General features: G+C 29.6%; 3 protein-coding genes across 6 annotated transcripts; all 3 read left to right on the forward strand.

The window, feature by feature from the left end:
* Positions 1-308: 308 nt before the first annotated feature.
* On the forward strand, positions 309-9,266 carry LOC136202600 (probable LRR receptor-like serine/threonine-protein kinase At3g47570). Of its 2 annotated transcripts, XM_065993324.1 has the most exons (5): positions 309-830; positions 1,101-1,172; positions 3,971-4,114; positions 6,790-8,775; positions 8,859-9,266. In XM_065993324.1, exons 1-5 carry the CDS (start codon positions 347-349, stop codon positions 9,212-9,214), a joined length of 3,042 nt encoding a protein of 1,013 aa, XP_065849396.1. In that variant the 5' UTR covers positions 309-346; the 3' UTR covers positions 9,215-9,266. The 2 variants fall into 2 exon arrangements, with proteins under 2 accessions (XP_065849396.1, XP_065849397.1); XM_065993325.1 differs by lacking the exon at positions 1,101-1,172.
* Positions 9,267-27,047: 17,781 nt separating this feature from the next.
* LOC136202389 (probable LRR receptor-like serine/threonine-protein kinase At3g47570) lies at positions 27,048-36,004 on the forward strand. Of its 2 annotated transcripts, XM_065992971.1 has the most exons (5): positions 27,048-27,572; positions 27,843-27,914; positions 30,709-30,852; positions 33,528-35,513; positions 35,597-36,004. In XM_065992971.1, the coding sequence occupies exons 1-5, from the start codon at positions 27,089-27,091 to the stop codon at positions 35,950-35,952; spliced, it is 3,042 nt and encodes a 1,013-aa protein (XP_065849043.1). In that variant the 5' UTR covers positions 27,048-27,088; the 3' UTR covers positions 35,953-36,004. The 2 variants fall into 2 exon arrangements, with proteins under 2 accessions (XP_065849043.1, XP_065849044.1); XM_065992972.1 differs by lacking the exon at positions 27,843-27,914.
* A 15,692-nt stretch (positions 36,005-51,696) lies between these two features.
* Positions 51,697-60,654, forward strand: LOC136202608 (probable LRR receptor-like serine/threonine-protein kinase At3g47570). 2 transcript variants are annotated; one of them, XM_065993336.1, is made up of 5 exons: positions 51,697-52,218; positions 52,489-52,560; positions 55,359-55,502; positions 58,178-60,163; positions 60,247-60,654. In XM_065993336.1, exons 1-5 carry the CDS (start codon positions 51,735-51,737, stop codon positions 60,600-60,602), a joined length of 3,042 nt encoding a protein of 1,013 aa, XP_065849408.1. In that variant the 5' UTR covers positions 51,697-51,734; the 3' UTR covers positions 60,603-60,654. The 2 variants fall into 2 exon arrangements, with proteins under 2 accessions (XP_065849408.1, XP_065849409.1); XM_065993337.1 differs by lacking the exon at positions 52,489-52,560.
* Positions 60,655-60,948: the final 294 nt, after the last annotated feature.

The raw sequence follows: 60,948 nt of genomic DNA on the forward strand, positions 1-60,948 counted from the left end.
TGATGGAGTATAAAATTAATCCAATGGTGAAAACACACAAAGTAAGGCTTACTTTGTCAAAAACAAAATAAGCATAGCCTTTACCTGTTTCATTAATATTTATAATACTTTTTTCTAATTATTAAATATAATACTTTTAATTGTTTTTCATAGAAATTTCAGTGGTCAAGTTTGCTAAGAAGTGGGGTAAGGGAATAATAGACATTAAGGAGTTTTTATTTTATTTATTATTATTTTTTTTTTTTTGTACTTACTGCTTCAAATTGGAACTATATATATATATATAGTTTCAAATACTTTTATTTTATAACAACTCCTCAACACCTTTCTCAATATTGAGTGAGTCATGGAGAAAATAAATTCTTTTTCAGTCATAGTTATTTTGTGTTTCATGTGTTTACTGAAATGCATAGATGAAAGCAAAGCCATAAGTAATATCAATGCTGATGAGGATGCGTTGCTTGCCTTGAAAGCTCGTATCACTAATGATCCTCAAAATCTATTAGCATCAAACTGGTCTAAAGATACATCAGTGTGCAATTGGATTGGTATTACTTGTGGAACTCGTCATCGCAGAGTTACGAAGATACTACTTGAAAACACCAGATTAACAGGAACCGTTCCTCCACAAATTGGGAACCTTTCATTCCTAGGCACATTCTCTTTATTCAATAACTCATTCCATGGCTCTTTGCCGGTTGAACTTTCCAATTTACGCCGATTGAAGTTTTTTCTCTTGGCATATAATCTTTTCACTGGGACTATCCCCTCTTGGATTGGATCTTTCTCCCAACTTCAGTTACTTGGTCTCGACACTAATCACTTTGGAGGTTAATTTCTTCTTTCCCTTATTTGTTACCTTTTTTCATGTTGTAAAAACATTTCAATCTTAAGCTTAATTTGGAGATTTAGTCTCAATGTACAACGGTGCAATCTTAAACCTAAGGTCTACTAGATTGTTCAATTTTAAACTTCATTAACAAAAGATGAATTTTTTTACCCAATAGGATGAAATGACCGTCTTTTTAATCTCCATTGACATAAATAATGTTTTAATGATGGGAATAATTTCATATATTAATTTTCATGTATCGTTACAGGTGGCATTCCCTTACAAATATGCAACTTATCAAAACTCCATCATCTTTATTTGGGAATCAATAATATTGAAGGTCAATATATCTACTATAAATAATTGTTTATATTACTCATAATTAGTGTCATCACTTCGATGGTTGGATTTTTCCATAGATAATCTAACAGCAATCTTTCATCAAATACATTTGCTCATATTCGTGCATTAACTTTTGTCTCTTACAATTTTCTATTTTAAATTCATGTGAACCTACTGAATTGCATGTGTAATTTAGTGAAACTTATATAAAATTTAATTAAAATTAAAAGTATAATTCGGTACAAAAAAACATAGTAAAATAAAACATAATGAAATTAACCTAAAACACTAACATATATATGAAATTGAAGTTTTTAATTACTTTTGGTATATATTATAGAAATAAAAGTTGAGTTTTATGATATTTAAAAATAATAATTCGTGTGTTTAATAAATATGAATAAGAGCCCATTTTATTGGGATTTAGAAGAAATTTACATTATATAAAATATATGACTAATTTGGTAAATTTTTGATATTTATATTAAATTAATTCAAATGACATGGATTAACATATTGAATTGACATGTAAAAAAATATTAATTATATGGTAACAAATGTATTTATTCTCAACCAAATTCATCTATCTTCAAGTTATGTTTAGACACTAAACATTTGCTTGATTAAATATTCTGCTTTCTATATAAAAAAATCATTTTTTATAAATCTTATTAGACACAGATAACATTTCTTGAGATTTCATTGGAGACTATTAATATGGAAAAAATCATCAGCCCCGTCCCTGAGCATGGACAGTAGGGGCGCCTGCCCAGGGCCCAAGGATGAGAAGGGCCCTAATTATAGTGATGCATTAGTACCTATTAAATTATACTTGATTAAATTAAAAAAAAATATAGTTGACGTTGACTTTAGATTCTTTCCAAATTAGTTTTTCCAAATAAAAAACGTTGGCATCAGTTATTAAATAGTCTTTCTAAATTCCCTAATTTATCTCGGATTCTTTCCAAATTTCCTAATAAAAACTTTGGGCATCAATTCCTTAATTTATCTCAAAGTATTTCTATAATTATCTTTCCCACCTATCAATCCCAACAAAAATTTATAATTTATCTCTCCCTTTTTTAATCACACTCCAATCCCAAAGAATATTAAACAGTAATATTATCCTACATCCGCAGTTCATTTCAATTCATCAGCTATATAATCAATTTTGTTTTCTAATCACCTCACTGTGAAACTTCCAATTACTAATAATCTTTTTTGTTGTCTTTGAGAAATTCTATCAGATTCTGATTGACTCGGTCTTCAAAAGAAGTTTCGGAAAAATGTATCAAAATCTTCCAATTTCAAGAACTTAGGTGCTAAACCTCGTTAAATGATGTGATTTTCAAATTTGGTTTTTCACTTTTCCGTTATCATGCTTTGTATTGTAAAGAGCATAAAATCTATTAGAACTATTTCATAATTTATTAAATTTAAGAAATTTACTTCTAGAAATGTTCATAGACATCATTTTGTATAAGAAATTGGGTACTTAAAGCAATATAAAATGTTTTTATTAGATATTTTATTAAATGTAACAAGAAAAGTGTCATTTTTAAGTAATCTTCTTTTATATACTTTACTTTTCTACTTATTTTTTTTTAATTTCCGCTTATTTATTAGGGTCCCATTTGGTAATTCGCCCTCGGGCCTCTAAAATCTCAGGATCAGCCCTGAAAAGCATCATAAGATCTATAATCATTATGATTTTGATGTATTAAGTTCTTGAAATTTTTATTTTTGTTTTTGTTAAGTCCCTCATAATTCAAATGTATTTTGATTTTCATTTATAATAGTTTAAAAATAATTTTTTTTATACGTGTGATATGATATTATTGAGAAAAAATAAAATGAGTGAATCTTATTTTCAATTTGTAAAAAAAAAAATATAATTTTAAACACAAATAAAATAAGTGAATTTATATTAACTAATGTTTATAATTAGCTAATTTGACAACCAAGGGACTTAATGTGAATTTTTTTTTTATAAAAAAAAAGTGACATACAATATGAATCTCCTTCAAGGAAGGTTCTTTTATACATAAGTATATTAAAAATAGACTAATTGACCTAAACAGATTTTGAATTTTCATTCGGAATCTAGAAAAGAAAATATAGCACATTAATGGAAAATAGAAGCTAATCAAAGAAGCATATATCTGTTATATTTGGTTGCTACAATTTTTTTAGTTGTTGGCTAGGCAAAGTAAGTGGATAAGGATATTTTATCTTCACCAAAAGTTCCTAAAGCTATAAAATGTTTTTGTAGAAATCAATAAAATTAAATTTCTATAGTCTTAAGGATTAAGAATGAATAATTTTAAATTTAATGAAATTGCATACATTATTAGAGGAATCAGATTCTCCGACTCAAATGAAGGATTTTCTATAGAAAAATTTATACGTGTTGTATACACATTGACAAGTTAAAAAATCATTTTATTTATTTATATATCAATTTTTATATGGACAGTCCTCCATATATATTAGAAGATCCGATTGCTTTAATAATTTATCGTAGAACTGAGCCAAATTTGGTCGAACAGTTAATTCTCCTATGAAAGATTCAATTGGAATGTTGCAAATAGCATAGTTCTATGACTATGAACAGAAAAATTGAATAAATATTTTAAATTATACATAAAGTAACTCTATACATAAACTATAACTCCATATAGATAACATCTATTTACAGTTACATATTCTACTTATAATCTCATGTGTGTGTATATATATATAACTAACAAATGAATTAAATTAATCAGTTACAAATTTATCCTTTGATTTTTATAGGAGAAATTCCAAAGTGCATTGGTAATCTTATAAATTTGGAGACATTAGCCATGGTAAGAAATTCCATTGGTGGTCAAATTCCTTCATCTATTGGAAATCTTACCGCATTAAGGACTCTTGACTTCGGAGAAAACAAATTGACAGGTATTTATCCGTACTCGTAGATGTTTTAGAATTAATCTAAATTCAATCTTTACTATTTTATATGAAACTGTTAAATCTTTATACGTACTTGCATTTACATACTTAAAAGTTAATTACACCTTTTACTCCCTAGACCTGTCTAAAAAAGTTAACTATCCCACTGTACTTTGAAAAAGTTGAAATTCAGAAGTCTATTGTCAATTTACAAAAATTTGGAGATATTAACCATACGGAGTAAGGACTTCGTTTAATAATACTTTGTTATCAGGTTTTTTATTCTGATCTGGTTGAGGTGGTTTTCATTTACCAGCACAAAATTTCTATTAGTAATAAAATGTTTTAGAATCTAGTTTGATTCTTCATTATGATGAAATTATCGAGACAATTGAAAATATATTTTATATCAAAGTATTGAATCTTGATACCTACTTAGCAGTTACATATTATCAATGGAACTTAACTAACCAATTTGAACCAATTTGTTAATATGTACCGTAAGTGCAAAAGATCAAAATTTTGAAGACTAAATTTTACAAATATGGAGTAAGGACTAAGTCTAACAAATTGGACATCAAGTTGTCTTGAGTGCTAAGATTTAGTGACTATAAATGTGTTTTCTTATATGAGCATTAGGTAGAGAGTTGTAGTAATTTTTTATATATATTTTCTAGGAAAGTTCTTAGTTTAGTGTGATTTTCATAGGTTTAATGTCTATTTATACCCTTAAACTTGGCACATTTTGTCTATTGACACCCTGAACTTTTAAAATAACCTATCACACACTTATAGTTGGCTTTAAAAACCTATTACACACTTATAGTTAGTTCATTCGGACCTCCTACACACAAAATCATTGATCTTTTGTCTTTAACGAACAAGTTGGTATACGTGTTATAGAAAAAAAGAAAAGCGCGTGAATTCGTTCGGTATGCCACCTCATCTGTCAAAGACGAAAAATCAACGATTTTGTGTGCATGAGGTCCGAATGAGCCAACTATAAGTGTGTGATAGATTTTTAAAACTAACTATAAGTGTGTCATAGGTTTTTAAAGTCAACTATAAATGTGTGATATGTTATTTTAAAAGTTTAGGGTGCTATTAGATAAAACTTGCCAAATTTAGGTGTGTATATATGCATTGAGGTCCGAATGAGCCAACTATAGGTGTGTGATAGATTTTTAAAACTAACTATAAGTGTGTCATATGTTTTTAAAGTCAACTATAAATATGTGATATGTTATTTTAAAAGTTTAGGGTGCTATTAGATAAAACTTGCCAAATTTAGGTATGTATATATGCATTAAACCGATTTTCATAATTATATTGTAAATTGTTGGTTGTGGCTATGTCATGGATGTAGACACAAATTAACCATTACATAACATGTAAGCAATTATAAAATTATAAATTTGGAGGACACAAATTACTTTTTGACTCTTTCATATATTTAAGTTACAGAACACGAAAAGAAACAACTGAATAAACTTCAAAGAATTTCTATTGGCAAATTGCACTTTCTTCTTCTTAATTCATTTCTTATTAAATTTTTTTGGGTAATTAATTTATTAGTCCCTATATTTTGACAAAACACACGGTTTAGTCCTTGTATTTTCAAAAACACATGATAAAGTCCCTAACTTTTTTCTCAATGAACTGTTTAGTCCCTAACATTTTTCTCGGTGAACTGTTTAGTCCCTGCCGTTAGACTCTCATGAAGATTTTGTTAGTCAATTTGGATTTGCGATCTTCTTTTCATTTCCTTTAAACTCTAATGCATCTGAAATCAACTTTGAATGTTCTTCTTCTTGATTTTCTTCTTAATCGTTCAAATTCGTATGCATTGGGTCTTTTCTTTTTCTTGTTCTCCATACAAATAACTTCTTTTAAATTAGACTTTCTCTTCTAAAGTTTGAAGGTAAATAGTAAAGGGTAATTTAGTCATTTCTGAAGTCATAAACGGTAAAAAAAATATAACAAACAGACGGAAGGACTAAACAGTTCATTGATAAAAAGGTTAGGGACCTTACCATGTGTTTTTGAAAATACAGGGACTAAACAGTGTGTTTTGTCAAAATATAGGGACTAATAAATTAATTACCCATTTTTTTTTGTATAATTCTAGTTAATAGAAAATCCAATTTGCAGCCATTTTAAGTCTATGAGAGACCAAGTTTATCATATTTCTTTTTCATTTAAATTATATACTTTATATACAATTGAATTGCAAAATTTTACATTAGTAAAAATTGTTTTATTATTAAAAAGTTATTCAAGTAACCTTGTGTATTGTAAAGTTCATTCATCAATAAGAAATCTAGTTGGATAGAAAATTGAAGTTTGGAAGTAGGGAGGAAGATTTCAATTACTAGAAAAAACATGGGTCTTAATAAACAACACACCTCTTAGGCAGTATATATAACTCTTGGACAAAACAACATGACTCTTAAGAAACAACATAACTCTTAGGAAACATACATAACTCTTGGATAATACAATGAACCAAAATTCTTAACTTTGGAGAAACCATGTTGAAAAATGACAAATATATATTTGTACTTTTATGAGATGTTAAATTTGTTATTGGGTTTAAATATATATCTTCCTTCAAATTTTAGTTGAATTTTTTTATAAACACAATTTTAATTTAGAATTTTTCAAATGAATTGTGACGGCAGGCAGCATTCCCTTTGAAATGGGTAACATTGCTTACCTGGAGGAACTATATCTCGGAGTTAACAACCTTGATGGAATGCTTCCTTCCAACATTTTTAAAATTACAACATTAAAGAATTTAGTGTTAGATACTAATAATCTCTCAGGCAGTCTTCCTCCAAGTTTTGGTCTCTATCTTCCCAACCTTGAGGGAATTTATATTGGAGACAATAATTTCCATGGTCCTATTCCCATATCTCTCTCTAATGCCTCTAAACTCACTGAGATTGACTTGGATTTAAACATGTTCTCTGGCATTATTCCAGTTGCTCTTGGAAATTTAAGAAAGCTTCAATTTCTCAATTTATGGAACAATCAACTCAATAGTCAACCTTTACTGACTTTATTTTCCTCATTGACGAATTGCAAAAAGTTGACATTTTTAGACTTGGGTAACAATCCATTGAAGGCTACTCTACCAATTTTCATAGGAAACCTATCTTCTTCCCTCGAATATTTTAAAATGTATGGTTCTGGACTAATAGGAACCATTCCCAAGGAAATTGGAAACTTAACTAGCTTGATTTCATTGAATCTAGGAGATAACAATTTAAAAGGATTCATTCCTAGGACAATTAGAAAAATGAGGAAGCTTCAAATATTAGATATTGAGTTAAATAGAATCCAAGGGTCCATACCTACTGAATTATGTGGTTTACAGAGATTGAGTGACATATATTTTGGGGGTAATAAGCTCTCTAGAAATATCCCGTCTTGTTTGGGTAATCTCAGTTCTCTTAGAAAGCTCTATTTGGATTCTAACAAACTCAATTCTACTATTCCATCAACTTTTTGGAGGCTTAAAGATGTGCTTGAACTCAAGCTATCATCAAATTCCTTAAGCGGTGATCTTCCAATAGATATTGGCAGTTTGAGAGCTATTACATTACTTGATTTGTCTAGAAATCAATTATCAGGTAGTATACCACCCATCTTTGAATGCCTTCAAACTCTAAAGCGTCTCTCTTTATCTAATAATAGATTGGAGGGTTCCATTCCTGAATCATTTGGTGATGCTATAAGTTTGGAATTCATAGATTTGTCATTCAATAATCTCTCAGGAAAAATACCCAATTCCCTAGAGAAATTAAAATATATCAAGGATTTTAATGTGTCCTTCAATGAACTACAAGGAGAAATTCCTAATGGAGGGCCGTTTATGAACTTAACAACCCAATCATTTATAGGAAATAAAGGACTTTGTGGGGCACCTAAATTCCAAGTCAATCCATGCAGAACTAGCAATGAGAACCATTCAAAGAAAATCAAGATAACACTGGTTGCAATTGTATTAACAACTTTGGCACTTGGAATTGTTATTGTTGTCCTAATTTGGCATTGGAAAAGGAAAACAAGATTGTTGACTCACCAAGTGAATTTTCCACCTTTACCAATATGGCAAAGAATTTCTATTCATGAGCTTCAACGGGCAACAAATAAATTTGATGAGGTGAATTTGCTTGGCAAGGGGAGTTTTGGTTCGGTATATAGAGGGAATCTTTCAAATGGCTTGTCCGTTGCAGTTAAGGTTTTCAATTTGGAGTTAGAAGGAGCATTCCGGAGTTTTGATGTGGAGTGTGAAGTACTGCGTGAGATTCGACATAGAAACCTTGTGAAAATAATCACGAGTTGTTGTACCACTGAATTTAAGGCTTTAGTCATGGACTTCATGCCTAATTGGAGCCTGGAAAAGTGGTTGTATTCTCACAACTACTTTTTGGACATTTTTCAGAGATTGAACATAATGATTGATGTTGCATCAGCAGTTGAATATATTCATCATGGTTATATGACTCCTATTGTTCATTGTGATTTGAAGCCTAGTAATATCCTTCTAGATGACGATGTGGTTGCTCATGTAACTGATTTTGGCATAGCGAAGCTCGTCGGAGAAGATCAATCTTTCATACAAACTATAAATCTTGCAACTATTGGATACATGGCCCCAGGTGATGTTTGATTTTCTGTATATATATTATACTTGAAATAGTAATTTATTGTGCGACACTAATTAAAACAAATTTTGATGCAGAGTATGGATCAGAAGGACTTGTTTCTATAAAGGGTGATATATACAGTTTTGGTATTCTGTTGATCGAAACTTTCACAAGAAAAAGGCCTACGGATGAGATGTTTAACGAAGATATGAGTATGAAGAAATGGGTTAAAGATTCAGTACCTTCTGGAGTCACTCAACTTGTTGATCCCAATTTGCTTAGGGTCAACGAACGACATTATTTGGCTAAGATAGATTGCACATCTTCAATTATGAACTTAGCCTTAAAATGTTGTGTAGATGTACCTAAGGAGAGGATTGGTATCAAAGATGTTCTAATTACTCTCAACAAGATCAAAGTTAAGCTTCTCAATGATGTTCAATTAACTTAATAAGTATGTAATCATTCATATATTAAAATTAATTTATGGTGTTAATGCTTTACTTATTTTTTTTATTCTAGCAATTTGTCATAAATAAATATCAGCTTTATAGTATCAACAGAATTTTAAACACTCGGTATTTCTTGGTTTCAATATTTTTGTTCATAGTCTTGCAAAGTGTTTCCTTATTATTATTTGGAATAAAATGTAAAAATATCAATAACGTTTACAGTCAGAAACAATTTTATCCATAACGTTAGCAGGTAAGAGCAATTTCACCCCTAACGTTGACAAGTTGGGTCAATTTCATATATTATTATGTAACACATATATTTTGTTTCTTATTCTATACCAATTACATATCAGTTGGTTCTAAAGAAAGATTTCATATTTTTTGTGATGTAATAATTGAATTAGAGACTAATATTTATAAATTCGGTAAAATATATAATTTTTTTCCAGCTCGTACAAAATATAGTATTTTTTATTTTATTTTTTTATTTTTTTTTACGTCTAATCATATGTTTGTAATCTGCTACTAATGAGTGATAAAATGATTGACATGTGAAGCATTGATGACAAGATTCATGATTGAGAAGACTTCTTTGATGAATTATTTCTCAAATTGATCAAATTTGTCAACGGTAAAATTGCTCCTGGCTGCCAACATTAGGCATAAAATTGTACCATTTTAGATATTAGGAGTAAAATTGCTCTTGTTGTAAACATTATGGGTATTTTTGCATTACCCTTTATTATTTAAACTCACCGGATATGTTGATCAAATTCACTAAACCACCCTTCTCATTAAAATTACCAGTCATATCTAACATAAACAAATTGAAAAAAGGGGGAAGATAAATTTACCTAGTCGGAAAATAGCGCTAGAAAAATTTATCAAGTGTTGATTTCATGTCTCGGAATAAGCTCATAAGTTAATTGAGAACATCACTATGTTATTTTCCCTTTCACATGACACAAGATACATGACAAACATTTGTTTTCGTATCGTCTGTTAAGCCCAAAATATACCTAAAATATCATTAATATTTACATCAGTTTTGCTATGAAATCATGCTGTTTATATCTATTTAGAGTACTTTTACGTCCGAATATGTTTCTTTCATGCAAGGTACCTAAATATTTGGTAAAATCCAAATAGGAATGAAAAGAGGTCAAAAACGAAGGAAAAACCCTAAGTTAGGAGCCAAAAGACGAAGAAATCAGCACACCGATACGAGGAAGATGAGAACGAAGTCAGAAACGGGAGAAAAATTCCTATTTTCGGTTGAGAATCCAAATTCTCGATAGAGAATTATGGGTCACGATCGAGAATCCCAAATTCTCGGTCGCGACACGCTAAAGTCCAGTGCCTCTCTCCTTTATTTCGAAGACCAAAAATCACATTCTCATTCCCGGTAAGATCAGCAGCCTTTGCAGCACTAAATTCACATGTTTAAATTCCAAGAAACGCGTTCGTTCGGGTGGATAGAAACGTCTCTTCGCAGCGCATACGACCCTTCACAATGGACACGACACTTCAATCACGACTCTTCAACATCTATAAATAGAGAGTTGATTGAGAGTTGAAATATAGAAAGAGAGAGTTAGATTTGTAAGATTAGTGCAGAGTTTATGCAGAAACTCTGACTCAGAAATGAGTCAGAGATTAGAGTTCGATTTTGTAAAAGGCATCTTGCCGTACACAAGTTGTTTATCAAATAAATACAAACACAGTAGCATTTAGATTTAGATTAAGATTTGTTCATATTAGTTTACATTTTGGTAGTCAAAGGAACTGTCACTATTCTGAAGATTCAGCGAGCAGATAGCTTAAGACTTGAAATACAGATTCACTTAACCTATCTAATTGGAGTTAACTCGGCCTGTACAAGTAAAACGAACGTCTCGCTATATGTGACTTGACATTATCCATAGTCATAAGATTCAGTTCAAGGATGTAGTTGATAAAGGTTCGAATTATACTGTAACTAATATGGAAAGGTCAACGACAGAATCAACCTGTCTTCTTATAGCTCTGGGGGAATGTTTCGGATTTGCTAATCACATTTCGCGTACTCATTCCGTTATGCAAAGATTAAATATAATTCTGAGAAAATTAATTTAATAGTTGCATACGGCTAGAAGCAATAAGAACCTAATGGGTCACACATAAGACTTGGAACCCAAAAGAGAAACAGATGTTAATTAATTGATGGAAGCCCAACTGAGTCCACTAAGGCCCAGTAAATGAGGGGGGCGATTTTATGTAGTGAAATACATGAATAATTAATTTGATTTTTAAACAATTCTAATTAGATTATAATTGTGAATTAAATTAATTAAAGGATAAATAAGTTAGGAAGTTTAATGAGATTAAATTGCTCCTATTATTATCCTATAAGGTTATTATTGTTATCTTTATATTTAAGATATAATTGTAAATAATAAATAAGAATTATATTCCGAATTAAATTCTTATTCAGTAACCTAATTTTATCTAACTAGGGTTTAGATACAAGAGAGTATTTATAACCCCCCTATTGGTAAATTTCGACCAAGACAGACAATCCCGGGAGAGAGAATTTTGACACCCCTTGTTGAGGACGAAATAATCCACCGCTTCCTACCGATTCAATTGATTTCATCTTTTTCTCTTTTTCCTTGATCTTGTGTTGATTAATTAGAGACAATCTACTTTGGTTGTTTTATACGGTTGAGTTCTAATTTGATTTTGAATTGTGTTTTTGTTTTGTGCTCGAGAACTCAGAGTAAGAGTTGTGGGCACTACGATTGCAATGGTAGATAGAACTCCAAAAGGTATTTCCTTCTATCCATCTTTATATGAAATAACGATTAACGGATCTTGGTTTAATGGAAATAGGTTAAAATTTTTATATTTCCGCTGCCAAACGTTTGCCTATTTTCCTTCATTTAGCTCCTATTTGGATTTAACCAAATAATTAAGTACTTTGCATCAAAGAAACATATATAGACGTAAAAGTACTCTAATTGAATATAATTAGCATGATTTCACTACAAAACCGACGTAATTATTAATGATATTTTAGGTAATTATTAACCGAGTAAAATTTCACTGAATTTATTCTTTAACCAATCTCTTTATGAAAATAAAACATATATCCATGTATTCCTTTTTAAATTAGTTAAACTGAAAGATTAACTTGCATGGTAAATTTATACGCAAAACATCAAACTAGCTAATGTAAAAGCGATATATCATTCGTCTTGTATTTCAATTTTTATATTGAAGTATTCGGGACAGTGTAAGCACGCATGTTTTTGAGTCTTTCGTCTCAAGGCATTTCAAAGCACAAAATTTCATTTCCCAAACCTAATCTATTATATGAAATATGAATTAAATAAGGACTTAGGTTTAATTTATTTGCTAGTCACATCCGTGATAAGGGTGGTCTCGACTATGACTTAATATTAATTAAATTGCTTTTGTGTTCACTAGGTATCGACCATACCATGGGTGGACGCAATCGTTACTTTAAACTTAACACGTTTAATTTTTGCTTTATTTTTAACGTTCCTTTCATACCTCGATTGTGATAAGGGTTCTCGCAATTGTGGCCAAAAGTACCATTTATTTACTTTTTCTCCCCTTTCATACCTCGATTGTGATAAGGTTGGTCTCAATCGTTGCCAAAAGTTAAGAATACGATAACTTGATTTAATTAACACGAGTTATAAAAAAGCAAAATTTAAAATGGGAAAGAAAAATAGTACATTCATCCTATATTGACTTAAAATTCAACATGTATTACGGCTAAAGTTTCCTTAAAAAATTCAATTTGTTTTTGATGTAAGACGAAGTCAAACCGAGCTAAAAAGCTAAAATTGTTAGTTCGATTTATGCCTATAAACCTAATTGAAAATTGAAAATAAGATTTATATTTATCATGAATTTGCATGATATAAAATAAGATCAAGAATAAAGAAATTTACTTATATACATTCACTTTCATCAAAGAAACATATATAGACGTAAAAGTACTCTAATTGAATATAATTAGCACAATTTCACTACAAAACTGACGTAATTATTAATGATATTTTTGGTATATTTTGGGCTTATCACCTAGACTAATTGTATCTCCGTGACAATACTTTCCATCTTTAATAATATTATAGTTTTGTTTTCTTCAATTGGTTTATTGCTTTTATCTTTGTCTTACGCTTTGTCTGATTGGTTTAACTCATTCAATAATCCAAATATTAAGTTGACACATATTGCGAGCTGAATCTGACCTAGTCAGTGCTTATAGGATTGACGACCCTATAGATGATTAAGCCCAAATTGCTGAGCATTAGAGCTAGTTTCGGCCTTACAAGGGAATCACGAACTAGGAACCTCAGAAGGATAAGTAGGGTTAATCGCCTCGGACACAAGTGACTTAGATTAGGTTTTAAATCAGTTATCTGCACAATCTATCTTCATTATTATCGTATCATTCCATGTCCCTTCGAGCAATTACATTAGTAAAAGATCACCTAGGAGTAGAATAACTTAGCTAGGAGTAGAGTAATTTAATTAGGAGTAGCTTAACTTAATCAAATCAATATCAAACCCCCCAAAGCCTAGATAACACTAGAGACCGAGTAGCTTGATACTTGCAGGAATAAATCCTGTGGATTCAATACCTGGACTTGTCCAGATTTTATTACTTGATAACGACGAGGTACACTTAGTGAGCTTAGTGGTCCGACGCTGCTAGGCGCATCAGTCCGCCACACGGCTGCCTTAAAGTTAATGTTGACGGTTCAACTCTGGGTGCTCTTGGACCTGCGGATGTCGGTGGAGTTTTCCGCACGAGTAGGGGATTTTCTCGTGGTAGCTTTGTTTTCCCAATCCCTTCTCTGGTTGCCTTTCTTGTCGAATTAAAAGCCGCAATTTTTGTAGTAGATATCGCGAGGGAGAAGAACTGATAGCACTTATGGATTGAATCAAACTCTCTGTTGGTCACCAATAAGCTCAAAGCAGGCTTATCTCAGGTTCTGTGGTCTGTTCACTAGGATTGGATGAAATGTCTGAACCAGTGTTCACAGATGACTATTATTGTTTCACATATCTTCAGGGAAGGCAAATGGGTCACTGATGCCTTAGCTCGTTTTGGTGTTTCCTCCCCGACCATTTCTTGGTGGAATTCGGCCCCTGCATTTTCTGCTTCGTTGTTGTCTGATGATGTTTGCAACATCGATCACTTTAGATTTCGTTAATTCTTTGTTTTTGTAGTTTTACCTTTTATTCTTTATTGTTTCATTCTTTTGCTCCCCCTCTTGTTTAACTCTATATTTTTATTTACTGATTCCTTTCGGGTTTTGCTTTTTCGCGTTCATGGGGTGCCAACCTAGAGTGGATGTCAGGTTTCAGGATAATGCATCGTCCCAATTTTTATAAAAAAGAAGAAAAAGAAAAATTGATCTTATTAGCTTAAGGTTTTATATAAATAAAAACAAAAACTTTATATTATTAATTTGAATTGGGATTAGGCTATACATATTACATATCTACCAAATCCAATTAAAAGTCATACGTGAGATTATTTCACTTTTAATGTATATTCATATATATATATCAGTTTTTTTATTTTTTTTCTAATTTTTACGGTTATGTTTTTCATATTTTCACGTTTTTTCATTTTTCAGATTTCCATTTTTCATGTTTTCTCTTTTTTTTTCGTTTTTCATAAATTATTAAATGAATTAATAAATCAGCCCAATTAACTCGAAATTCAATACATTTATTATATGAATTAGGTGTATCAATCTATTTATAACCCAACTTATAAATGAATCAATCCAATCCATTTATTTTATAGATTAAACAGTGGCTAAATGAGTTATGATCATCAGCTCAAAATGAAACTACAATTAATTGGATAGGAAATTATGTGGTTATGAAACTTCCTAGAATTTCATCACAATTGACTCCATTAAGTCTTTGGTAAGACTTGGTAAACTGAGATTTTTTTTTTTTTTTAAATTGACTTGACTTTAGTCTTTTGCACCGTTCTATGGGTTCAGAATGTATAATTGATGAATTAATTGATAAAAGGGACAAAATTAAACACTTAACTTGAATTTGTCTTTTCGCCAATGTTATTAGGCTCGTACCGGATCAACGGGTTCAACTAGGAACTAGTAAAGAGTTCCGTCCGAACTGTACCAATTTGTTGAACCCATCAACAAACCGACGTAACCGGGATTCCACCAGTGCCCAGTAGTCGAACCAGGAACCGGTGCAACCCCGGTTTTTTTGTTAATTTATTACAATAAAAAATTTGTTAAAAAAATAAATAAATGTGTTTTATAAATGATTTTTTTCTAATTAAAATATAATTTTAGGAAAAGTAAGCAGATCCAAGGGGTTTCGTTTCGGTGTGACATTCGCAGCGCCCATGTCGTGTGAGTGCGCCCCTAACCTAATAGTACTTCGACTGCACCCCTGTATGTGAGAAATCTTTTCCCCTAGTAATTGGTTAAATGCTTGTAAAAGCCATTTGCTTATAAAATAGTTAAAATTCTCATTTCTTTTCAAACCATTTCAAGTGGTTCATTTTGAACATCCATTTCTCATTCATCACTTGTCCGTTTTGAGTTTATAATATACTGTTAAAAAGATCTCATGACATAGAATACATTGACATATTTCAAGTTATTCTAAACTTTATTTATCCGTTAAAATGTTGAGTCATTTTTATTTGAGGTTTATTTTTTAAACAAAATGAAATCTAGGTACCAAAATGTGAATTAAGATAAAGTTCAGATACCATTAGTATAATTTACTAGTCAAACTCGTATTGACCGATCATCGTTACTTCAGGTATATTTTTGATAAAAAATAATCTAAGTACTAATGCGCGTGAACTAAAGTTTAAGTAGCACTAGTATAATTTACTCTTAGCACTGTCAGATTAGGGAGAAGAAATTAATTTTCTAGTCTCAAGCATCTCTTTCAGAAACATAAGAAAAATCAACCCAATTGAGTAGTTGGAAAATTCTATTCATCAATTTTGAACAAAAAAATCAAATTATACTACATTCAAATAAAATTTGGGTAAATTACACCTATGACAACTGCACTTTACCCATTTTAATATTATGGTCATTAAATTTCAATTCTGAACGGTATGGCCACTGAACTTTACACTTTTTAACATCGGTTGCCACTCAATTTTAACTAACACCTTAAAATAACCGTTAACGATCTCAAAATGAAAATATTCAAGAATTAAAGTTGTTCAGAACCACATTTACCATGAAACCACATTTTTTATTTTCCAAAATCACATATTTTGGATCTTTCGTTCTCTCTCCTAAACTAACAACGCCTAAATAACCTCAAAATGAAAATTTTCAAGAATTAAAGTTCCTTAAAATATCATTAACTCTTCTAATTTTTTATTTTGACGCCGTAAACGGTCGTTTTGAGGTGTTGAGCGGCCACCGGTATTAAAAAGTGTAAAGTTCGGTGATCATACTGTTAAAAATTGAAGTTCAGTAACCACTATGTTAAAATGGTAAAGTTCAGTGGTCATGGATGTAATTTACCCAATAAAATTTATATCTTTCTTTTTGTCGGTTTTTCAAATTCATACTTACCACAAAGAATGAAAGTGTGTTTTCTGGAAAACGTATTTAATCTATGGTTTAAAACCAATTAGAATTCTTTTGAAAAAAAAAACAATTAGAATTATGTTTGTAGATTCAATGATTTTGAGTCGGTCTAAAATAAAGATAATTTAGGTGCCGTTTGTTGGCAAAAAAATATTTTTCTGATTTTCGGTGTTTGTTAGAAAGTGAAATGTTTTATACCTTTGAAGAGAATAAAACATTTTCATAAACTTTTGTAACCTTACTTGATTTTTTTCGTATCCATTTCAAAATAATAGTCATCCATTACTTTTTTTTGTTTTTCGATATTATGTCAAACATCAAAAAATATTTTATTTTCTAACACAATATTTTTCAACATTTAACCTTAGTTTTAGTTGTCTTAATATATGTTTTATAAACTTTTCATTAATTATATTGTAATTTATTAATATTTAGTACATTAAATTAAATATTTTTAATTGTTTTTCCATATACTTTTACATTGGTCAAGTTTGCTTAACGAATGGGGTAAAGGAGTACTAGAGTTTTAAGACTAATATAGTGACTATATATTTGATTGCAAATGTTTTTTTATTTTATTTTATTACTAATAAGGATCAATTTTGATCCTAACATTTTTAAGAAGTACAAATTTAGCTCTAAATATGAAATTTTGTAAATTTAATCATAACGTTTTTAAACATAGTCTTATGTTACCTAAAATTTGAATAAGCTGATTTAACTGTTATTTAATTATGAAATGATGTATTACCCCCTTAATTTAAGTATCCATGAAAGATGTACAATTTATGTTAATGATGGTAATGGGGAATGCACTAGTGGGTACCCAACACTATCCGATCCTAATGAGATTATGTGTACTCTGTATAAATAAGTATGAGACAGGTATGAGAAGACTCCTAGGTACATGTTATTCGGTACCCGTCATATATTTGCTTAATTTATTGATAATTGGGGGATTTAGGATTTTAATTTTAATTTTGAATTGTTAATTTGCAGATAATTATTAAATTTATTCTTTGTAATATTTTTATTTTATCTATTGATTTTTAATGCGTAAAGCTACTTGCGGTTACCCGCGATTTAAATGGGATGAGAATGGAATTCATAAAGTATACCGTTAAAGTAATGAAACGAGTACGAAGAGTTTGAGATTTACATTATCTACAAGTAACCTACCCCTTGTCATCCCTAATTTATGTCACTTTGTTGGGTTTTTTAGATAGAAATAAAGAAATAAAATAAATAGGGAAACTAATAAAATTAAAGGATCTACATCTCCACTTAATTTCTATTTTATTATTGATATTGGTTCTTGGTTCTTTTTAAATCATAAACAATTAGCCTATATATAGACCAATATTTAGTAACTACTAACCTATTTAGTAGCTATTAGTTACGGTAACCCTTAAGTTATTTATTACATATTAATTTTAGTAACTTTATTTATTAAAATATATTAAATATTTTTTCATAACTAATAAATCAAAATAACTAATTATTAGATTTTGAATCAAACCTATCACCTCCACGTACATTTTCTATTAAATGTGACTATATATATATATAGAGAGAGAGATGAGATCGATGTGACAATGACCAATTTTGTAACTAACCAAAATGAGGTGGCAAATTTGTAAATAAAAGGAAAGAAAAAATTATTTTATTTTTTTCTTCAAAATGCATTTTCCCAACTTTTTCAACCTTGTTTTTCAAAAAAATTTATACCGTTGGACTCGTCTTAATTAGATGGTCATTTTAAGATCCCAGAAGCTTGGGTAAAAAAATTTCCGGTGAATGGAATCCGACGATATGTTTTTCTGTGAGAAAAAAATGTCCAGAAAATTCTCAAAAAATTCCAGAAAATGTAAAACGTTATTCTAAGAAACTTTAATTCACTCAAAATGAGATTCCTTACGGTTTAGTCCCAAATCAACGGAATCCGGCGGTTAGATGAGCGTTTTCCGATAAAAAAACCCGAAAGTACCCAGAAAATTCTCAAAACCTTCCAAACAATGTAAAACATTATTTTGAGAAACTTTAATTCTTGAGTCAAAGTAGGATTTCTTACGGTTTAGTCCCAATAAAACGTTTTCCTTAATTTTATCCATTTTACATCCTTCAATAATTTATTAGGTCAAAACCGTAAGAAATCCCACTTTGGCCCAAGAATTAAAGTTTCTTAGAATAATATTTTACATTTTCTGAAATTTTTTGAGAATTTTATGGGCACCTTATTGCTCGCCAGAAAACGCCCACCCGGATTCCGTTCACCGGAATTTTTTTTACTTGAGCTTCAGGGATCTTAAAATGACCGTCTAATTTAGACGAGTCTAATAGTATAAAATTTTTTGAAAAACGAGGTTAGAAATATCAAGAAAATGTATTTTAAAGAAAAGAAATAAAACATTTTTCTGTTGGAACAATATAAGTATTATGTTGGAACAAATGGTACACTGATTTGGAACAATGTAAGTAGAAAAAAAAATGTGCCCAGAAAATTATCAAAAAATTCCAAAACATGTAAAACATCATTTTAAGAAATTTTAATTCTTGGCTCAAAGCGTGATTCCTTATAGTTTTAACCCAATAAATTGTTCAATCATGTAAAATGCATAAAATTAAGGAACAAGTTTTATTGGGATTAAACCATAAGAAATCCCGCTTCGACCCAAGAATTAAAATTTTTTAGAATAATGTTTCACATTTTTTGAAATTTTTTGAGAATTTTTTGAACACTTTTTTTCTCACCAGAAAATGCCCACCCGGATTCCGTTCACCGGAATTTTTTTTACTTGAACTTCAGGGATCTTAAAATGACCGTCTAATTTAGACAAGTCTAATAGTATAAAATTTTTCGAAAAATGAGGTTAGAAATGTCAGAAAAATGTATTTTAAAGAAAAGAAATAAAACAATTTTCTGTTGGAACAATATAAGTATTATGGTGGAACAAATGGTACACTGATTTTGAACAATGTAAGTAGGACAAAAAACGTGCCCAGAAAATTATCAAAAAATTTCAAAATATTTAAAACATCATTTTAAAAAATTTTAATTCTTGGCTCAAAACGAGATTCCTTACGGTTATAACCCAATAAATTGTTGAAGCTTGTAAAATGGATAAAATTAAGAAAAATGTTTTATTGGGACTAAACCGTAAGAAATTATGCTTCGACCCAAGAATTAAAGTTTCTTAGAATAATGTTTTACATTTTCTGGATTTTTTTGAGAATTTTTTGGAACTTTTTGTCTCGCCAAAAAACGTCCACCCGGATTCCGTTCACCAGAATTTTTTTTACTTGAGCTTCAGGGGTCTTAAAATGACCGTCTAATTTAGACGAGTCTAATAGTATAAAAAATTTTGAAAAACGATGTTAGAGATATTGGGAAAATGTATTTTAAAGAAAAGAAATAAAACAATTTTCTCTATCCTCTCTTTCATTTTATTTACAAATTTGCCACATTGCCCTTTTTAATTATAATCAAAACTACGTAGTTTTGTTATGTAACACAATAAGCTCATTGTCATATCCTAACCCCTTGTCACACTAGATCTTCACCCCTATATATATACAGGCAAACCTTCATAAATTAATACTCGATAAATTAATAACCTCTTTAAAATAATAATTTCTTCTGGTCCCGATTTGGACCAGATCACTAATTTTATACTCGATAAATTAATAACCTCTATAAATTAATAAAATTTCATGATCCCAACATTATTAATTTATAAAGGTTTTACTATATATATATATATTTGATAAAATACCACATATATATTTACACCTCACTCAAATGAGTTTCCCAGCAATTTCTATAATAATACAACGCCAAATTTTTTATTTTTCTTCTATTAACATTTTGAAATCTAGCTAATGGGACATTTATTCAAAAACTCACCAATACATTTTTTTAGGGCTAATTATTAATCTAGCTGATTTGAAGAGGTCCGTTAATATATTTGACTCACTTTGTTTTCATCTCATCAAATTAGATACTTTCATCCACTTTGGACAAAAATACCTTTCACCTTCTTCCCCAGACTCTCAACATCTTCTACGGAAAATTGAACATAATACTTCAATAATTTCAAAAACCGTTAATGATTGGTATCAGAAATTGAAGAATATGAACCTAAGAAAAAGTTGAAACAAAAAGAAGAAGAATAAGCGGACGAAGCGAAAGAAGAAGAAGAAGCTGGAGCAGGAGCAGATGGATCGATCGAATAGAACTAGCGATAATTTTGTCTAAAATAGATAAAAGTGTCTAATTTGATGAGATAGAACTAAAGTGAATTAGATATATAAATGAACCTGTTGAATTAGGCTAATTTGTCCTTTAAATAACTATAATACAAAATAAAGACTAACAACATCATCTTTCATTACAACCATATGAATATTATCCGCTTATCACAATGTGGATGTTTCCTCTTTATTTCCACACAATTCTCTCGGCTGACATTTTTTTTCTTATGATTAATGAATTAATTTTGTTTTTTTTTTTTTTTGCGCTAGTGTATAATTGATGACTCGACTTAAATTGATCAGAAACAAAAATAAATAAATGAATTAATTTTGTTTTTTCGCGGAACAGCAGCGCCAGCTCCGGGAACACCAGCGAATTCGGTCGAACATCAGTGCCATATCCCAAACAGCAGCACAAACATCAGTGTTCCTGTACAGCAGGCTCTCATTGCAAACGATGGCAAATCAGAAATGGAAGCCGCCGGCCGCCGGTTCAGAGTGCAATATTCACTGCGCCATTTTCAAGGAAATAAAGAGTTGTGATATGGGCGCAGTAATCGGAGATGAAGTGGGAGCATTCCTATTTTGTAGTAGTAGCTTCATTCCAGGTATAAGAGAACCACGGGTGATTGAGGCACTTGCTCTACGCACGAGCCTGATTTGGCTTGCTACTATGACGTATACGAATGTTGAATTTGAATGTGATGCTAAGCTTGTTGTTGATGCAATTCAGTCTTGTAAACAAGATATCTTGGAGTTTGGATCGCTTATTCATGATTGCCGAGCTATTTTGAAATCCAACTCTTCTTTTACATTGTCTTTTATTCCTCGTTTAGCGAATAGGGCTGCACATTTGGTAGCTAGGCAGGCCTGTTCCAATGCTAGCGATTTTTTTGTCAACTGTAGTGCCGGAATGGCTGTCAAACGTTATTGTTGAGTATGTCAATCCCACTTATATATGAATATCATTTTTCAGGTTCAAAATAATAAATAAATAAATAAAAAATAGCCAAATATAAGCAATCGGATAACATATTTTTAGTGTGTTACTAAAATAACTAGAAATAATTAACAGAAAATATACAAAATGTGTTATTTTGCTTATAAATTTGTTTAGAACGTCTCATAAATCGATTCAAATTGGATAAAACATAAATAAAAGCAAAATAGGAATGAAATTTCAATGTTACTTTATCACTGATTGATTGCTTTATACCATTAACAATAAAATTTTATTATGTTATTAAAATAATTAGAAATAATCTCATAGAAAATGTACAAAGCGATGTCAGTTTATCTATAAATTTATTTGAAATGTCCGATATGTTAATCATATAACCGTTAAACTAGTCCATTTAAACTTTTGAAACTTTTAAAATTGATCTTGTTTGAAAATATTAAGATTAAAGTGTTTTTTATGAGTTTTTTACAAAGTAAGCCTTAAATAGTTAAATTGAGGCCTGTTTGGCAAATAATCGTTAGCTGTTAGTTGATAGCTGATTATCTTTTTGGTTAGCTGATTTGACTAGCTGATTATGTAAAATTGTTTGGTAAAACTTAACTGATTATTAATAGTTGTTTGCGTAATGATAAATAAGGACATGATAAAGTCTTTATTTGGAGTTAGATGGTAATAAACAGGGGTAAAAATGTTATTCAAAAGAGATGGAACAATGAATAAGCTAATTGAAAAAACTCATAAGATGAGTATTTTCAAAATTAGCTTTTTAGATCCAACAAGCTCTTTCAAACATCTATTCACCAAACAAACTAATCATCGGATCTCCCAAAGGGACTCTAAAGTTTAGGGGTGCAACACGAGGACTTTCCAAGAGGTCCGCATGGTAGTATTCGAAATGGACTCTTTGGTAGTAATTCGGCTTGTTAGTCATGAGGTGGTTCAACGACATCGTTTTTCTTGACTTATTATGACGTGTCGTGATCTATATGATAGAGATTGGGAGGTGCGGCTCGTTCATATCCTACGAGGGAACGGGGTATCTGACTGGATGGCAAACTACGCAGAGAGTTTGAGTTTAGGTCTTCACGAGTGTGATGCGCTTCCTGCAAGCATTCATGACATTCTTTTTTCTAATTTTTGTGGGTATGGGCTTCCCAGAATGACCATTCTTTAAAGATCGGTCTGTATTTGATGTTTTCTTAAGGTTAGCTCCTCCATTGTAACAAAAAAAAAATAAAAAATTGACTAATCAAAACCTATAAAATGGCTCAAACTTCTAATTTTACCCCAAAAAACTCTTTACCAAACAGTACTGAAACTATTTTCTGTTTCATTTTCAACGGTACTAATTAATTTCCTAAATAGCAAGCCACAAGTAGTAATATCAACATCCTGTCACCAACTACTACATTAACTATGGAAGAAGCCCTACATAATTAATTTGCTGGGATAATGTCAAATTTCACCCAATATATTTGGTAAAGTTCAGATTTAATCCTAATTTAAAAAATGATTCAAATTGAACCCCTAAAATATTTCCAAGCAAGTTCAATTTTAACCATACATTATCAAAAATTTGAAAAGACTTGTTTGACTGTTATTTAACTATCACATCAGACATCAATTATTTTGAAAATATTTAATGTGTTAGGCTTTGTTCTTTATTGCTGAAAAAAACTGAACTGAACTGAACTGAACTGAATTGAACTGAACTGAACTGAATTGAACTGAATACTGCTGAATACTGAACTGAACTGAATTTAATTGAATACTACTGAACTTAACTGAATACTACCGAACTGAACCGAACTAAACACTAATGATGATATTAGACTTTAAAATAATTTAATTGATAATAGTGGACATTAATAAACTTATAATAATAATAATGATGGTTCTAATAAATTTAATAATATCAATAATAAATAAATAAATATATTATTAAAGATAAAACTAAATTGAATATCAAATAAAAGCTCGGCTTGATAAAATTTTGGCTCGATAAAAACCTATAAAATTAAATAAAAATGAGTCTAATTTAAATTAAAAATACAAATTATATCCAAACACAAATTTACATATAGTTTAAAGCCTATGAAATCAAATACAAATTTTTATATGAATACAAACTCTTAACTTTTTATTCTAATTAAGGGTTAAAGTGTAAAAATATCCCTAACTTTTTGGGTCATGGGTAATTTTACCTCTAACATCTAAAATGGTGCAATTTTATCCCTAACATTGATAAATTCGATAAATTTGAGTGCAATTCCTAATTTTTAAATATGGAAGTATACTTTAGTTTTAATTTTTTTTATTAAACGATATATACTTTAATAAACTATCATTTCTTGACTATCATTTCTTAACTTTTATCTAATTTATAGAAATGATAAACTATAAATAATAATAATAATAAATTAAATAATAATTATTATTATTATAAATTATATATAAATAATTATAATATAATAAATAAGGATAAATCACTGAATACTGAAACTGAATACTGAAACTGGATGCTGAAACTGAATGCTAAAACTGAATGCTGAACTGAACTGAACTGAACTGAACTGAACTGATTGTTACTGAAATTAAGTGATAAAGAACAGGCCTTACTCACATAGTTACAAAAGACCTGTTAAAATGTTAATAATTAAGTCCGACACATAAGTTAATCATAAAAAAATTTGTGAAAGTGTCTAAAACGTTTACCGTATTACTAATATAGTTACAAGTAGCCAATAGAAAATGCACGAAACTATTTCAGTTCATTGATAAACTTGTTTGGACAGACTAATATGTTTAAATAATAGTTAAACTAATATTTTAAAAAATTTGGTAATATAAGCTAAAATTGATATTTCTTGAAAATGTTAGAGTTAAATTTACTAAATCAAAACTTCTTAGAATTCTGGAGTTAGGTTTTCAGTCAGTAATGATCGTGTCAGATGCCAAGACAGTTGTGGATAGTTTCCACTCATCCAAGGAGGATCTCTCGGATTTCGGAAATATTATAAAAGATTGTCAATTACTTTTTCAAAACCGACATGATATTAGCGTGTCTTTTCGTCCATAGTTAGCGAACATGGTAGCTCATACTTTAGCTAAAAATGCCATTTCCAATGCTAATCCTTTTACTTCTTTTACAATTCCTCCTTTTTCTGGAATCTGCATTGTATTCTATTCTGATGCTTTGTATTTTATTTAATGAGAAATCTCATTTCCCTTCAGAAAAAAAAAAAAAAAAATTCTTAGAATCAAATTTCATAATTAGTTTTCTAGTCTTCAAACATCTTTTTAATCATCCAAGTCCGCAAGCTTCATAATTAATTTTCATAGCCCCAATTTTCATTTTTCAAGGATGTACAGTTTGCTTAAATGACCAGCTAATAGAAAATTCAAAACTTTGTAGATGGCTGGCTACCAAACTACTTTATGATAATTAATTTAAGAAGCCCTACATAATTAAACTCGAATGCTGCATCTCTTACAAGTAGATAAGATTAAGTCACAAATATTTAAGAAATATAATTAATTTTAACGGGAATAAATGTCAAATCTAACTCTAACAATTAAACCGAATGTAAACTTAGATCGAATGTTTTTAAACAAGATCAATTTTGATCACGTGGTATCGAAAATTTGTAAGACTTGCTTAACTGTTATTTAACTGTCATATCAGACTTTCCAAACAAATTTCTCAATAAATTGAAACAGTTTCGTAGATTTTTAGTAATTATTAATCAAGTAAACAACAACAATTATTACTGCATGGGAGGAATATTTGAACAAAAACGCATTTGCAATTAACACATAAAAATAATTAGGCAAAAAACATTATATGAGGCCTTTAATTTTTCAGTTTTTAGTTCATTAAGCCACTAATATTTTATTTGGATACATTAAGTTTCCGATTTTTGTTTTTTTATTGCATTAAGACCTTACTTACGAAATTAGTTAGTTCTAAACATTTAATTTAGTAAAAAATATATATGTAATTTCATTTGTGTTTGAAATTATATTTTTTACCGTTTGAAATAAGGTTTTATAGTTTGCCTATAGTCATGTTACACACATAAAAATCTATTTTCAACTGCTCTAAAACCGTGAAAAATGCATATTTTAAATGCAGGTAAAATGAAAAACTATTTATTAACCGAATTTTATATTCAAAATTATTATTTTTGGTCATTAGTGCTATATATGATCAAAAATATAAAATAAAGACCTTAATGAATAAAAAATAAAAAATCAGAACTTGATAATGTTTTTTTTTTGTCAAATAAATAACTAACAAAAACAAATATTTTTTTTTTTTAAAAAAAAAAATTTGCGCACAATGCGCTTACATTAAAGAAGAAAGAAAAATCCCCACCAAACCTGGATGTGATTCGAACCCATGACCTCCCAAGGCATAGGTAAGCTCTCAACCACTAGGCTAAGAGCTTCACCACACATACTGAATAGATAGTTACCTATGGATAATTCATCTATAAAAAATTAATTATGTTAATCTAATTTCGTTACTGCCAAAATTTCTTTTCTTTTAATTGATATTACAACGTAGTATACGAATGAATAGTATACATAGTTAAAATAATATATGCCTTCTATGGTTATTTTGTTTTTGACAAAGTACCATTACTTGATATGTTTTCACCATTGGATGATGGAGTATAAAATTAATCCAATGGTGAAAACACACAAAGTAAGGCTTACTTTGTCAAAAACAAAATAAGCATAGCCTTTACCTGTTTCATTAATATTTATAATACTTTTTTTTAATTATTAAATATAATACTTTTAATTGTTTTTCATAGAAATTTCAGTGGTCAAGTTTGCTAAGAAGTGGGGTAAGGGAATAATAGACATTAAGGAGTTTTTATTTTATTTATTATTATTATTTTTTTTTTTTTTTTGTACTTACTGCTTCAAATTGGAACTATATATATATATATGTAGTTTCAAATACTTTTATTTTATAACAACTCCTCAACACCTTTCTCAATATTGAGTGAGTCATGGAGAAAATAAATTCTTTTTCAGTCATAATTATTTTGTGTTTCATGTGTTTACTGAAATGCATAGATGAAAGCAAAGCCATAAGTAATATCAATGCTGATGAGGATGCGTTGCTTGCCTTGAAAGCTCGTATCACTAATGATCCTCAAAATCTATTAGCATCAAACTGGTCTAAAGATACATCAGTGTGCAATTGGATTGGTATTACTTGTGGAACTCGTCATCGCAGAGTTACGAAGATACTACTTGAAAACACCAGATTAACAGGAACCGTTCCTCCACAAATTGGGAACCTTTCATTCCTAGGCACATTCTCTTTATTCAATAACTCATTCCATGGCTCTTTGCCGGTTGAACTTTCCAATTTACGCCGATTGAAGTTTTTTCTCTTGGCATATAATCTTTTCACTGGGACTATCCCCTCTTGGATTGGATCTTTCTCCCAACTTCAGTTACTTGGTCTCGACACTAATCACTTTGGAGGTTAATTTCTTCTTTCCCTTATTTGTTACCTTTTTTCATGTTGTAAAAACATTTCAATCTTAAGCTTAATTTGGAGATTTAGTCTCAATGTACAACGGTGCAATCTTAAACCTAAGGTCTACTAGATTGTTCAATTTTAAACTTCATTAACAAAAGATGAATTTTTTTACCCAATAGGATGAAATGACCGTCTTTTTAATCTCCATTGACATAAATAATGTTTTAATGATGGGAATAATTTCATATATTAATTTTCATGTATCGTTACAGGTGGCATTCCCTTACAAATATGCAACTTATCAAAACTCCATCATCTTTATTTGGGAATCAATAATATTGAAGGTCAATATATCTACTATAAATAATTGTTTATATTACTCATAATTAGTGTCATCACTTCGATGGTTGGATTTTTCCATAGATCTAACAGCAATCTTTCATCAAATACATTTGCTCATATTCGTGCATTAACTTTTGTCTCTTACAATTTTCTATTTTAAATTCATGTGAACCTACTGAATTGCATGTGTAATTTAGTGAAACTTATATAAAATTTAATTAAAATTAAAAGTATAATTCGGTACAAAAAAACATAGTAAAATAAAACATAATGAAATTAACCTAAAACACTAACATATATATGAAATTGAAGTTTTTAATTACTTTTGGTATATATTATAGAAATAAAAGTTGAGTTTTATGATATTTAAAAATAATAATTCGTGTGTTTAATAAATATGAATAAGAGCCCATTTTATTGGGATTTAGAAGAAATTTACATTATATAAAATATATGACTAATTTGGTAAATTTTTGATATTTATATTAAATTAATTCAAATGACATGGATTAACATATTGAATTGACATGTAAAAAAATATTAATTATATGGTAACAAATGTATTTATTCTCAACCAAATTCATCTATCTTCAAGTTATGTTTAGACACTAAACATTTGCTTGATTAAATATTGTGCTTTCTATATAAAAAAATCATTTTTTATAAATCTTATTAGACACAGATAACATTTCTTGAGATTTCATTGGAGACTATTAATATGGAAAAAATCATCAGCCCCGTCCCTGAGCATGGACAGTAGGGGCGCCTGCCCAGGGCCCAAGGATGAGAAGGGCCCTAATTATAGTGATGCATTAGTACCTATTAAATTATACTTGATTAAATTAAAAAAAAATATAGTTGACGTTGACTTTAGATTCTTTCCAAATTAGTTTTTCCAAATAAAAAACGTTGGCATCAGTTATTAAATAGTCTTTCTAAATTCCCTAATTTATCTCGGATTCTTTCCAAATTTCCTAATAAAAACTTTGGGCATCAATTCCTTAATTTATCTCAAAGTATTTCTATAATTATCTTTCCCACCTATCAATCCCAACAAAAATTTATAATTTATCTCTCCCTTTTTTAATCACACTCCAATCCCAAAGAATATTAAACAGTAATATTATCCTACATCCGCAGTTCATTTCAATTCATCAGCTATATAATCAATTTTGTTTTCTAATCACCTCACTGTGAAACTTCCAATTACTAATAATCTTTTTTGTTGTCTTTGAGAAATTCTATCAGATTCTGATTGACTCGGTCTTCAAAAGAAGTTTCGGAAAAATGTATCAAAATCTTCCAATTTCAAGAACTTAGGTGCTAAACCTCGTTAAATGATGTGATTTTCAAATTTGGTTTTTCACTTTTCCGTTATCATGCTTTGTATTGTAAAGAGCATAAAATCTATTAGAACTATTTCATAATTTATTAAATTTAAGAAATTTACTTCTAGAAATGTTCATAGACATCATTTTGTATAAGAAATTGGGTACTTAAAGCAATATAAAATGTTTTTATTAGATATTTTATTAAATGTAACAAGAAAAGTGTCATTTTTAAGTAATCTTCTTTTATATACTTTACTTTTCTACTTATTTTTTTTTAATTTCCGCTTATTTATTAGGGTCCCATTTGGTAATTCGCCATCGGGCCTCTAAAATCTCAGGATCAGCCCTGAAAAGCATCATAAGATCTATAATCATTATGATTTTGATGTATTAAGTTCTTGAAATTTTTATTTTTGTTTTTGTTAAGTCCCTCATAATTCAAATGTATTTTGATTTTCATTTATAATAGTTTAAAAATAATTTTTTTTATACGTGTGATATGATATTATTGAGAAAAAATAAAATGAGTGAATCTTATTTTCAATTTGTAAAAAAAAAAATATAATTTTAAACACAAATAAAATAAGTGAATTTATATTAACTAATGTTTATAATTAGCTAATTTGACAACCAATGGACTTAATGTGAATTTTTTTTTATAAAAAAAAAGTGACATACAATATGAATCTCCTTCAAGGAAGGTTCTTTTATACATAAGTATATTAAAAATAGACTAATTGACCTAAACAGATTTTGAATTTTCATTCGGAATCTAAAAAAGAAAATATAGCACATTAATGGAAAATAGAAGCTAATCAAAGAAGCATATATCTGTTATATTTGGTTGCTACAATTTTTTTAGTTGTTGGCTAGGCAAAGTAAGTGGATAAGGATATTTTATCTTCACCAAAAGTTCCTAAAGCTATAAAATGTTTTTGTAGAAATCAATAAAATTAAATTTCTATAGTCTTAAGGATTAAGAATGAATAATTTTAAATTTAATGAAATTGCATACATTATTAGAGGAATCAGATTCTCCGACTCAAATGAAGGATTTTCTATAGAAAAATTTATACGTGTTGTATACACATTGATAAGTTAAAAAATCATTTTATTTATTTATATATCAATTTTTATATGGACAGTCCTCCATATATATTAGAAGATCCGATTGCTTTAATAATTTATCGTAGAACTGAGCCAAATTTGGTCGAACAGTTAATTCTCCTATGAAAGATTCAATTGGAATGTTGCAAATAGCATAGTTCTATGACTATGAACAGAAAAATTGAATAAATATTTTAAATTATACATAAAGTAACTCTATACATAAACTATAACTCCATATAGATAACATCTATTTACAGTTACATATTCTACTTATAATCTCATGTGTGTGTATATATATATAACTAACAAATGAATTAAATTAATCAGTTACAAATTTATCCTTTGATTTTTATAGGAGAAATTCCAAAGTGCATTGGTAATCTTATAAATTTGGAGACATTAGCCATGGTAAGAAATTCCATTGGTGGTCAAATTCCTTCATCTATTGGAAATCTTACCGCATTAAGGACTCTTGACTTCGGAGAAAACAAATTGACAGGTATTTATCCGTACTCGTAGATGTTTTAGAATTAATCTAAATTCAATCTTTACTATTTTATATGAAACTGTTAAATCTTTATACGTACTTGCATTTACATACTTAAAAGTTAATTACACCTTTTACTCCCTAGACCTGTCTAAAAAAGTTAACTATCCCACTGTACTTTGAAAAAGTTGAAATTCAGAAGTCTATTGTCAATTTACAAAAATTTGGAGATATTAACCATACGGAGTAAGGACTTCGTTTAATAATACTTTGTTATCAGGTTTTTTATTCTGATCTGGTTGAGGTGGTTTTCATTTACCAGCACAAAATTTCTATTAGTAATAAAATGTTTTAGAATCTAGTTTGATTCTTCATTATGATGAAATTATCGAGACAATTGAAAATATATTTTATATCAAAGTATTGAATCTTGATACCTACTTAGCAGTTACATATTATCAATGGAACTTAACTAACCAATTTGAACCAATTTGTTAATATGTACCGTAAGTGCAAAAGATCAAAATTTTGAAGACTAAATTTTACAAATATGGAGTAAGGACTAAGTCTAACAAATTGGACATCAAGTTGTCTTGAGTGCTAAGATTTAGTGACTATAAATGTGTTTTCTTATATGAGCATTAGGTAGAGAGTTGTAGTAATTTTTTATATATATTTTCTAGGAAAGTTCTTAGTTTAGTGTGATTTTCATAGGTTTAATGTCTATTTATACCCTTAAACTTGGCACATTTTGTCTATTGACACCCTGAACTTTTAAAATAACCTATCACACACTTATAGTTGGCTTTAAAAACCTATTACACACTTATAGTTAGTTCATTCGGACCTCCTACACACAAAATCATTGATCTTTTGTCTTTAACGAACAAGTTGGTATACGTGTTATAGAAAAAAAGAAAAGCGCGTGAATTCGTTCGGTATGCCACCTCATCTGTCAAAGACGAAAAATCAACGATTTTGTGTGCATGAGGTCCGAATGAGCCAACTATAAGTGTGTGATAGATTTTTAAAACTAACTATAAGTGTGTCATAGGTTTTTAAAGTCAACTATAAATGTGTGATATGTTATTTTAAAAGTTTAGGGTGCTATTAGATAAAACTTGCCAAATTTAGGTGTGTATATATGCATTGAGGTCCGAATGAGCCAACTATAGGTGTGTGATAGATTTTTAAAACTAACTATAAGTGTGTCATATGTTTTTAAAGTCAACTATAAATATGTGATATGTTATTTTAAAAGTTTAGGGTGCTATTAGATAAAACTTGCCAAATTTAGGTATGTATATATGCATTAAACCGATTTTCATAATTATATTGTAAATTGTTGGTTGTGGCTATGTCATGGATGTAGACACAAATTAACCATTACATAACATGTAAGCAATTATAAAATTATAAATTTGGAGGACACAAATTACTTTTTGACTCTTTCATATATTTAAGTTACAGAACACGAAAAGAAACAACTGAATAAACTTCAAAGAATTTCTATTGGCAAATTGCACTTTCTTCTTCTTAATTCATTTCTTATTAAATTTTTTTGGGTAATTAATTTATTAGTCCCTATATTTTGACAAAACACACGGTTTAGTCCTTGTATTTTCAAAAACACATGATAAAGTCCCTAACTTTTTTCTCAATGAACTGTTTAGTCCCTAACATTTTTCTCGGTGAACTGTTTAGTCCCTGCCGTTAGACTCTCATGAAGATTTTGTTAGTCAATTTGGATTTGCGATCTTCTTTTCATTTCCTTTAAACTCTAATGCATCTGAAATCAACTTTGAATGTTCTTCTTCTTGATTTTCTTCTTAATCGTTCAAATTCGTATGCATTGGGTCTTTTCTTTTTCTTGTTCTCCATACAAATAACTTCTTTTAAATTAGACTTTCTCTTCTAAAGTTTGAAGGTAAATAGTAAAGGGTAATTTAGTCATTTCTGAAGTCATAAACGGTAAAAAAAATATAACAAACAGACGGAAGGACTAAACAGTTCATTGATAAAAAGGTTAGGGACCTTACCATGTGTTTTTGAAAATACAGGGACTAAACAGTGTGTTTTGTCAAAATATAGGGACTAATAAATTAATTACCCATTTTTTTTTGTATAATTCTAGTTAATAGAAAATCCAATTTGCAGCCATTTTAAGTCTATGAGAGACCAAGTTTATCATATTTCCTTTTCATTTAAATTATATACTTTATATACAATTGAATTGCAAAATTTTACATTAGTAAAAATTGTTTTATTATTAAAAAGTTATTCAAGTAACCTTGTGTATTGTAAAGTTCATTCATCAATAAGAAATCTAGTTGGATAGAAAATTGAAGTTTGGAAGTAGGGAGGAAGATTTCAATTACTAGAAAAAACATGGGTCTTAATAAACAACACACCTCTTAGGCAGTATATATAACTCTTGGACAAAACAACATGACTCTTAAGAAACAACATAACTCTTAGGAAACATACATAACTCTTGGATAATACAATGAACCAAAATTCTTAACTTTGGAGAAACCATGTTGAAAAATGACAAATATATATTTGTACTTCTATGAGATGTTAAATTTGTTATTGGGTTTAAATATATATCTTCCTTCAAATTTTAGTTGAATTTTTTTATAAACACAATTTTAATTTAGAATTTTTCAAATGAATTGTGACGGCAGGCAGCATTCCCTTTGAAATGGGTAACATTGCTTACCTGGAGGAACTATATCTCGGAGTTAACAACCTTGATGGAATGCTTCCTTCCAACATTTTTAAAATTACAACATTAAAGAATTTAGTGTTAGATACTAATAATCTCTCAGGCAGTCTTCCTCCAAGTTTTGGTCTCTATCTTCCCAACCTTGAGGGAATTTATATTGGAGACAATAATTTCCATGGTCCTATTCCCATATCTCTCTCTAATGCCTCTAAACTCACTGAGATTGACTTGGATTTAAACATGTTCTCTGGCATTATTCCAGTTGCTCTTGGAAATTTAAGAAAGCTTCAATTTCTCAATTTATGGAACAATCAACTCAATAGTCAACCTTTACTGACTTTATTTTCCTCATTGACGAATTGCAAAAAGTTGACATTTTTAGACTTGGGTAACAATCCATTGAAGGCTACTCTACCAATTTTCATAGGAAACCTATCTTCTTCCCTCGAATATTTTAAAATGTATGGTTCTGGACTAATAGGAACCATTCCCAAGGAAATTGGAAACTTAACTAGCTTGATTTCATTGAATCTAGGAGATAACAATTTAAAAGGATTCATTCCTAGGACAATTAGAAAAATGAGGAAGCTTCAAATATTAGATATTGAGTTAAATAGAATCCAAGGGTCCATACCTACTGAATTATGTGGTTTACAGAGATTGAGTGACATATATTTTGGGGGTAATAAGCTCTCTAGAAATATCCCGTCTTGTTTGGGTAATCTCAGTTCTCTTAGAAAGCTCTATTTGGATTCTAACAAACTCAATTCTACTATTCCATCAACTTTTTGGAGGCTTAAAGATGTGCTTGAACTCAAGCTATCATCAAATTCCTTAAGCGGTGATCTTCCAATAGATATTGGCAGTTTGAGAGCTATTACATTACTTGATTTGTCTAGAAATCAATTATCAGGTAGTATACCACCCATCTTTGAATGCCTTCAAACTCTAAAGCGTCTCTCTTTATCTAATAATAGATTGGAGGGTTCCATTCCTGAATCATTTGGTGATGCTATAAGTTTGGAATTCATAGATTTGTCATTCAATAATCTCTCAGGAAAAATACCCAATTCCCTAGAGAAATTAAAATATATCAAGGATTTTAATGTGTCCTTCAATGAACTACAAGGAGAAATTCCTAATGGAGGGCCGTTTATGAACTTAACAACCCAATCATTTATAGGAAATAAAGGACTTTGTGGGGCACCTAAATTCCAAGTCAATCCATGCAGAACTAGCAATGAGAACCATTCAAAGAAAATCAAGATAACACTGGTTGCAATTGTATTAACAACTTTGGCACTTGGAATTGTTATTGTTGTCCTAATTTGGCATTGGAAAAGGAAAACAAGATTGTTGACTCACCAAGTGAATTTTCCACCTTTACCAATATGGCAAAGAATTTCTATTCATGAGCTTCAACGGGCAACAAATAAATTTGATGAGGTGAATTTGCTTGGCAAGGGGAGTTTTGGTTCGGTATATAGAGGGAATCTTTCAAATGGCTTGTCCGTTGCAGTTAAGGTTTTCAATTTGGAGTTAGAAGGAGCATTCCGGAGTTTTGATGTGGAGTGTGAAGTACTGCGTGAGATTCGACATAGAAACCTTGTGAAAATAATCACGAGTTGTTGTACCACTGAATTTAAGGCTTTAGTCATGGACTTCATGCCTAATTGGAGCCTGGAAAAGTGGTTGTATTCTCACAACTACTTTTTGGACATTTTTCAGAGATTGAACATAATGATTGATGTTGCATCAGCAGTTGAATATATTCATCATGGTTATATGACTCCTATTGTTCATTGTGATTTGAAGCCTAGTAATATCCTTCTAGATGACGATGTGGTTGCTCATGTAACTGATTTTGGCATAGCGAAGCTCGTCGGAGAAGATCAATCTTTCATACAAACTATAAATCTTGCAACTATTGGATACATGGCCCCAGGTGATGTTTGATTTTCTGTATATATATTATACTTGAAATAGTAATTTATTGTGCGACACTAATTAAAACAAATTTTGATGCAGAGTATGGATCAGAAGGACTTGTTTCTATAAAGGGTGATATATACAGTTTTGGTATTCTGTTGATCGAAACTTTCACAAGAAAAAGGCCTACGGATGAGATGTTTAACGAAGATATGAGTATGAAGAAATGGGTTAAAGATTCAGTACCTTCTGGAGTCACTCAACTTGTTGATCCCAATTTGCTTAGGGTCAACGAACGACATTATTTGGCTAAGATAGATTGCACATCTTCAATTATGAACTTAGCCTTAAAATGTTGTGTAGATGTACCTAAGGAGAGGATTGGTATCAAAGATGTTCTAATTACTCTCAACAAGATCAAAGTTAAGCTTCTCAATGATGTTCAATTAACTTAATAAGTATGTAATCATTCATATATTAAAATTAATTTATGGTGTTAATGCTTTACTTATTTTTTTTATTCTAGCAATTTGTCATAAATAAATATCAGCTTTATAGTATCAACAGAATTTTAAACACTCGGTATTTCTTGGTTTCAATATTTTTGTTCATAGTCTTGCAAAGTGTTTCCTTATTATTATTTGGAATAAAATGTAAAAATATCAATAACGTTTACAGTCAGAAACAATTTTATCCATAACGTTAGCAGGTAAGAGCAATTTCACCCCTAACGTTGACAAGTTGGGTCAATTTCATATATTATTATGTAACACATATATTTTGTTTCTTATTCTATACCAATTACATATCAGTTGGTTCTAAAGAAAGATTTCATATTTTTTGTGATGTAATAATTGAATTAGAGACTAATATTTATAAATTCGGTAAAATATATAATTTTTTTCCAGCTCGTACAAAATATAGTATTTTTTATTTTATTTTTTTATTTTTTTTTACGTCTAATCATATGTTTGTAATCTGCTACTAATGAGTGATAAAATGATTGACATGTGAAGCATTGATGACAAGATTCATGATTGAGAAGACTTCTTTGATGAATTATTTCTCAAATTGATCAAATTTGTCAACGGTAAAATTGCTCCTGGCTGCCAACATTAGGCATAAAATTGTACCATTTTAGATATTAGGAGTAAAATTGCTCTTGTTGTAAACATTATGGGTATTTTTGCATTACCCTTTATTATTTAAACTCACCGGATATGTTGATCAAATTCACTAAACCACCCTTCTCATTAAAATTACCAGTCATATCTAACATAAACAAATTGAAAAAAGGGGGAAGATAAATTTACCTAGTCGGAAAATAGCGCTAGAAAAATTTATCAAGTGTTGATTTCATGTCTCGGAATAAGCTCATAAGTTAATTGAGAACATCACTATGTTATTTTCCCTTTCACATGACACAAGATACATGACAAACATTTGTTTTCGTATCGTCTGTTAAGCCCAAAATATACCTAAAATATCATTAATATTTACATCAGTTTTGCTATGAAATCATGCTGTTTATATCTATTTAGAGTACTTTTACGTCCGAATATGTTTCTTTCATGCAAGGTACCTAAATATTTGGTAAAATCCAAATAGGAACGAAAAGAGGTCAAAAACGAAGGAAAAACCCTAAGTTAGGAGCCAAAAGACGAAGAAATCAGCACACCGATACGAGGAAGATGAGAACGAAGTCAGAAACGGGAGAAAAATTCCTATTTTCGGTTGAGAATCCAAATTCTCGATAGAGAATTATGGGTCACGATCGAGAATCCCAAATTCTCGGTCGCGACACGCTAAAGTCCAGTGCCTCTCTCCTTTATTTCGAAGACCAAAAATCACATTCTCATTCTCGGTAAGATCAGCAGCCTTTGCAGCACTAAATTCACATGTTTAAATTCCAAGAAACGCGTTCGTTCGGGTGGATAAAAACATCTCTTCGCAGCGCATACGACCCTTCACAATGGACACGACACTTCAATCACGACTCTTCAACATCTATAAATAGAGAGTTGATTGAGAGTTGAAATATAGAAAGAGAGAGTTAGATTTGTAAGATTAGTGCAGAGTTTATGCAGAAACTCTGACTCAGAAATGAGTCAGAGATTAGAGTTCGATTTTGTAAAAGGCATCTTGCCGTACACAAGTTGTTTATCAAATAAATACAAACACAGTAGCATTTAGATTTAGATTAAGATTTGTTCATATTAGTTTACATTTTGGTAGTCAAAGGAACTGTCACTATTCTGAAGATTCAGCGAGCAGATAGCTTAAGACTTGAAATACAGATTCACTTAACCTATCTAATTGGAGTTAACTCGGCCTGTACAAGTAAAACGAACGTCTCGCTATATGTGACTTGACATTATCCATAGTCATAAGATTCAGTTCAAGGATGTAGTTGATAAAGGTTCGAATTATACTGTAACTAATATGGAAAGGTCAACGACAGAATCAACCTGTCTTCTTATAGCTCTGGGGGAATGTTTCGGATTTGCTAATCACATTTCGCGTACTCATTCCGTTATGCAAAGATTAAATATAATTCTGAGAAAATTAATTTAATAGTTGCATACGGCTAGAAGCAATAAGAACCTAATGGGTCACACATAAGACTTGGAACCCAAAAGAGAAACAGATGTTAATTAATTGATGGAAGCCCAACTGAGTCCACTAAGGCCCAGTAAATGAGGGGGGCGATTTTATGTAGTGAAATACATGAATAATTAATTTGATTTTTAAACAATTCTAATTAGATTATAATTGTGAATTAAATTAATTAAAGGATAAATAAGTTAGGAAGTTTAATGAGATTAAATTGCTCCTATTATTATCCTATAAGGTTATTATTGTTATCTTTATATTTAAGATATAATTGTAAATAATAAATAAGAATTATATTCCGAATTAAATTCTTATTCAGTAACCTAATTTTATCTAACTAGGGTTTAGATACAAGAGAGTATTTATAACCCCCCTATTGGTAAATTTCGACCAAGACAGACAATCCCGGGAGAGAGAATTTTGACACCCCTTGTTGAGGACGAAATAATCCACCGCTTCCTACCGATTCAATTGATTTCATCTTTTTCTCTTTTTCCTTGATCTTGTGTTGATTAATTAGAGACAATCTACTTTGGTTGTTTTATACGGTTGAGTTCTAATTTGATTTTGAATTGTGTTTTTGTTTTGTGCTCGAGAACTCAGAGTAAGAGTTGTGGGCACTACGATTGCAATGGTAGATAGAACTCCAAAAGGTATTTCCTTCTATCCATCTTTATATGAAATAACGATTAACGGATCTTGGTTTAATGGAAATAGGTTAAAATTTTTATATTTCCGCTGCCAAACGTTTGCCTATTTTCCTTCATTTAGCTCCTATTTGGATTTAACCAAATAATTAAGTACTTTGCATCAAAGAAACATATATAGACGTAAAAGTACTCTAATTGAATATAATTAGCATGATTTCACTACAAAACCGACGTAATTATTAATGATATTTTAGGTAATTATTAACCGAGTAAAATTTCACTGAATTTATTCTTTAACCAATCTCTTTATGAAAATAAAACATATATCCATGTATTCCTTTTTAAATTAGTTAAACTGAAAGATTAACTTGCATGGTAAATTTATACGCAAAACATCAAACTAGCTAATGTAAAAGCGATATATCATTCGTCTTGTATTTCAATTTTTATATTGAAGTATTCGGGACAGTGTAAGCACGCATGTTTTTGAGTCTTTCGTCTCAAGGCATTTCAAAGCACAAAATTTCATTTCCCAAACCTAATCTATTATATGAAATATGAATTAAATAAGGACTTAGGTTTAATTTATTTGCTAGTCACATCCGTGATAAGGGTGGTCTCGACTATGACTTAATATTAATTAAATTGCTTTTGTGTTCACTAGGTATCGACCATACCATGGGTGGACGCAATCGTTACTTTAAACTTAACACGTTTAATTTTTGCTTTATTTTTAACGTTCCTTTCATACCTCGATTGTGATAAGGGTTCTCGCAATTGTGGCCAAAAGTACCATTTATTTACTTTTTCTCCCCTTTCATACCTCGATTGTGATAAGGTTGGTCTCAATCGTTGCCAAAAGTTAAGAATACGATAACTTGATTTAATTAACACGAGTTATAAAAAAGCAAAATTTAAAATGGGAAAGAAAAATAGTACATTCATCCTATATTGACTTAAAATTCAACATGTATTACGGCTAAAGTTTCCTTAAAAAATTCAATTTGTTTTTGATGTAAGACGAAGTCAAACCGAGCTAAAAAGCTAAAATTGTTAGTTCGATTTATGCCTATAAACCTAATTGAAAATTGAAAATAAGATTTATATTTATCATGAATTTGCATGATATAAAATAAGATCAAGAATAAAGAAATTTACTTATATACATTCACTTTCATCAAAGAAACATATATAGACGTAAAAGTACTCTAATTGAATATAATTAGCACAATTTCACTACAAAACTGACGTAATTATTAATGATATTTTTGGTATATTTTGGGCTTATCACCTAGACTAATTGTATCTCCGTGACAATACTTTCCATCTTTAATAATATTATAGTTTTGTTTTCTTCAATTGGTTTATTGCTTTTATCTTTGTCTTACGCTTTGTCTGATTGGTTTAACTCATTCAATAATCCAAATATTAAGTTGACACATATTGCGAGCTGAATCTGACCTAGTCAGTGCTTATAGGATTGACGACCCTATAGATGATTAAGCCCAAATTGCTGAGCATTAGAGCTAGTTTCGGCCTTACAAGGGAATCACGAACTAGGAACCTCAGAAGGATAAGTAGGGTTAATCGCCTCGGACACAAGTGACTTAGATTAGGTTTTAAATCAGTTATCTGCACAATCTATCTTCATTATTATCGTATCATTCCATGTCCCTTCGAGCAATTACATTAGTAAAAGATCACCTAGGAGTAGAATAACTTAGCTAGGAGTAGAGTAATTTAATTAGGAGTAGCTTAACTTAATCAAATCAATATCAAACCCCCCAAAGCCTAGATAACACTAGAGACCGAGTAGCTTGATACTTGCAGGAATAAATCCTGTGGATTCAATACCTGGACTTGTCCAGATTTTATTACTTGATAACGACGAGGTACACTTAGTGAGCTTAGTGGTCCGACGCTGCTAGGCGCATCAGTCCGCCACACGGCTGCCTTAAAGTTAATGTTGACGGTTCAACTCTGGGTGCTCTTGGACCTGCGGATGTCGGTGGAGTTTTCCGCACGAGTAGGGGATTTTCTCGTGGTAGCTTTGTTTTCCCAATCCCTTCTCTGGTTGCCTTTCTTGTCGAATTAAAAGCCGCAATTTTTGTAGTAGATATCGCGAGGGAGAAGAACTGATAGCACTTATGGATTGAATCAAACTCTCTGTTGGTCACCAATAAGCTCAAAGCAGGCTTATCTCAGGTTCTGTGGTCTGTTCACTAGGATTGGATGAAATGTCTGAACCAGTGTTCACAGATGACTATTATTGTTTCACATATCTTCAGGGAAGGCAAATGGGTCACTGATGCCTTAGCTCGTTTTGGTGTTTCCTCCCCGACCATTTCTTGGTGGAATTCGGCCCCTGCATTTTCTGCTTCGTTGTTGTCTGATGATGTTTGCAACATCGATCACTTTAGATTTCGTTAATTCTCTGTTTTTGTAGTTTTACCTTTTATTCTTTATTGTTTCATTCTTTTGCTCCCCCTCTTGTTTAACTCTATATTTTTATTTACTGATTCCTTTCGGGTTTTGCTTTTTCGCGTTCATGGGGTGCCAACCTAGAGTGGATGTCAGGTTTCAGGATAATGCATCGTCCCAATTTTTATAAAAAAAGAAGAAAAAGAAAAATTGATCTTATTAGCTTAAGGTTTTATATAAATAAAAACAAAAACTTTATATTATTAATTTGAATTGGGATTAGGCTATACATATTACATATCTACCAAATCCAATTAAAAGTCATACGTGAGATTATTTCACTTTTAATGTATATTCATATATATATATCAGTTTTTTTATTTTTTTTCTAATTTTTACGGTTATGTTTTTCATATTTTCACGTTTTTTCATTTTTCAGATTTCCATTTTTCATGTTTTCTCTTTTTTTTTCGTTTTTCATAAATTATTAAATGAATTAATAAATCAGCCCAATTAACTCGAAATTCAATACATTTATTATATGAATTAGGTGTATCAATCTATTTATAACCCAACTTATAAATGAATCAATCCAATCCATTTATTTTATAGATTAAACAGTGGCTAAATGAGTTATGATCATCAGCTCAAAATGAAACTACAATTAATTGGATAGGAAATTATGTGGTTATGAAACTTCCTAGAATTTCATCACAATTGACTCCATTAAGTCTTTGGTAAGACTTGGTAAACTGAGATTTTTTTTTTTTTTTAAATTGACTTGACTTTAGTCTTTTGCACCGTTCTATGGGTTCAGAATGTATAATTGATGAATTAATTGATAAAAGGGACAAAATTAAACACTTAACTTGAATTTGTCTTTTCGCCAATGTTATTAGGCTCGTACCGGATCAACGGGTTCAACTAGGAACTAGTAAAGAGTTCCGTCCGAACTGTACCAATTTGTTGAACCCATCAACAAACCGACGTAACCGGGATTCCACCAGTGCCCAGTAGTCGAACCAGGAACCGGTGCAACCCCGGTTTTTTTTGTTAATTTATTACAATAAAAAATTTGTTAAAAAAATAAATAAATGTGTTTTATAAATGATTTTTTTCTAATTAAAATATAATTTTAGGAAAAGTAAGCAGATCCAAGGGGTTTCGTTTCGGTGTGACATTCGCAGCGCCCATGTCGTGTGAGTGCGCCCCTAACCTAATAGTACTTCGACTGCACCCCTGTATGTGAGAAATCTTTTCCCCTAGTAATTGGTTAAATGCTTGTAAAAGCCATTTGCTTATAAAATAGTTAAAATTCTCATTTCTTTTCAAACCATTTCAAGTGGTTCATTTTGAACATCCATTTCTCATTCATCACTTGTCCGTTTTGAGTTTATAATATACTGTTAAAAAGATCTCATGACATAGAATACATTGACATATTTCAAGTTATTCTAAACTTTATTTATCCGTTAAAATGTTGAGTCATTTTTATTTGAGGTTTATTTTTTAAACAAAATGAAATCTAGGTACCAAAATGTGAATTAAGATAAAGTTCAGATACCATTAGTATAATTTACTAGTCAAACTCGTATTGACCGATCATCGTTACTTCAGGTATATTTTTGATAAAAAATAATCTAAGTACTAATGCGCGTGAACTAAAGTTTAAGTAGCACTAGTATAATTTACTCTTAGCACTGTCAGATTAGGGAGAAGAAATTAATTTTCTAGTCTCAAGCATCTCTTTCAGAAACATAAGAAAAATCAACCCAATTGAGTAGTTGGAAAATTCTATTCATCAATTTTGAACAAAAAAATCAAATTATACTACATTCAAATAAAATTTGGGTAAATTACACCTATGACAACTGCACTTTACCCATTTTAATATTATGGTCATTAAATTTCAATTCTGAACGGTATGGCCACTGAACTTTACACTTTTTAACATCGGTTGCCACTCAATTTTAACTAACACCTTAAAATAACCGTTAACGATCTCAAAATGAAAATATTCAAGAATTAAAGTTGTTCAGAACCACATTTACCATGAAACCACATTTTTTATTTTCCAAAATCACATATTTTGGATCTTTCGTTCTCTCTCCTAAACTAACAACGCCTAAATAACCTCAAAATGAAAATTTTCAAGAATTAAAGTTCCTTAAAATATCATTAACTCTTCTAATTTTTTATTTTGACGCCGTAAACGGTCGTTTTGAGGTGTTGAGCGGCCACCGGTATTAAAAAGTGTAAAGTTCGGTGATCATACTGTTAAAAATTGAAGTTCAGTAACCACTATGTTAAAATGGTAAAGTTCAGTGGTCATGGATGTAATTTACCCAATAAAATTTATATCTTTCTTTTTGTCGGTTTTTCAAATTCATACTTACCACAAAGAATGAAAGTGTGTTTTCTGGAAAACGTATTTAATCTATGGTTTAAAACCAATTAGAATTCTTTTGAAAAAAAAAACAATTAGAATTATGTTTGTAGATTCAATGATTTTGAGTCGGTCTAAAATAAAGATAATTTAGGTGCCGTTTGTTGGCAAAAAAATATTTTTCTGATTTTCGGTGTTTGTTAGAAAGTGAAATGTTTTATACCTTTGAAGAGAATAAAACATTTTCATAAACTTTTGTAACCTTACTTGATTTTTTTCGTATCCATTTCAAAATAATAGTCATCCATTACTTTTTTTTGTTTTTCGATATTATGTCAAACATCAAAAAATATTTTATTTTCTAACACAATATTTTTCAACATTTAACCTTAGTTTTAGTTGTCTTAATATATGTTTTATAAACTTTTCATTAATTATATTGTAATTTATTAATATTTAGTACATTAAATTAAATATTTTTAATTGTTTTTCCATATACTTTTACATTGGTCAAGTTTGCTTAACGAATGGGGTAAAGGAGTACTAGAGTTTTAAGACTAATATAGTGACTATATATTTGATTGCAAATGTTTTTTTATTTTATTTTATTACTAATAAGGATCAATTTTGATCCTAACATTTTTAAGAAGTACAAATTTAGCTCTAAATATGAAATTTTGTAAATTTAATCATAACGTTTTTAAACATAGTCTTATGTTACCTAAAATTTGAATAAGCTGATTTAACTGTTATTTAATTATGAAATGATGTATTACCCCCTTAATTTAAGTATCCATGAAAGATGTACAATTTATGTTAATGATGGTAATGGGGAATGCACTAGTGGGTACCCAACACTATCCGATCCTAATGAGATTATGTGTACTCTGTATAAATAAGTATGAGACAGGTATGAGAAGACTCCTAGGTACATGTTATTCGGTACCCGTCATATATTTGCTTAATTTATTGATAATTGGGGGATTTAGGATTTTAATTTTAATTTTGAATTGTTAATTTGCAGATAATTATTAAATTTATTCTTTGTAATATTTTTATTTTATCTATTGATTTTTAATGCGTAAAGCTACTTGCGGTTACCCGCGATTTAAATGGGATGAGAATGGAATTCATAAAGTATACCGTTAAAGTAATGAAACGAGTACGAAGAGTTTGAGATTTACATTATCTACAAGTAACCTACCCCTTGTCATCCCTAATTTATGTCACTTTGTTGGGTTTTTTAGATAGAAATAAAGAAATAAAATAAATAGGGAAACTAATAAAATTAAAGGATCTACATCTCCACTTAATTTCTATTTTATTATTGATATTGGTTCTTGGTTCTTTTTAAATCATAAACAATTAGCCTATATATAGACCAATATTTAGTAACTACTAACCTATTTAGTAGCTATTAGTTACGGTAACCCTTAAGTTATTTATTACATATTAATTTTAGTAACTTTATTTATTAAAATATATTAAATATTTTTTCATAACTAATAAATCAAAATAACTAATTATTAGATTTTGAATCAAACCTATCACCTCCACGTACATTTTCTATTAAATGTGACTATATATATATATAGAGAGAGAGATGAGATCGATGTGACAATGACCAATTTTGTAACTAACCAAAATGAGGTGGCAAATTTGTAAATAAAAGGAAAGAAAAAATTATTTTATTTTTTTCTTCAAAATGCATTTTCCCAACTTTTTCAACCTTGTTTTTCAAAAAAATTTATACCGTTGGACTCGTCTTAATTAGATGGTCATTTTAAGATCCCAGAAGCTTGGGTAAAAAAATTTCCGGTGAATGGAATCCGACGATATGTTTTTCTGTGAGAAAAAAATGTCCAGAAAATTCTCAAAAAATTCCAGAAAATGTAAAACGTTATTCTAAGAAACTTTAATTCACTCAAAATGAGATTCCTTACGGTTTAGTCCCAAATCAACGGAATCCGGCGGTTAGATGAGCGTTTTCCGATAAAAAAACCCGAAAGTACCCAGAAAATTCTCAAAACCTTCCAAACAATGTAAAACATTATTTTGAGAAACTTTAATTCTTGAGTCAAAGTAGGATTTCTTACGGTTTAGTCCCAATAAAACGTTTTCCTTAATTTTATCCATTTTACATCCTTCAATAATTTATTAGGTCAAAACCGTAAGAAATCCCACTTTGGCCCAAGAATTAAAGTTTCTTAGAATAATATTTTACATTTTCTGAAATTTTTTGAGAATTTTATGGGCACCTTATTGCTCGCCAGAAAACGCCCACCCGGATTCCGTTCACCGGAATTTTTTTTACTTGAGCTTCAGGGATCTTAAAATGACCGTCTAATTTAGACGAGTCTAATAGTATAAAATTTTTTGAAAAACGAGGTTAGAAATATCAAGAAAATGTATTTTAAAGAAAAGAAATAAAACATTTTTCTGTTGGAACAATATAAGTATTATGTTGGAACAAATGGTACACTGATTTGGAACAATGTAAGTAGAAAAAAAAATGTGCCCAGAAAATTATCAAAAAATTCCAAAACATGTAAAACATCATTTTAAGAAATTTTAATTCTTGGCTCAAAGCGTGATTCCTTATAGTTTTAACCCAATAAATTGTTCAATCATGTAAAATGCATAAAATTAAGGAACAAGTTTTATTGGGATTAAACCATAAGAAATCCCGCTTCGACCCAAGAATTAAAATTTTTTAGAATAATGTTTCACATTTTTTGAAATTTTTTGAGAATTTTTTGAACACTTTTTTTCTCACCAGAAAATGCTCACCCGGATTCCGTTCACCGGAATTTTTTTTACTTGAACTTCAGGGATCTTAAAATGACCGTCTAATTTAGACAAGTCTAATAGTATAAAATTTTTCAAAAAATGAGGTTAGAAATGTCAGAAAAATGTATTTTAAAGAAAAGAAATAAAACAATTTTCTGTTGGAACAATATAAGTATTATGGTGGAACAAATGGTACACTGATTTTGAACAATGTAAGTAGGACAAAAAACGTGCCCAGAAAATTATCAAAAAATTTCAAAATATTTAAAACATCATTTTAAAAAATTTTAATTCTTGGCTCAAAACGAGATTCCTTACGGTTATAACCCAATAAATTGTTGAAGCTTGTAAAATGGATAAAATTAAGAAAAATGTTTTATTGGGACTAAACCGTAAGAAATTATGCTTCGACCCAAGAATTAAAGTTTCTTAGAATAATGTTTTACATTTTCTGGATTTTTTTGAGAATTTTTTGGAACTTTTTGTCTCGCCGAAAAACGTCCACCCGGATTCCGTTCACCAGAATTTTTTTTACTTGAGCTTCAGGGGTCTTAAAATGACCGTCTAATTTAGACGAGTCTAATAGTATAAAAAATTTTGAAAAACGATGTTAGAGATATTGGGAAAATGTATTTTAAAGAAAAGAAATAAAACAATTTTCTCTATCCTCTCTTTCATTTTATTTACAAATTTGCCACATTGCCCTTTTTAATTATAATCAAAACTACGTAGTTTTGTTATGTAACACAATAAGCTCCTTGTCATATCCTAACCCCTTGTCACACTAGATCTTCACCCCTATATATATACAGGCAAACCTTCATAAATTAATACTCGATAAATTAATAACCTCTTTAAAATAATAATTTCTTCTGGTCCCGATTTGGACCAGATCACTAATTTTATACTCGATAAATTAATAACCTCTATAAATTAATAAAATTTCATGATCCCAACATTATTAATTTATAAAGGTTTTACTATATATATATATATTTGATAAAATACCACATATATATTTACACCTCACTCAAATGAGTTTCCCAGCAATTTCTATAATAATACAACGCCAAATTTTTTATTTTTCTTCTATTAACATTTTGAAATCTAGCTAATGGGACATTTATTCAAAAACTCACCAATACATTTTTTTAGGGCTAATTATTAATCTAGCTGATTTGAAGAGGTCCATTAATATATTTGACTCACTTTGTTTTCATCTCATCAAATTAGATACTTTCATCCACTTTCGAAATGGACTCTTTGGTAGTAATTCGGCTTGTTAGTCATGAGGTGGTTCAACGACATCGTTTTTCTTGACTTATTATGACGTGTCGTGATCTATATGATAGAGATTGGGAGGTGCGGCTCGTTCATATCCTACGAGGGAACGGGGTATCTGACTGGATGGCAAACTACGCAGAGAGTTTGAGTTTAGGTCTTCACGAGTGTGATGCGCTTCCTGCAAGCATTCATGACATTCTTTTTTCTAATTTTTGTGGGTATGGGCTTCCCAGAATGACCATTCTTTAAAGATCGGTCTGTATTTGATGTTTTCTTAAGGTTAGCTCCTCCATTGTAACAAAAAAAAAATAAAAAATTGACTAATCAAAACCTATAAAATGGCTCAAACTTCTAATTTTACCCCAAAAAACTCTTTACCAAACAGTACTGAAACTATTTTCTGTTTCATTTTCAACGGTACTAATTAATTTCCTAAATAGCAAGCCACAAGTAGTAATATCAACATCCTGTCACCAACTACTACATTAACTATGGAAGAAGCCCTACATAATTAATTTGCTGGGATAATGTCAAATTTCACCCAATATATTTGGTAAAGTTCAGATTTAATCCTAATTTAAAAAATGATTCAAATTGAACCCCTAAAATATTTCCAAGCAAGTTCAATTTTAACCATACATTATCAAAAATTTGAAAAGACTTGTTTGACTGTTATTTAACTATCACATCAGACATCAATTATTTTGAAAATATTTAATGTGTTAGGCTTTGTTCTTTATTGCTGAAAAAAACTGAACTGAACTGAACTGAACTGAATTGAACTGAACTGAACTGAATTGAACTGAATACTGCTGAATACTGAACTGAACTGAATTTAATTGAATACTACTGAACTTAACTGAATACTACCGAACTGAACCGAACTAAACACTAATGATGATATTAGACTTTAAAATAATTTAATTGATAATAGTGGACATTAATAAACTTATAATAATAATAATGATGGTTCTAATAAATTTAATAATATCAATAATAAATAAATAAATATATTATTAAAGATAAAACTAAATTGAATATCAAATAAAAGCTCGGCTTGATAAAATTTTGGCTCGATAAAAACCTATAAAATTAAATAAAAATGAGTCTAATTTAAATTAAAAATACAAATTATATCCAAACACAAATTTACATATAGTTTAAAGCCTATGAAATCAAATACAAATTTTTATATGAATACAAACTCTTAACTTTTTATTCTAATTAAGGGTTAAAGTGTAAAAATATCCCTAACTTTTTGGGTCATGGGTAATTTTACCTCTAACATCTAAAATGGTGCAATTTTATCCCTAACATTGATAAATTCGATAAATTTGAGTGCAATTCCTAATTTTTAAATATGGAAGTATACTTTAGTTTTAATTTTTTTTATTAAACGATATATACTTTAATAAACTATCATTTCTTGACTATCATTTCTTAACTTTTATCTAATTTATAGAAATGATAAACTATAAATAATAATAATAATAAATTAAATAATAATTATTATTATTATAAATTATATATAAATAATTATAATATAATAAATAAGGATAAATCACTGAATACTGAAACTGAATACTGAAACTGGATGCTGAAACTGAATGCTAAAACTGAATGCTGAACTGAACTGAACTGAACTGAACTGAACTGATTGTTACTGAAATTAAGTGATAAAGAACAGGCCTTACTCACATAGTTACAAAAGACCTGTTAAAATGTTAATAATTAAGTCCGACACATAAGTTAATCATAAAAAAATTTGTGAAAGTGTCTAAAACGTTTACCGTATTACTAATATAGTTACAAGTAGCCAATAGAAAATGCACGAAACTATTTCAGTTCATTGATAAACTTGTTTGGACAGACTAATATGTTTAAATAATAGTTAAACTAATATTTTAAAAAATTTGGTAATATAAGCTAAAATTGATATTTCTTGAAAATGTTAGAGTTAAATTTACTAAATCAAAACTTCTTAGAATTCTGGAGTTAGGTTTTCAGTCAGTAATGATCGTGTCAGATGCCAAGACAGTTGTGGATAGTTTCCACTCATCCAAGGAGGATCTCTCGGATTTCGGAAATATTATAAAAGATTGTCAATTACTTTTTCAAAACCGACATGATATTAGCGTGTCTTTTCGTCCATAGTTAGCGAACATGGTAGCTCATACTTTAGCTAAAAATGCCATTTCCAATGCTAATCCTTTTACTTCTTTTACAATTCCTCCTTTTTCTGGAATCTGCATTGTATTCTATTCTGATGCTTTGTATTTTATTTAATGAGAAATCTCATTTCCCTTCAGAAAAAAAAAAAAAAAAATTCTTAGAATCAAATTTCATAATTAGTTTTCTAGTCTTCAAACATCTTTTTAATCATCCAAGTCCGCAAGCTTCATAATTAATTTTCATAGCCCCAATTTTCATTTTTCAAGGATGTACAGTTTGCTTAAATGACCAGCTAATAGAAAATTCAAAACTTTGTAGATGGCTGGCTACCAAACTACTTTATGATAATTAATTTAAGAAGCCCTACATAATTAAACTCGAATGCTGCATCTCTTACAAGTAGATAAGATTAAGTCACAAATATTTAAGAAATATAATTAATTTTAACGGGAATAAATGTCAAATCTAACTCTAACAATTAAACCGAATGTAAACTTAGATCGAATGTTTTTAAACAAGATCAATTTTGATCACGTGGTATCGAAAATTTGTAAGACTTGCTTAACTGTTATTTAACTGTCATATCAGACTTTCCAAACAAATTTCTCAATAAATTGAAACAGTTTCGTAGATTTTTAGTAATTATTAATCAAGTAAACAACAACAATTATTACTGCATGGGAGGAATATTTGAACAAAAACGCATTTGCAATTAACACATAAAAATAATTAGGCAAAAAACATTATATGAGGCCTTTAATTTTTCAGTTTTTAGTTCATTAAGCCACTAATATTTTATTTGGATACATTAAGTTTCCGATTTTTGTTTTTTTATTGCATTAAGACCTTACTTACGAAATTAGTTAGTTCTAAACATTTAATTTAGTAAAAAATATATATGTAATTTCATTTGTGTTTGAAATTATATTTTTTACCGTTTGAAATAAGGTTTTATAGTTTGCCTATAGTCATGTTACACACATAAAAATCTATTTTCAACTGCTCTAAAACCGTGAAAAATGCATATTTTAAATGCAGGTAAAATGAAAAACTATTTATTAACCGAATTTTATATTCAAAATTATTATTTTTGGTCATTAGTGCTATATATGATCAAAAATATAAAATAAAGACCTTAATGAATAAAAAATAAAAAATCAGAACTTGATAATGTTTTTTTTTTGTCAAATAAATAACTAACAAAAACAAATATTTTTTTTTTTTTAAAAAAAAAAATTTGCGCACAATGCGCTTACATTAAAGAAGAAAGAAAAATCCCCACCAAACCTGGATGTGATTCGAACCCATGACCTCCCAAGGCATAGGTAAGCTCTCAACCACTAGGCTAAGAGCTTCACCACACATACTGAATAGATAGTTACCTATGGATAATTCATCTATAAAAAATTAATTATGTTAATCTAATTTCGTTACTGCCAAAATTTCTTTTCTTTTAATTGATATTACAACGTAGTATACGAATGAATAGTATACATAGTTAAAATAATATATGCCTTCTATGGTTACTTTGTTTTTGACAAAGTACCATTACTTGATATGTTTTCACCATTGGATGATGGAGTATAAAATTAATCCAATGGTGAAAACACACAAAGTAAGGCTTACTTTGTCAAAAACAAAATAAGCATAGCCTTTACCTGTTTCATTAATATTTATAATACTTTTTTCTAATTATTAAATATAATACTTTTAATTGTTTTTCATAGAAATTTCAGTGGTCAAGTTTGCTAAGAAGTGGGGTAAGGGAATAATAGACATTAAGGAGTTTTTATTTTATTTATTATTATTTTTTTTTTTTTTGTACTTACTGCTTCAAATTGGAACTATATATATATATATAGTTTCAAATACTTTTATTTTATAACAACTCCTCAACACCTTTCTCAATATTGAGTGAGTCATGGAGAAAATAAATTCTTTTTCAGTCATAGTTATTTTGTGTTTCATGTGTTTACTGAAATGCATAGATGAAAGCAAAGCCATAAGTAATATCAATGCTGATGAGGATGCGTTGCTTGCCTTGAAAGCTCGTATCACTAATGATCCTCAAAATCTATTAGCATCAAACTGGTCTAAAGATACATCAGTGTGCAATTGGATTGGTATTACTTGTGGAACTCGTCATCGCAGAGTTACGAAGATACTACTTGAAAACACCAGATTAACAGGAACCGTTCCTCCACAAATTGGGAACCTTTCATTCCTAGGCACATTCTCTTTATTCAATAACTCATTCCATGGCTCTTTGCCGGTTGAACTTTCCAATTTACGCCGATTGAAGTTTTTTCTCTTGGCATATAATCTTTTCACTGGGACTATCCCCTCTTGGATTGGATCTTTCTCCCAACTTCAGTTACTTGGTCTCGACACTAATCACTTTGGAGGTTAATTTCTTCTTTCCCTTATTTGTTACCTTTTTTCATGTTGTAAAAACATTTCAATCTTAAGCTTAATTTGGAGATTTAGTCTCAATGTACAACGGTGCAATCTTAAACCTAAGGTCTACTAGATTGTTCAATTTTAAACTTCATTAACAAAAGATGAATTTTTTTACCCAATAGGATGAAATGACCGTCTTTTTAATCTCCATTGACATAAATAATGTTTTAATGATGGGAATAATTTCATATATTAATTTTCATGTATCGTTACAGGTGGCATTCCCTTACAAATATGCAACTTATCAAAACTCCATCATCTTTATTTGGGAATCAATAATATTGAAGGTCAATATATCTACTATAAATAATTGTTTATATTACTCATAATTAGTGTCATCACTTCGATGGTTGGATTTTTCCATAGATAATCTAACAGCAATCTTTCATCAAATACATTTGCTCATATTCGTGCATTAACTTTTGTCTCTTACAATTTTCTATTTTAAATTCATGTGAACCTACTGAATTGCATGTGTAATTTAGTGAAACTTATATAAAATTTAATTAAAATTAAAAGTATAATTCGGTACAAAAAAACATAGTAAAATAAAACATAATGAAATTAACCTAAAACACTAACATATATATGAAATTGAAGTTTTTAATTACTTTTGGTATATATTATAGAAATAAAAGTTGAGTTTTATGATATTTAAAAATAATAATTCGTGTGTTTAATAAATATGAATAAGAGCCCATTTTATTGGGATTTAGAAGAAATTTACATTATATAAAATATATGACTAATTTGGTAAATTTTTGATATTTATATTAAATTAATTCAAATGACATGGATTAACATATTGAATTGACATGTAAAAAAATATTAATTATATGGTAACAAATGTATTTATTCTCAACCAAATTCATCTATCTTCAAGTTATGTTTAGACACTAAACATTTGCTTGATTAAATATTCTGCTTTCTATATAAAAAAATCATTTTTTATAAATCTTATTAGACACAGATAACATTTCTTGAGATTTCATTGGAGACTATTAATATGGAAAAAATCATCAGCCCCGTCCCTGAGCATGGACAGTAGGGGCGCCTGCCCAGGGCCCAAGGATGAGAAGGGCCCTAATTATAGTGATGCATTAGTACCTATTAAATTATACTTGATTAAATTAAAAAAAAATATAGTTGACGTTGACTTTAGATTCTTTCCAAATTAGTTTTTCCAAATAAAAAACGTTGGCATCAGTTATTAAATAGTCTTTCTAAATTCCCTAATTTATCTCGGATTCTTTCCAAATTTCCTAATAAAAACTTTGGGCATCAATTCCTTAATTTATCTCAAAGTATTTCTATAATTATCTTTCCCACCTATCAATCCCAACAAAAATTTATAATTTATCTCTCCCTTTTTTAATCACACTCCAATCCCAAAGAATATTAAACAGTAATATTATCCTACATCCGCAGTTCATTTCAATTCATCAGCTATATAATCAATTTTGTTTTCTAATCACCTCACTGTGAAACTTCCAATTACTAATAATCTTTTTTGTTGTCTTTGAGAAATTCTATCAGATTCTGATTGACTCGGTCTTCAAAAGAAGTTTCGGAAAAATGTATCAAAATCTTCCAATTTCAAGAACTTAGGTGCTAAACCTCGTTAAATGATGTGATTTTCAAATTTGGTTTTTCACTTTTCCGTTATCATGCTTTGTATTGTAAAGAGCATAAAATCTATTAGAACTATTTCATAATTTATTAAATTTAAGAAATTTACTTCTAGAAATGTTCATAGACATCATTTTGTATAAGAAATTGGGTACTTAAAGCAATATAAAATGTTTTTATTAGATATTTTATTAAATGTAACAAGAAAAGTGTCATTTTTAAGTAATCTTCTTTTATATACTTTACTTTTCTACTTATTTTTTTTTAATTTCCGCTTATTTATTAGGGTCCCATTTGGTAATTCGCCCTCGGGCCTCTAAAATCTCAGGATCAGCCCTGAAAAGCATCATAAGATCTATAATCATTATGATTTTGATGTATTAAGTTCTTGAAATTTTTATTTTTGTTTTTGTTAAGTCCCTCATAATTCAAATGTATTTTGATTTTCATTTATAATAGTTTAAAAATAATTTTTTTTATACGTGTGATATGATATTATTGAGAAAAAATAAAATGAGTGAATCTTATTTTCAATTTGTAAAAAAAAAAATATAATTTTAAACACAAATAAAATAAGTGAATTTATATTAACTAATGTTTATAATTAGCTAATTTGACAACCAAGGGACTTAATGTGAATTTTTTTTTTATAAAAAAAAAGTGACATACAATATGAATCTCCTTCAAGGAAGGTTCTTTTATACATAAGTATATTAAAAATAGACTAATTGACCTAAACAGATTTTGAATTTTCATTCGGAATCTAGAAAAGAAAATATAGCACATTAATGGAAAATAGAAGCTAATCAAAGAAGCATATATCTGTTATATTTGGTTGCTACAATTTTTTTAGTTGTTGGCTAGGCAAAGTAAGTGGATAAGGATATTTTATCTTCACCAAAAGTTCCTAAAGCTATAAAATGTTTTTGTAGAAATCAATAAAATTAAATTTCTATAGTCTTAAGGATTAAGAATGAATAATTTTAAATTTAATGAAATTGCATACATTATTAGAGGAATCAGATTCTCCGACTCAAATGAAGGATTTTCTATAGAAAAATTTATACGTGTTGTATACACATTGACAAGTTAAAAAATCATTTTATTTATTTATATATCAATTTTTATATGGACAGTCCTCCATATATATTAGAAGATCCGATTGCTTTAATAATTTATCGTAGAACTGAGCCAAATTTGGTCGAACAGTTAATTCTCCTATGAAAGATTCAATTGGAATGTTGCAAATAGCATAGTTCTATGACTATGAACAGAAAAATTGAATAAATATTTTAAATTATACATAAAGTAACTCTATACATAAACTATAACTCCATATAGATAACATCTATTTACAGTTACATATTCTACTTATAATCTCATGTGTGTGTATATATATATAACTAACAAATGAATTAAATTAATCAGTTACAAATTTATCCTTTGATTTTTATAGGAGAAATTCCAAAGTGCATTGGTAATCTTATAAATTTGGAGACATTAGCCATGGTAAGAAATTCCATTGGTGGTCAAATTCCTTCATCTATTGGAAATCTTACCGCATTAAGGACTCTTGACTTCGGAGAAAACAAATTGACAGGTATTTATCCGTACTCGTAGATGTTTTAGAATTAATCTAAATTCAATCTTTACTATTTTATATGAAACTGTTAAATCTTTATACGTACTTGCATTTACATACTTAAAAGTTAATTACACCTTTTACTCCCTAGACCTGTCTAAAAAAGTTAACTATCCCACTGTACTTTGAAAAAGTTGAAATTCAGAAGTCTATTGTCAATTTACAAAAATTTGGAGATATTAACCATACGGAGTAAGGACTTCGTTTAATAATACTTTGTTATCAGGTTTTTTATTCTGATCTGGTTGAGGTGGTTTTCATTTACCAGCACAAAATTTCTATTAGTAATAAAATGTTTTAGAATCTAGTTTGATTCTTCATTATGATGAAATTATCGAGACAATTGAAAATATATTTTATATCAAAGTATTGAATCTTGATACCTACTTAGCAGTTACATATTATCAATGGAACTTAACTAACCAATTTGAACCAATTTGTTAATATGTACCGTAAGTGCAAAAGATCAAAATTTTGAAGACTAAATTTTACAAATATGGAGTAAGGACTAAGTCTAACAAATTGGACATCAAGTTGTCTTGAGTGCTAAGATTTAGTGACTATAAATGTGTTTTCTTATATGAGCATTAGGTAGAGAGTTGTAGTAATTTTTTATATATATTTTCTAGGAAAGTTCTTAGTTTAGTGTGATTTTCATAGGTTTAATGTCTATTTATACCCTTAAACTTGGCACATTTTGTCTATTGACACCCTGAACTTTTAAAATAACCTATCACACACTTATAGTTGGCTTTAAAAACCTATTACACACTTATAGTTAGTTCATTCGGACCTCCTACACACAAAATCATTGATCTTTTGTCTTTAACGAACAAGTTGGTATACGTGTTATAGAAAAAAAGAAAAGCGCGTGAATTCGTTCGGTATGCCACCTCATCTGTCAAAGACGAAAAATCAACGATTTTGTGTGCATGAGGTCCGAATGAGCCAACTATAAGTGTGTGATAGATTTTTAAAACTAACTATAAGTGTGTCATAGGTTTTTAAAGTCAACTATAAATGTGTGATATGTTATTTTAAAAGTTTAGGGTGCTATTAGATAAAACTTGCCAAATTTAGGTGTGTATATATGCATTGAGGTCCGAATGAGCCAACTATAGGTGTGTGATAGATTTTTAAAACTAACTATAAGTGTGTCATATGTTTTTAAAGTCAACTATAAATATGTGATATGTTATTTTAAAAGTTTAGGGTGCTATTAGATAAAACTTGCCAAATTTAGGTATGTATATATGCATTAAACCGATTTTCATAATTATATTGTAAATTGTTGGTTGTGGCTATGTCATGGATGTAGACACAAATTAACCATTACATAACATGTAAGCAATTATAAAATTATAAATTTGGAGGACACAAATTACTTTTTGACTCTTTCATATATTTAAGTTACAGAACACGAAAAGAAACAACTGAATAAACTTCAAAGAATTTCTATTGGCAAATTGCACTTTCTTCTTCTTAATTCATTTCTTATTAAATTTTTTTGGGTAATTAATTTATTAGTCCCTATATTTTGACAAAACACACGGTTTAGTCCTTGTATTTTCAAAAACACATGATAAAGTCCCTAACTTTTTTCTCAATGAACTGTTTAGTCCCTAACATTTTTCTCGGTGAACTGTTTAGTCCCTGCCGTTAGACTCTCATGAAGATTTTGTTAGTCAATTTGGATTTGCGATCTTCTTTTCATTTCCTTTAAACTCTAATGCATCTGAAATCAACTTTGAATGTTCTTCTTCTTGATTTTCTTCTTAATCGTTCAAATTCGTATGCATTGGGTCTTTTCTTTTTCTTGTTCTCCATACAAATAACTTCTTTTAAATTAGACTTTCTCTTCTAAAGTTTGAAGGTAAATAGTAAAGGGTAATTTAGTCATTTCTGAAGTCATAAACGGTAAAAAAAATATAACAAACAGACGGAAGGACTAAACAGTTCATTGATAAAAAGGTTAGGGACCTTACCATGTGTTTTTGAAAATACAGGGACTAAACAGTGTGTTTTGTCAAAATATAGGGACTAATAAATTAATTACCCATTTTTTTTTGTATAATTCTAGTTAATAGAAAATCCAATTTGCAGCCATTTTAAGTCTATGAGAGACCAAGTTTATCATATTTCTTTTTCATTTAAATTATATACTTTATATACAATTGAATTGCAAAATTTTACATTAGTAAAAATTGTTTTATTATTAAAAAGTTATTCAAGTAACCTTGTGTATTGTAAAGTTCATTCATCAATAAGAAATCTAGTTGGATAGAAAATTGAAGTTTGGAAGTAGGGAGGAAGATTTCAATTACTAGAAAAAACATGGGTCTTAATAAACAACACACCTCTTAGGCAGTATATATAACTCTTGGACAAAACAACATGACTCTTAAGAAACAACATAACTCTTAGGAAACATACATAACTCTTGGATAATACAATGAACCAAAATTCTTAACTTTGGAGAAACCATGTTGAAAAATGACAAATATATATTTGTACTTTTATGAGATGTTAAATTTGTTATTGGGTTTAAATATATATCTTCCTTCAAATTTTAGTTGAATTTTTTTATAAACACAATTTTAATTTAGAATTTTTCAAATGAATTGTGACGGCAGGCAGCATTCCCTTTGAAATGGGTAACATTGCTTACCTGGAGGAACTATATCTCGGAGTTAACAACCTTGATGGAATGCTTCCTTCCAACATTTTTAAAATTACAACATTAAAGAATTTAGTGTTAGATACTAATAATCTCTCAGGCAGTCTTCCTCCAAGTTTTGGTCTCTATCTTCCCAACCTTGAGGGAATTTATATTGGAGACAATAATTTCCATGGTCCTATTCCCATATCTCTCTCTAATGCCTCTAAACTCACTGAGATTGACTTGGATTTAAACATGTTCTCTGGCATTATTCCAGTTGCTCTTGGAAATTTAAGAAAGCTTCAATTTCTCAATTTATGGAACAATCAACTCAATAGTCAACCTTTACTGACTTTATTTTCCTCATTGACGAATTGCAAAAAGTTGACATTTTTAGACTTGGGTAACAATCCATTGAAGGCTACTCTACCAATTTTCATAGGAAACCTATCTTCTTCCCTCGAATATTTTAAAATGTATGGTTCTGGACTAATAGGAACCATTCCCAAGGAAATTGGAAACTTAACTAGCTTGATTTCATTGAATCTAGGAGATAACAATTTAAAAGGATTCATTCCTAGGACAATTAGAAAAATGAGGAAGCTTCAAATATTAGATATTGAGTTAAATAGAATCCAAGGGTCCATACCTACTGAATTATGTGGTTTACAGAGATTGAGTGACATATATTTTGGGGGTAATAAGCTCTCTAGAAATATCCCGTCTTGTTTGGGTAATCTCAGTTCTCTTAGAAAGCTCTATTTGGATTCTAACAAACTCAATTCTACTATTCCATCAACTTTTTGGAGGCTTAAAGATGTGCTTGAACTCAAGCTATCATCAAATTCCTTAAGCGGTGATCTTCCAATAGATATTGGCAGTTTGAGAGCTATTACATTACTTGATTTGTCTAGAAATCAATTATCAGGTAGTATACCACCCATCTTTGAATGCCTTCAAACTCTAAAGCGTCTCTCTTTATCTAATAATAGATTGGAGGGTTCCATTCCTGAATCATTTGGTGATGCTATAAGTTTGGAATTCATAGATTTGTCATTCAATAATCTCTCAGGAAAAATACCCAATTCCCTAGAGAAATTAAAATATATCAAGGATTTTAATGTGTCCTTCAATGAACTACAAGGAGAAATTCCTAATGGAGGGCCGTTTATGAACTTAACAACCCAATCATTTATAGGAAATAAAGGACTTTGTGGGGCACCTAAATTCCAAGTCAATCCATGCAGAACTAGCAATGAGAACCATTCAAAGAAAATCAAGATAACACTGGTTGCAATTGTATTAACAACTTTGGCACTTGGAATTGTTATTGTTGTCCTAATTTGGCATTGGAAAAGGAAAACAAGATTGTTGACTCACCAAGTGAATTTTCCACCTTTACCAATATGGCAAAGAATTTCTATTCATGAGCTTCAACGGGCAACAAATAAATTTGATGAGGTGAATTTGCTTGGCAAGGGGAGTTTTGGTTCGGTATATAGAGGGAATCTTTCAAATGGCTTGTCCGTTGCAGTTAAGGTTTTCAATTTGGAGTTAGAAGGAGCATTCCGGAGTTTTGATGTGGAGTGTGAAGTACTGCGTGAGATTCGACATAGAAACCTTGTGAAAATAATCACGAGTTGTTGTACCACTGAATTTAAGGCTTTAGTCATGGACTTCATGCCTAATTGGAGCCTGGAAAAGTGGTTGTATTCTCACAACTACTTTTTGGACATTTTTCAGAGATTGAACATAATGATTGATGTTGCATCAGCAGTTGAATATATTCATCATGGTTATATGACTCCTATTGTTCATTGTGATTTGAAGCCTAGTAATATCCTTCTAGATGACGATGTGGTTGCTCATGTAACTGATTTTGGCATAGCGAAGCTCGTCGGAGAAGATCAATCTTTCATACAAACTATAAATCTTGCAACTATTGGATACATGGCCCCAGGTGATGTTTGATTTTCTGTATATATATTATACTTGAAATAGTAATTTATTGTGCGACACTAATTAAAACAAATTTTGATGCAGAGTATGGATCAGAAGGACTTGTTTCTATAAAGGGTGATATATACAGTTTTGGTATTCTGTTGATCGAAACTTTCACAAGAAAAAGGCCTACGGATGAGATGTTTAACGAAGATATGAGTATGAAGAAATGGGTTAAAGATTCAGTACCTTCTGGAGTCACTCAACTTGTTGATCCCAATTTGCTTAGGGTCAACGAACGACATTATTTGGCTAAGATAGATTGCACATCTTCAATTATGAACTTAGCCTTAAAATGTTGTGTAGATGTACCTAAGGAGAGGATTGGTATCAAAGATGTTCTAATTACTCTCAACAAGATCAAAGTTAAGCTTCTCAATGATGTTCAATTAACTTAATAAGTATGTAATCATTCATATATTAAAATTAATTTATGGTGTTAATGCTTTACTTATTTTTTTTATTCTAGCAATTTGTCATAAATAAATATCAGCTTTATAGTATCAACAGAATTTTAAACACTCGGTATTTCTTGGTTTCAATATTTTTGTTCATAGTCTTGCAAAGTGTTTCCTTATTATTATTTGGAATAAAATGTAAAAATATCAATAACGTTTACAGTCAGAAACAATTTTATCCATAACGTTAGCAGGTAAGAGCAATTTCACCCCTAACGTTGACAAGTTGGGTCAATTTCATATATTATTATGTAACACATATATTTTGTTTCTTATTCTATACCAA

This window comes from Euphorbia lathyris, chromosome 8 (genome assembly GCF_963576675.1).
Source record: "Euphorbia lathyris chromosome 8, ddEupLath1.1, whole genome shotgun sequence".
NCBI classification, from domain to species: domain Eukaryota; kingdom Viridiplantae; phylum Streptophyta; class Magnoliopsida; order Malpighiales; family Euphorbiaceae; genus Euphorbia; species Euphorbia lathyris.

Excerpts from the sequence above, each read along its gene's own strand:
- LOC136202600 (XM_065993324.1), top strand. The coding sequence starts at position 347 with ATGGAGAAAATAAATTCTTTTTCAGTCATAGTTATTTTGTGTTTCATG. Across the intron at positions 831-1,100 it reads CGACACTAATCACTTTGGAG|GTGGCATTCCCTTACAAATA; the intron begins GTTAATTTCTTC and ends GTATCGTTACAG. Across the intron at positions 1,173-3,970 it reads GGGAATCAATAATATTGAAG|GAGAAATTCCAAAGTGCATT; the intron begins GTCAATATATCT and ends TGATTTTTATAG.
- LOC136202389 (XM_065992971.1), top strand. The coding sequence starts at position 27,089 with ATGGAGAAAATAAATTCTTTTTCAGTCATAATTATTTTGTGTTTCATG. Across the intron at positions 27,573-27,842 it reads CGACACTAATCACTTTGGAG|GTGGCATTCCCTTACAAATA; the intron begins GTTAATTTCTTC and ends GTATCGTTACAG. Across the intron at positions 35,514-35,596 it reads TATTGGATACATGGCCCCAG|AGTATGGATCAGAAGGACTT; the intron begins GTGATGTTTGAT and ends ATTTTGATGCAG.
- LOC136202608 (XM_065993336.1), top strand. The coding sequence starts at position 51,735 with ATGGAGAAAATAAATTCTTTTTCAGTCATAGTTATTTTGTGTTTCATG. Across the intron at positions 52,219-52,488 it reads CGACACTAATCACTTTGGAG|GTGGCATTCCCTTACAAATA; the intron begins GTTAATTTCTTC and ends GTATCGTTACAG. Across the intron at positions 60,164-60,246 it reads TATTGGATACATGGCCCCAG|AGTATGGATCAGAAGGACTT; the intron begins GTGATGTTTGAT and ends ATTTTGATGCAG.